Here is a 60,948-nt window from a genome sequence, read left to right as displayed (position 1 = left end):
ATGTCGAAAATAACTCCGGATGCTGCTCCCGCATCTCTGACTCCGTCTCCCAAGTCAGCTCGGACCCCCTCCGATGCTGCCACTGGACCTGAACCAGAGGCACCTCCTTGTTCCTCAGAACCTTGATCTTCCGATCCCGGATCGCGATTGGTCTCTCAGCATAATTCAGGCTCGCATCCACCTGAATATCCTCCAACGGTACCACCGCCGAATCGTCGGCTATACACTTCCTCAACTGAGACACGTGGAAGGTATCATGAATCTGACTCAACTCCGTAGGTAGCTCCAACCGATATGCTACCTTGCCCACCCTCGCGGTCACCCTGAACAAACCGATGTACCGGGGCCCCAGCTTGCCCCTCTTCCTGAATCGGATCACTCCTTTCCAAGGGGACACTTTTAGGAGTACGAAGTCCCCCACCTGGAACTCCAGCTCGGATCGTCGCCGATCCGCATAACTCTTCTGACGACTCTGAGCCGTCAGTAACCTCTGTCTAACCTGCTGTATCTACTTTGTCGTCTGCAGCACTATCTCAGTGCTACCCATCACACGCTGTCCTACCTCTCCCCAGCAAATGGGAGTCCGACACCTCCTCCCATACAACAACTCGAAGGGAGGCATACCAATACTAGAATGGTGGCTGTTGTTGTAGGAAAACTCAGCCAATGGCAAGTACGTGTCCCAACTTCCTCCGAAGTACAACACACATGCTCGAAGCATGTCCTCGAGCGTCTGAACCGTCCGCTCACTCTGTCCGTCCGTCTGGGGGTGGTAAGCGGTACTGAAGTGCAATCTCGTGCCCAACTCCTTGTGGAACTTCTTCCAGAACCTGGAAGTGAAACGTACATCTCGATCTGACACAATCGAGATCGGTACTCCATGACGCGATACCACCTCCTCACATACAACTCTGCCAACCTCTCAGCAGAAAAGCTCTCACTGATAGCAAGAAAATGCGCGCTCTTCATCAGCCGGTCGACGATCACCTAAATTGCATCGACACCCCTCGCGGTCCTCGGCAATTTGGTGATGAAATCCATGGATATCTGTTCCCACTTCCACTGGGGAACCTCAAGCGGCTGCATATTTGCCATGCGGACGCTGGTTCTCGGCCTTAACCTTGCGACAGATCAAGCACCTGTCGACAAACCACGCGACATCCCTCTTCATACAGGGCCACCAATAATCTTTCTTCAGGTCCAAAAACATCTTCGTGGCCCCGGGATGGATCGAGAACCTCGATCTATGCGCCTCCTCCATCAGAATGGTACGTGCCCCACCTGCATGCGGCACCCAAATCCGACCCTGAAATGTCATCAGTCCTCGACTATCGGTAACGAACTCGGACACCTGCCCGATCACCCGCTCCCTCTTGTGGTTCTCCGGTATCACGGCCTCTGCCTGGGCCTCCCGAATGGTGTCCAACACCGGGGTCATCACTGTCAATCTCATACAAGTGCCTCGAATCGGGGCACTCTCCGCCCTACGGCTCAGCGCATCAGCTACAACATTAGCTTTGCCCGGGTGGTACAGGATCTCACACTCGTAATCCTTTACCACATCCAACCATCTCCTCTGGCGCATATTCAGGTTGGGCTGATCCATCAGATACTTCAAACTCTTATGGTCCGTGTATATGGTACACCGAACCCCGTACAAATAGTGACGCCAGATCTTGAGGGCGAACACCACTGCCCCCAACTCCAGATCGTGGGTGGGATACCTCGTCTCATGAGGCTTCAGCTGCCTCGATGCATACGCTATCACATGCCCTCTCTTCATAAGCACAACACACAACCCCGATATCGATGTGTCACAATACACCACAAAATCCTCCATCCCTTCCGAGAGGGCTAACACAGGGGCTTCGCATAACTTCTGGCGAAGTGTCTCAAACGAGGTCTGCTGCTCCGGACCCCATGAAAAAGCAACACCCTTCCGGGTCAACCTGGTGAGAGGCACGGCAATCTTGGAGAAATCTCTGATAAATCTCCGATAATAGCCGGCCAATCCGAGAAAACTCCTGATCTTGGTGGGAGACCTCGGGACCTCCCAACTCATAACTGCCTCAATCTTGGCCGGATCGACCAAAATCCCATCCTGGTTGACGAGATGCCCCAAGAACTGGACCTCCCGTAACCAGAACTCGCACTTGGAGAATTTGGCATAAAGCCTCTCCGTCCTCAATACCCCGAGAATCTCTCTCAGATGCTCCTCGTGCTGCTCTCTAGATCTCAAATACACCAGTATATCGTCGATGAACACGATTGTCGAACGATCCAACATCGATCTACACACCCGGTTCATGAGATCCATGAACGCTGTCGGTGCATTGGTGAGCCCGAAAAGCATCACCACGAACTCGTAATGCCCATAACGAGTCATGAACGCCGTCTTCTAGATATCCTCATCACGCACTCTCATCTGATGATATCCAGACCTCAGATCAATCTTGGAGAACCAAGACGCTCCCTGCAACTGATCGAACAAATCGTCGATCCTCGGTAATGGGTAACGGTTCTTGACCGTCAACTTGTTCAACTCCCGGTAATCAATACACATCCGGTGTGAACCATCCTTTTTCTTGACAAAAAGGATCGGCGCTTCCCATGGCAAGCTACTCGGTCGAATAAACCCCTTTCCCAGCAGCTCTTAAAGCTGCGAGGATAACTCCTGCATCTCAGGCGGCGCAAGGCGATAAGGCGCCTTGGCGATAGGCGCTGCCCCCGGAACCAAATCAATGCGGAACTCTACCTGCCTCTCGGGAGGCACACCCGGCAACTCCTCGGGAAAAACATCCGGGAACTCACGCACTATCGGAACGTCATCCATCGAACTTGGCCTCCCAGCGGCCTCTCGTGTGTCCATCACATAGGCTACAAACCCGCTGCAGCCCTGCTGCAAACTCTGTCTCGCTCTGGCGGCTGAACAAAACGCCGACCCACATCGGGTACCCTCGCCGTACACCGTAAGTACTCCCCCACTGGGGTCTCGTATCGTCACTAACTGTTGCTTGCAGTCTATGACAGCCCCAAATCGGCTCAACCAATCCATGCCCACTATGACACATACGTCCCCCATCGCTATCGGGACCAGATCTATCGGGAACTCAACATCGAAGATCTCGAGTACACATCCTCGAATCACATCCGTAGCATACACCGCTCGCTCGTCAGCTATGGAAACTCGTAAAGGTCGTCTCAACGCCTCTCGTCGGCTACTGATGTGTCGACTAAACGCTATCGACACAAATGATCGACTCGCACCCGAGTCAAATAACACTAAGGCAGGTACAGAACTCACAAGAAAAGTACCTACGCATATCATAATATAAGCACAATATCTCATCTCAGCTATGCAGTTATAGCGGTCCAAAATCAAATATCGGTCAAGGGCCGATATTTGATATATAGGTTATCGCGGTGGGATATCGGTATTTTTATATTACGTAGCGCCTTTGTAACCTTGTGTCTTATTGGATGAATATAATGTCATTAAGTAAAACATATAATAAATTAGAAAATGTTCGAAGCAAATGTTTGTCAATCCCATAAAAACCCCACAATATATCTACATTTTAATAATAAATAATGTGATTTAATAAAAACTTTAGCTATAAACGCTATTTCACCGCTATCCCACCGATATTTGCCAAATATCAGTAAAATAGCGGTCAAATATCGGTCAATATCACCGATATTTGCGGCACCGCTATTTTGGACCGATATTTTGTACCGCTATTTTGCCAACTACCGATAACCGCTATCCCACTGCTATTCCACCGCTATCCCACCGCTATTGGCTGCACATCATCTCATCATAAATAAATAAAGAAAACGTACCAGCCACAACATCGGGCGCTGCGCGGACCTCCTCCGCTGTCAACTGGAAAGCTCTCCCACGAGCCTTTGGTGTCTCGGCCTTCGTTGGCCGAATCTCGGTAGCCCTAGCAGCAGGTGCAGATCCATGTGCTGATCCCTGATGTAGCTGCGGGCACCCGGCCTTCCGATGGCCAGTCTGGTTGCAATGAAAGCAAACCAGGAATCCCTTGGGGCAATCCTTGGCGATATGCCCCTCCTTGCCACATTTGTAGCAAGCACCCGATCGACAGACCCCATCATGTCCCTTGCCGCACTTCACACATGTGCGGCCCTTCTGGCCTCCAGATCTCGTATCAGCGGACTTTGCCCGCTTGGCTGCCGGCTAAGACTGTGCCGGCCGCCGATCCATCCTCTGAGACTCGGCCTCCTCCCTGGCCTGAGTCTCCAACTCAATCTCCCTCTTCTGGGCATTTACCTGAAGCTCAGCAAATGTCCGGTAAGTCGAGTTCGACATGAACTCCCGTATATCCCTCCTCAAAACGCCCAAATACCGGCTCATGCATGCCTGCTCAGTAGACACCTGCTCAGGGCAGAACATCGCCCTCTCGTGAAACTTCCTGGTAACCACAGTAACCGAATCAGTACCCTGCTTGAGGGTCAAGAACTCCTGAACCAACCGTTCCCTCTCCACAGGGGGAACATACTCATCTCTGAACATGGTGGTGAACCTCTCCCAGATCACCGCTGAAATCTCTGCAAGAGTGAAGCTCGCCGTCACGAACTTCCACCAATCCTTCGTTCCCAAGCGAAGCTGGTTCAACGCGAACCGTACCCTCAGATGCTCCGGACATGAACACGTATAGAAGCATCCCTCGATATCTGAAATCCATCTCATCGCAGCGATCGGATCCTGCGTCCCGTCAAACTCTGGTGGCTTCGTGTTCCTGAACTCACGAAGCAACAACGAGTCACCTCCCTGAGGTCTGGCAGCAGCCACTGCTATAGTAGCCGCAGCAGCCGCAGCCTCAGTCACTGCTGCGTACCGCTCATCAAAAGTCTCAATCAATGTGGTCTTGATAGACCCAAACATCTCCAGAATCTCGGCCCGAATCGCCGCCGCCACCTCATCGTGGATCATCTGACGAAGCTCCTCGTCACTCACGCCGCTCGGCTCAGGTCTGTGGCGTGTCCCAACCATAATGCCTCTGAAATACAACATAATAATATCAGAGACTCGCTCGATCGTACTCGCACTCGATAACTCAACCCTACTTGTTCTCTAGTACCCAAAGGATTCTTACTTAGAGTGCGCACTGCTCCGGTGTCTTCAGTAGTACGGGCCCTATACTGCCGTCCACACCGCATCAGTATTCATCCTAAGTCCTCCTCCTTGGATCCCAGATCACGAGTACTCTATATCTCGCTGGCATAGGCTACCCTTCGGTAGACCTCTCATCAGCTCCTCACTGCTACCTACTCGCTCTCAAGCATCACATAGCAGCAAAATCATTCCTAGGCTAAGGCATCACAAAATCAGGCCACTCTAGTCCTAATATGAATACCTAGCCAACTCTAGCATGCATATCATATCATAACATATCTCATAACACATAATGTAAGGGTATTTTGGAAAATCACCGTTCGGGCGCTGGCTGATCGTACACACTGCTTCCTTCTGCCTTTCTCAAAATCTTTTGCTCTTTTAGAAAAATTGTTTATTTTATGAAAAACTTTCTCAATTCCTCAGTTTGAGTTCAGGTTCATCCGAAGATGTACCCGAATCCCTCAAACCAAGGCTCTGATACCAACTTGTAACGACGTAATTTTTCAAAACAATTTTTCATTTTTAAATCATACTTTCAATCACACGATAATCATAAAACATAATGTATTCACTGTGTCATAACAAAACATGTCCCAGAATCTCAATAACATAAACTTCATAAGTGTGTACGAATCATGTCGGCGCCTTCCCGCGATCCTCGCTAGTACCTGAAACACATATCATAACAACTGTAAGCATAAATGCTTAGTGAGTTCCCCAAAATACCACATACCACACATACGCCTTTCCAGGCCATAACTCTGTAGGATCTTCCGATCGATGTGTCTCAGGGACTTCCGTCCCAAATCCTGGTAGACCTTCCGGTCCTACCCGTATCGACCTTCCGGTCCGTAACCTCTTGACCTTCCGGTCCATATCATCTTGACCTTCCGGTCCATACCATACATAACATTCATAGCACATACATATCACATAACCGCATATAGCACATACATCTCACAGCATACAAGACCTTCCGGTCACACATAAGTACCCTTCCAGGTACAGTATAGTGAGAAGACTCACCTCGGGTAACTCGGTAAAATCTGCTCTAGCCTCCGCCTAATCACATGGAATAAGAACTCTAATCAATACAACTCTCAAGGCTAGACTATTCCCTCTCTTAGCACTCTCAGAAGGGTAAAAGACCATTTTACCCCTCTCATGGCTCAAAGACCCAAATGTTGACCAAACCCAAAAAGTCAACAAAAGTCAACTCTCTGGGTTACGCTGTGCGTACCGAACCTGTACGCTGGGTGTACCCGGCGACCTCACAGAAACGGGGTGCGCGACCCCTTACGCCGCGCGTACTGGGATTACGCCCCGCATAACTCCCAGTTTCAGACTCTAAGCTCTTGAGGTCTTAAACAGTTAAGTCCCACGTCCAACTTCTAGATCTGACCATTTCTAAACCTCTTAATCCATAAAGTTGGTGACTTTAAGCCTGTGCATGGCTGGACAAGTCACTAACACCCATAACATTCCATTTCCCAACTCTAGAAAGCTCATAATTCAAGCATGACCTCATAACAACGACCAAGATGGAATTTTTATGGATCTATAACACAAATATCACTGAAATGGGACAGATCTAGGTCCATGGAGTACATTACACTCATAAAGTCTCCACCTTTGGGACTTTTAACCCTAGAAATGGTCCATGCAACATTAAACCAAATAAAAAGGAAAGTTTTGAACTTTATACCTCTAGATGAAGCTCCTTTCTCTGAAGATCTCAGATCCAAACTTGCACTTCAAGCCCTAGCCTCCACAAGCTCTTCTCCTTCTTCTTCACTAACACACCAAGACACTTTTAGCTCCAAAATACACACACTCAAGCTAAGGACGATGGAAGGCTCTCTCTTAGGGTTTCACTCTCTGATATGGAGGCTGAGAAATGAGCCTTAGCATCCTTTAAATAGTGCACAAGCCAAACATTTAGGGTTTGCATCTGGACCCGTTACGCCCAGCGTAACCCTGGGTACGCCCAGCGTACCCAGGTGAGTCCGCGTCCAAATTAAGCGCATGAGTACGCGCAGCGTACTCCCCAGTACGCCCAGCGTACTCATTTGCTACAAGAACTCTCTCAAGGGACCAATCTTGACAACTTGACAAAATGGAAGGGTTAAATAGCTTTACCTGAATTTCGGGATGTTACAATAATTCACATATGAATTACATGTGATTCACATGTAAATCACATATGAATTACATGTGATTCACATGTAAATCACATATGTGTTATATGTGATTCACATGTAAATCACATGTAATTCACATATTAATCACATGTAAATCACAAGTGAATCACATATCAATTACATGTGATTCACATGTAAATCACAAGTGAATTACATGTGATTCACATGTAAATCACAAGTGAATCACATATGAATTACGTCTATATGCACACATGCATTTTGTGTAAGTGTTCTTCATTAATTATTTTTTAAAATTTTCTTGTGAATTTCACAGTTAAATCTTAAAAGATACAATCGCATGTAAATATCACATTATATAATAACATGTGAATCTTACATGATATATACATGTGCGTGTTCTTGCATTAATCATTTTTTTTCCTGTAGATTTTGAAGAATTTTTGGAAAATATTGAAGATGTGAAAAGTGATAAATTGAAGAAAATATGGAAATCTTGATATGAAGAAATGATAACACTGTGAATCTTTGTATTTTTTTATATTTTATTTTGTATCGAATAAAATAGTTGTATTATGTTTATAGATTGATTAATAAAAATGAGATTTTTTATAATTTACTTACGAATATTATAGTATAAGAAATATGCATATATGCATTTGTAAAAATATGCATATATGCACCTAAAACGTTGATTTTTTTGTTAAAAAAATGCAGTTTTGAAAAAAATTGCACTTTTTTATAAAAAGCGCAGTTTTTTATTTTTGAAAAAAATGTTGTTTTTCTAAAAAAATGCAGTTTTTTCTAGAAAAAATGCAGCTTTTTCTAGAAAAAATGTTGTTTTTTAAAAAAAAATGCAGTTTTTTTTGAAAAAAAAAATGCAACTTTTTTTTGAAAAAAAGATGCAGTTTTTTAAAAAATATTTTTTTCATTTTCTCAAAAAATTCATGTTTTTTGAAAAAAATTAAAAAAATCGAAAATTATTTTTTTTTTAAATAAATCCGAAATTTTTAGTTATTTTGTTAATTTTTAGACATTTATATTAATATATTAAATAACACAAAAAATTAAACATTAAATGAGATTGGAAAGATGACGATCATGTCCTTAACGAATTACTTTTGATCCAACGCTCCACTTTTAGTTCTCGGGTTCTCGGGAAACTTTGAGTTCTCAACTGATCTCAACCCTATATATATATATATATATATATATATATATATATATATATATATATATATATATATATATATATATATATATATATATATATATATATATATATATATATATATATATATATATCTATCTTATTAAATCATATGTTTACCTGATCTTATAAACGGTCAATTATGTTGGTTAGTTATGTTATATGTTCTTATTTATATATATATATATATATATATATATATATATATATATATATATACTAGGCGTAACCTCGCGCGTTGCGTAAAAATGCATTTAAGTGGTTAAAATAATTATGGGAAAAATAAAAATATATTGAAATTTACGTTTTTAGTCATGTTTTGGGCGTTAACCGAATTATCAAATAACATAAAAATTCATCAACTTATATTTTGATACTATCTAATATAGTCCATACCTTATAACTTTACTTTTACTTTTATAATATCTAATATATATTATAAGTTTTTGTATAACATTAATATAATCTACTTTTCTTATGTCCAATAATATTTTTTGGATAAAATAAGAAATAAGTTGTTTTGAATGAGCTATTAATAAACAATACCGAACTAATAAACTTTGTATTACACTATTTATATTACACCAAAACATCCAAAGTTTCATATGTGAACTTTCAAATATTAAACATTGAAATTAAGAATGAAGTCATACAAAATATATCATTATACATAAATGTCACCAAGAGTTTTAAAATAAGTCGATTAGTAAATATGATATTTAATTTTAATTACATATTTTGCAAGGCGTACGTTTGACTTTATGTTGGTGCGTCGAGAATCCTCTTCCTTAATTTGTATCTAAAAAATTAAGGTGAATAGGAATATAAAATAGATATTACTATGCATTAATATAAATAATTATAAAGGGTATGTGGATCTCCTACCACCGGTTAAAGACAGCATACATCTCTAGTGATATCGATTCCTATGTGAAATTGAAGTAGTCATTCTATGTACACCTTGTTTTCTAATTACATAAACAAATATGAGTAACCAAACATAAAAATGTTATCTTTATGTAGGAAAAATATATTAGTTAACTAACAAATTAAATTAATATAAGTTTAAGAGTTAGGAGTTTCAAAACATTAATATTTTTATTAATCAATCAATTAAGTAACACATGTTGAAATTTTTACAATCATTATTAAAAAGCATTTGAAATATTAGATTTTAAATGAATTTTGGTTGAAGTGTTTTGACCTCTATTATAATATATATATATATATATATATATATATATATATATATATATATATATATATATATATATATATATATATATGTATATATATAGAGAGAGAGAGAGATGAAAAGTATAACATATGTCTGACTTTTAATTAATTGTCTTTTTTAAACGGTACAATTACAAAACAAAAAAAACATATTTAAAATATTTAATTAAATATTTTCGACATCACCATATATAACATATGATCAATATATTAACGATTAAACCACAATATACAACGACTGTATTACAATAATCCAAAAACGAAGAAAATATAAAAACGAATTAGTATAACAAACTTACAAATTAAAAACACTAATATAATAACATATCTCCAAAAGTGGTCATAAGACCTCAACCCAACACAAAAACCTTTAAGTTTGTTTTCTTTCTGATATTTGTATATGATTTGTATGCTTGTCTTCCCAAAAGATTGTCTTTTTTATAGTAAACTTTTCATTAAATGCTAATTAAACATAATATAAGTTATAAAACTTTTGAGTGTTAAATCATAATTAAGAAAACTTTTAAGTTGCATTAGTTAAAAAATGGGGTTTCAAATGAATGGGGTTTGAGGAAGTTAAAAAAAAGGGTTTCAAATGCATGAGATTCAAGAAAAAATGATAGCTTTATAAGTATGTATGATTTATCATTATTAGTTAAATAACATTTATGATATTAAACTTAATATTCTTTTCCAAATCTCTTAATATATTAAATTTTTATATATGTATGTATTACTTTATTCCAAATTTATACTATAAGAGCTTTAAGAGGGTTATAATATATTTTTTGTAAATATAAAACTATAGTACTTTACTATTTTAGATCACATTAATATACTTTTAAATCACCATAATATATTTTTTGTAAATATAAAACTATAGCATTTTGGATTATTAACATGTTTTGGCTATATATATATATATATATATATATATATATATATATATATATATATATATATATATATATATATATTTGAATCATATCATTTTGATCATATAATTTCGGATCATAACATTTTTGAATCAAATCATTTTAAAATAGATTGTTATTAATCATAATATTTTGAATCTTATCATTTTGAATCATATTAGTTTAAATCATGTCATAACGTTTTGAGTTTGACTTATATTGTTTTTGAATCATCTAACTTTAAATCACATTTGAATCAATATAGTAATTACTTTTTTTTTTGTCTTTTGTGGGAATTAATCATAAGTCAGATTTTGAATTTTGAATCATAAAAGTTAGGGTGGTAATATTTTCAAAAAAACATGTTTTTGTAGCATAACAAGTTTTGGATCATAATATATTTTTGAATCATAAATGATTAATGACCATAATATTTTTGGATCATAAACTTATTGAATCAGAATATTTTGGGGTCATTAAATATTTTGAATCATTTATTTTTGGATTATATCACTTTCAACATCATTTTTTAAAAACTTTCAAACTTTGTAAAACAATTTGTGACAACTAAACAACGCTTTTATATATATATATATATATATATATATATATATATATATATATATATATATATATGTTCAGGTTCATTTGAGACCATGCTAATTTTGTGTGACCGTGAGACCAAATCTAAAAATAATTTTAAAATGAAAAATAAAAGGAAAAATCCAAAATTCTTTTTTTAATTATTATTTCCGGAACTTTAATTACCTAAAAAAATAAAAATAAAAAAAATTACCGTTTTTTTTTTTTAAATACGTGAAATATTCTAATAGAATATTACACTGTAAATATTTTAATGTGATTTTTAGAATGTTAGAATATTATACTAGATTTGTTAGATATGTAGAATATTCTAATATTCTACTAGAATATGTAAAAAAAATGTATTTTTTTTATTTATATTTTATTTTTTTGGTATTTTTTTTTTTGGAAAATATAAATTCCGAAAATAATATTTGAAAAAAAAAAAACTTTCAAAAATTTTCAATTATTTTGCATTTAGAAAATGTTTTTTTTATCTACTAAATGAGTGGCTAAGATTACGTCTCACGGTCTCACAAAATTAGACCGTCTCACATGAACCTAACCATATATATATATATATATATATATATATATATATATATATATATATATATATATATATATATATATATATATAGACACACATGTAAGAAACCTTTAAAAGAATTTTGTCGTTTGGAGAGCAAAAATTCATCTTTAAGACTATAAAAACTTGAATTCCTCTAAAAAATTATACGACCTCTTAATAAAATATTTTTTGGATCTTAGGACCATAACAAATATTTCGAGTCGTCTCGTTTTTAATCAACTAAATATTATGATAAAAAATCGATATGGTAAAAAAATGTTACGATGTTTAATCTCTTATTATTAAAAACTTTTCTGATTGTTAAAACTTTAAAAAATCACCTTTAGTTCAAAATAGAAAAAAAAAATTAAAATAAAATAAAAATACTATTTTCCAGAAACTATGAAAATGAGTCATGATTGATTTCCATTTTTAGAGAGTTTTTTTTTTATTTTCAGTTTAGATTTGTTTCTTTTGAACTTGTCTTTTATTATAAAGTAAACTAAAAAGAAGCCAAGAATTATATAACACAGAACCATTAAACACCTTCTTGTTCATAATTTCATAATTTCATAACATTAGGATGAAAAGGGGTGTAAGAATTTACAATTGTCAAATACCAATTCATCATCAAACATTTTCTTGTTGACATCGACCAATTTGTTCTTCATTACTAACCCAATAATTGCTTCCATCTGGCCCACAAAGCTTAAACCTGCATAAACTCAAGATCAATTATATTAACATTATTATTCTAGTCTCATATTAACCTCTCCAAAACCGATTTTCCCTCCTTGTAATTTTGATTCTTTTCATGAGCAGTTTCCTGTCATCAAGTTATACATTCATGTTTCAGTCTGATTATATCTCTTTTATAGGTCGTATTTATCTGTATTTAGATAAAAACCTATGATTGCGAAGATAAAAATGGTAGAAAAAGGTTCACTTCATTTATAATTTGATCACTACACTTTAAAAACCAACCCTCTTTCTAAAATTAGTTTTTTTGGTCGATTTTCTTGGAAGTTGAAGGGTTACAATAATAATTTCAAGTCTAGTCATCAAATCAGAAATGAAACAAAATTAAATTGCTAATTTATTGAAATTCGCCTAATAAAGATAACATAAAACACCAAAAAGAAAAATGATAGAGCTCACAACAAAGATTATCAATTATTTACTGTCAAAAAAAAATTATGACATACATTTAACTGAAATTTGGTAGAAACATGAATAAACTTTTGCACAAAGAAACACATTATTAGCATACATAATAAAAGAAGGTTAATGTATTAAAATTATGAAACAATATTATGTACAAATTTAATAAATATAAGTTTAAGTCAATACAAATACCACACAAATATATGTTTCATGTACCAATCAAGTAAAATAACGTAGAAACTCTACCCCATATGCAAAACAGTAATTACGATAGTTATTGTGCTTTTATTCCTTGTTATCATGTACTTTCGATGTAGGAAAGATGTTTTTAAAATTTAGAATTAGAATAAGTATTTACAATCTTATGAATATTAAAAAGAAGAATATCAAAACATAAAGCATGATTTAATAACCTTAATATCATAATATAATATATACATATTATGTTTATCTATTATATATAGGGACAAAGGATATCCTCATTCCTGTCTCCATGCCTGGTTGACTGGGTTCAGGTATCAGGTTCTCACAGATATGGTGTTTTTTTGCCATCCTCAGTTACATCCATTGAATGAAAATCAACACACAGAAAAAGAAATTCTAAAAGATATTTTATTTCATTCTTATTGTATTAGAGGTAATTGTGGTTTGGTTTGATTGGTTTGATATAAAAACTCTCAGCCAAGCTTTTAAACCTTATATGTAATAATTTCAAACCACAGGTTTTCTATATTCGTCAATTCTTTGGCTTGAATTCACAAACGAACAAAAAAAAGACTTTATTAACTGAAAGCAAGTTCTTTTCTTTAAGATATGAGTACATAGAACAAATTCTTCAAAAAATCATAAACTAAAAATATGTTACGATTTTATGCATTCACTTTCCCCAAAAAGTTTCAACAGAGAAAAACATTCAATAAACCGTTAGAGTTGGTTCTGTTGAAAATACCTGGACACATTGAAGGGTAGAGGCGGCGTATCCTTCTGTGGTGTTTGCCAATGTCACTGTTTTGTCGAACTTTAAATTGAACCGGAGGAGGCGCCGTCGCTGGCAGGACCGCCGCCAACGCTAACCAACGGAGGCAGGCGGAGGTTGCTTATCGGAGAGGAAGTGGGAAGGAGGAAGAAACGGAAGACCAAACAGAGGTGGGATTAGACGATGGGAAGAAGCTGAACGGATAAATCAGGGGAATAGCATACCAGTGATTTTGCGAACCCTAGAACCTGCTTTTGGAATTAGAAGCCGGAGAAGGATTCTTCAGACGACGCAAGCGATGCAGGGAGAAATAGAAGAGAGAAGGTGAGAAATCTGAAGAATCGGAATCAGAGGAGGCACGTATCATAGATTTAAAAGCCTGTGGAGTTATGTGTTAATATTCTATTGGTTAACAAAGGCAGTGAGTGAATAACAGGTGTAGTTTGGATGGGTCCTATTGATCTGGTGGTTGTTTGAGAAGATAACACGTATTTGCCACCACGCAAAGAAAAAAATATATATAAAAGAAAAACAAAAAATAAACACAATAAAGGAAAACAGAATATATATATATATATATATATATATATATATATATATATATATATATATATATATATATATAATATACATTACAGCCCCACCTAAGCTTAGGTACTAAACCTCTAAAATATGTCGTTTTAACATGCTAAATATGCCCGGTTTGGTTTCACTTGGTAAATATATCATCCTCCATAACATTTCTTTCTTTCATTATCGTTTTACCATCTCTGTTTTATTTCCTCAATTATCGTTTATTACTTCACCCAAGTGAACATTACTAAACCCTAAACCTAAACCCTAAACCCTAAATTTAAACCCTAAACCCTAAATCTAAACCCTAAACCCTAAACCTTAAACCCTAAACCCTAACCCTAAACCCTAAACCTATATATAACCCTAAACCCTAAACCCTAAACCCTAAATTTAAACCCTAAACCCTAAACCTAACCCTAAACCCTAAATCTAAACCCTAACCCTAAACCCTAAACCCTAAACATATATATAACCCTAAACCCTAAATTTAAACCCTAAACCCTAAACCTAACCCTAAACCCTAAATTTAAACCCTAAACCCTAAATCTAAACCCTAAACCCTAAACCTTAAACCCTAAACCCTAACCCTAAACCCTAAACCTATATATAACCCTAAACCCTAAACCCTAAACCCTAAATTTAAACCCTAAACCCTAAACCTAACCCTAAACCCTAAATCTAAACCCTAACCCTAAACCCTAAACCCTAAACATATATATAACCCTAAACCCTAAATTTAAACCCTAAACCCTAAACCTAACCCTAAACCCTAAATCTAAACCCTAAACCCTAAATTTAAACCCTAAACCCTAAACCTAACCCTAAACCCTAAATCTAAACCCTAAACCCTAAACCTTAAACCATAACCCTAAACCCTGAATTTTTTTTTCCGAAAATTTTCAATTATTTTGCATTTTTAAAATGTTTTTTTTATCTACAAAATGAGTGGCTAGGATTGCGTCTCACGGTCTCACAAAATTAGGTCGTCTCAAATCAACCTAAACCTATATATATATATATATATATATATATATATATATATATATATATATATATATATATATATATATATATATATATATAACCGCATGACAAAAAAAACTATTGCACACATACAAGGAAATTTAATAGATTTTTTTAATACCATAATGAATAAATTATATTTTTTTTAAAATCTTACAAATTATATATATATATATATATATATATATATATATATATATATATATATATATATATAACCGGCAAATAGATAGAGGGTAACCCGACCCGATGGATCAGGAATGCCTGGCGGGCCACCAAGAAGGGCACCACTCACCACCAGAGGGAACGAAGAATCAAACCCGCACCAATCCAGGCAAAATCCCCCACATGTACTCAGCCAAGAGTCGAACTCCTGACCTCACCCACTAAGGCATATAACCCATGATGCATCACAAACAGCTAGGTTGGTAATCACTTGCTAAATTTCATATATATTCCATTTTTTCCAGCCCTCTCGTAATGAGAACCAACCATTTATTATCTTTTTCATTTTTCTCTTTCCGTATAGAACATGTTCTTAAGAATGTATAAAAGACATGTTGTCACTGCATCCTCGTCACAAATATAGTAAAACTGTTCGGTAAATATAACAAAATGCAAGTGTGTAACGGACAACGAACTGTCTGACTCGTTCTAGAAAAAATGTCTCCGAAATAATGAAGCAACAAATTTGATATCTTTCGTTACATTCGGATACCAACTGGCAAAATTAAACCCGATAATCATATAGAATTCCTCTCGACCGAAATAAATAAATCGATCACCAATTAAAAATCGTAACTACTCAAATATTAGTTGAACGTCCGATCTAACCTCGTGCAACATCAACCAATGTACGAGCAATAGGTCCCCTTTCACAAGAGGTACGTCCACCAAATCTCTGAAAGTTGTGGTGCAAAAATACGTAAATTTTGATAAATAACTAACATATCCGAGTAGATCCTAGTTGTTTCCAGTTAGAAAGAATTTGTGTACACTTGCGGAAAAGTTGTGTTAAAATGAGGAAAAGAAAAAAATTGGTTTATACAGTATATGTTTGAAACTGAACCAGGCTTGTGATATTTTTAAAGCCCAATGAGATTTTCACAGTTAAATGTAAGTTTTTTCGAATTCAACATATGCGAAAGCATGCCTGTTTGGTTAAAAAAATAATTCGTAGGCCATCATTGATTTTCACCGGTAACATCCTGCGAAAATTATAGATATTTTAGACATTTTCCATTTTATTAGCTATTTTAGAAAAAAAAAAAGTTATCTATTTTCTTTCTCCATAATAATTCATTTTCTATAATGTCGTCTACATATAAAACAAATATCACTTGTATACTGTTTTAAAAGTATAATATCATACCTAAAAAACCTGTAATATAAGGATATAATTGAATAGATTTCCAAAATATCATATATTAATAAAAATAAAAAAATAAAACTAATATAATAAAATAAAAATAAAAATAGAATAATATAATACAAAAACCAATGAAAATATGTTACTATGTTTGTATTTAGTCCTTTTGAATAATATAAAAACTATCAACATTAAAAAAAAGGTCGAATTTATTTTACCAAGGCATCGTTGTTGATAGTTTTTAACATTTCTTATAAATGCTACTATTCCTTCAAATTTTATCTTTTCTTGGTAAGAATTATCGACATGAGAAGTTTTTATATTTAAATGAAAATACATCAAGTTATATTCACTTTATTGGAGATCATTAGATGCTTTTTATCCATAACACCCTTTTCCTATTAGTTTTATTGTTTAGACACTAAAGTTTCCGATATGGTATATTGTTGGATGAGTCAAACTAAGGGTACATACACATTATTACTATATTAAAAGGAGAACCCCCCATCCTTGACATTTTGACTATGCTAGAAATACAAGGTCCTCATAGTATGGCCTATATTAATCTGATGCCCCTCATTTTAAAAAAATTATCACATATGGCCCTATTGGTTACTTTTATTATATAACATGGCACTCCAATGAAATTTTGTGAAGAATTTATTTAACTGATACGTTTGAAAATAACCCCCTTCATCAATTTGACTGTTGTTTGAGAGTGTAGAAGTATTTGCTAAAAAAATATCTATAAACTTTGCATACATATCCAAAACAAACGATTATTTTTAACACACCCTTAAGTAATTTAAAAATACAAGATTTAAAAATTAATATATAGAAGTTATTACAAACTATACTAGCTAGCAAACCCAATTAGGCCTAATTAAGTATCTACTTTGTCCATATTATATTTGTTTATTGTTACTAATAGATCTCATCTCAATAAATTTAGAAAATAATATTTATAATCATGCATCCTTTTATTTCATATCGGATACTTATTCAAAACTAGAATAACACGGTGAAAGAAGATTTGTCAATATGTATTTTTTTGAACAAAAATGAATGACTAGAAGACTACACATGATTGATCAAAAATGAATGACTAGAAGACTACACATGATTGATGATCAATGAGGAGTGCTAGTAATGCACAGTTATTTACAAATGATGATCATGCAAGTTGATTATTACATGTGCAATTATATCTTAATACACTTTCACACCCATCTAAAATTTGACATCTTAATACAATTTCTCTTGAAAAACTTCCTTACAAGAAACAAGCCCCATTTATGACAGGGACTAAATTAATATTAATCCATAGTCAAGGGTTGTGAGTGTAACATTTATATAAAATTAGACATATGGATTTGTTGATGTTCTAAACTTATCAAAGAGTGTGAGCCCAAATCGCAGAAAATGTTAAAATTTTCCCCCTTTAAAACCATCGATACCTCACTCCCTTTGCATTGGTCTTCCTCCTTTCAATTCGCTTCAAAATCTCTTCCATTAACTGCTCAAATCTCCACCTTCGCCGGTCTTACTCTCCGCCGGCGCTCTTTCACCACCATAACCGCCGCCATGGGTGACGATTCCGGCATGGACGCCGTCCAGAGACGTCTCATGTTTGATGATGAGTAAGTTTTACCTAGTTTCGTATTAACGATTAGATATTCAACCGTTTTGATTTAGCGATTTATTTCTGGTCTTCTGCTACGACTAATCATGACTCTATATAGTTCTTTTGTTTCATCAACTATCTAATGAAGATTAATAACTAATAACTCGATTTAAGTGGTAACCTAATATCTTAAAGCACGAGGAAAACTGAATCGTGGAAAATTAATTGTTTTGATCTTTTTTCAACTATTTTCAGATGTAGGTGTGTTTAGAAGAGCCTTACTGGAGGCATATTTCTATTTATACACTATCTTTGTGGATTTCGATATTTCGAAACCTAAATTAACATCTTGTCTTCCATTTCTGATACATTAAAACGAACCTTTAGGGCTTAGGTTTTGGGGTTTTGTCTCCATTCTCCAAAAGTGGTAACATTTTTATCCTATTTTGTAGTTTTTCATTCACTGTCCATTTAGTTGAACCCAACAACACTATTGAACTCTTTTTGATTATGTGTAAATTGTAATTATCAAACTTTTTCTATTCAAACGCTTGTTTTTGGAAAGGTGTTGTTAAATTCATCATCACCAGTAAATTTTATTATTTTATACACATATGTCCAATATATTTTGAAACTGTGTTGCTATTCTGATGATAAAGTAGTATCTCAATCTTTTAAATAACATATTAATATGATTATTTACTTAATGGTTATTGGAATTAATAAATTTCACTTTTTCACACATATGGACTTCATTGAGTAAGAGTATGACATATAGTGACAGTTTTTGACATCTTAAATTTCTGCAGATGCATTTTGGTTGATGAAAATGACATTGTTCTTGGGCATGATACCAAATACAATTGTAAGCAGAATATTTTAAATTGGTTTCATTATTATTATATATATACTTTTAAGAAATTAATATACTTTATATATCATGTATTCTGATATTCTCTTCTTCTCTCAACTAAAGATTTATCAATATTGTTCCCAAGACAACTAAATATTCAAAATCAACTTGAATTAAGAACAATATGAAGTATAGCTGTTATTATTTTTATTGTTATTAATGACATGACATGAACATTGTCATAATTTCTTGAACTTTTAGGTCACTTAATGGAGAAGATTGAGAAAGATAATTTGCTTCACAGAGCATTCAGTGTATTTTTATTCAATTCAAAATACGAATTACTCCTTCAGGTAGATTAATTTTCAAACAATTTAAAAAATTAATTTTAATTTCTGTTTTTTTAAATATGTGATATCTATATATATATATATATATATATATATATATATATATATATATATATATTGCAGCAAAGGTCAGAAACCAAGGTGACATTTCCTTTGGTATGGACCAACACCTGTTGTAGCCATCCACTATACAGAGAATCAGAGTTAATTCCCGAAAATGCCCTTGGGGTCAGAAATGCTGCACAGAGGAAGCTTCTAGATGAACTCGGTATCCCTGCTGAAGATGTTCCAGTTGATGAGTTCACAACTTTAGGTCGCATGTTGTACAAGGCTCCATCTGATGGAAAATGGGGTGAACATGAAGGTAACCTTTTTTTTTTTATAAATTTATTTTTCCTTTTTTTATTAAAAAAATTATCCAGTCAAAAAAATTTTCTAAAAGAAAAAAAATGTGAAACAAGTTATTCTTTTTTACAAAGGGAAATTAAATATTCTCCTACATTTTGTTCGTACTCATCCTGCCACCCATGTTAAATATTGACATGTATCACATTTAATGAAATTAATAATATTTTTTAATACACGTGTCATTTAAAATGGGCAGGAGGAAAAGTAAGAACAAAATGTAGGAGGATATTTATTTCTCTTTTACAAAACACCAAAAAAGAGCATACATGTCTTTTGCACAGACAGAGAGATCTCTAGCGATCCTCAACCCGTTTTTTTTTTAGAACAAAAAAATTGCAATTTTTGTCCCATTCACATCGATACCAATCCAAATGCATGTCAAACACAGTACAAGTCTGTCATTTTCTATTATGTCTTGTCTTGTCTTGTCAATGACAGTCTGTCTTGTCTTGTCCTATCTGAAATGACAGTCTGTCTTGTCTTGTCCTGTCATTGACAGTTGTCTTGTCCTGTCATTGACAGTTGTCTTGTCTTGTCGTTGACAAATGACATCGTCTTGTCCTGTCAGTTGACAAATGACATCGTCTTGTCCTGTCGTTGAGAAATAACGACAGTTTGTTGTTGAGAAATGACAGTTTGTCATTGATTGTTATGTCTTGTCCTGTCATTGACAGTATGTCGTACTTTTGGCAGTTGATTACCTACTCTTCCTCGTGCGTGACGTTGCCGTGAACCCAAACCCTGATGAGGTGGCGGATATTAGATACGTGAACCAAGAAGAGTTAAAAGAGTTACTAAGGAAGGCGGATGCGGGTGAAGAGGGTTTGAAATTGTCCCCTTGGTTTAGGCTAGTGGTGGACAACTTCTTGTTCAAATGGTGGGATCATGTCCAAAAGGGGACGCTCAATGAAGCAATTGACATGAAAACCATTCATAAGTTGGTATAAAAAAAAGTTAATCTCGGATGGTTGATATTTATGGTGGTTCGGAGCTAATAATTTGTGTGTTCAAGTCTCGGTTTTTTTTTTTTTTTTTTCCTTTTATTGGGAGTGTTTCTTGTGTACTTGTAACGTAGGCCCTTTGGTTGTTGCTTTAAGAGTTCAATAAAGAACCACCGTTAATTTAAAACATTAGATTTACCGTTATTTGTTACCTTTGACTTATATCATACTTGGGTTGAATGCTTTTTTTTTTTTTTTTTTTTTGATGTAATAGATGATACTGTGTTTGTGTTAGACATGTATTTCATTAAGACTGATAAGGATGTAAATTGGATAGTAGTTGCAAATTTTTGCACAACCTAAAAACTGAAAAGATGGGACTAGGAGTTATATTTAATATTAAATCTATGTGCAAAATGATTATTTTAATTCGATATTCGATATGGGACAAAGGTCATAAGAGACCTAAAATGCAGGATCTTTCGAATGAAAGAAAAAGATACGAATTAAACATGCAATTTATGGATTTACCCTAAACCAAATAGACTAATTTACTCTTTCTAAATATTTATGATGAAAACTAAAAATTAAATTTAAATGATATTTAAAAGTTTTAATCAAGGTTTTGAAAACCGGACCGGAGACCGAACGGGTCGTCTTATTGGTTCGATGTTTCAAGTGGTCCAACCGGTCGGACCGGTCTCAAAAACCGGAAAAACCGGACGATGTCATAATTATATTTAATTATATAAAAAAATACAAAAAATGAAAAAAATAAAAATTTTTGAAAATTTCCGGTTTTGACCGGTTTTCACCGGTTCACACTAATACTGGTTTTTTGGCCTTTAAGAACCGGATCCGGGACCGGTTCCCGGTTGAACCGGTCGAACCGGCCGGTCCGGTCCGGTTTTCAAAACATGGGTTTTAATATGTGTTTAAGAAAAAGACAAAATTGCAAAAATAGACTAATTTACTCTTTCTAAATATTTACGACTTTTTTGACTTTTTTGTGGTATGCAACCAGGCCTGTAGCACTAAGGTGGATCGCCACCGAGTCTTCAATTACTAGCTGGACTGCTCCTAAGCCTACATCATAAGCTAACCGCTCCCTTAGGCCTACAGTATCAACTGTACCACCCAGGTATCTTGGCCTTCAGCACAAACCAAGACTGCCTCAACCCCCACAACACAATAACATGTCGACATATACAACTATAAACAATAGCCAGCAAGTACAGGTAATCATATAGATCTACCAGTCTAACATACCACCAATGCATACATGTAATCATACATATCTACCAGTCTAACATATAACCAACATAACATCATCCTATATACCAGGATACATAACCTAGTGGGTCGACATTGGTGCCTTCGACCCACGAGTACATTGAAGAAAACTCACCTTAGAATCTGAACGTTAGGGTGAACTGATCACTGCTCCAAACACTGGCTCTACGGGCCACATGTACAACAAACAAGGACCAAGCCTCAACCTACTACTCAAAATACCCAAATGACCTAAAGTTAAACTTGGTCAAAGTCTACGGTCAACAGTCAAAAGTCAAAGATCAACCTCCAGTTGGTCGTCACGCCGTGGCCATCCTTAGTCACACCTTGGCCGCGAAACGATAAAGCAGGCATGATCCTACCCAGTCACCACATCATGGCAACCTAAGAGCACATCATGGGGACTGGTCTGGACAACTTAATCCATTAAGTCATTTACCTGCAACCCCAAGAGCTCCAAAGCTCAGATTTGGTCCTTCCCATGGTCTTGATGGATAAAATTTCCAACTTTAACCATTAAGACACCTCAATAAGTCAAGATCCTAAACCATAACTCCTTAAAGGTGACTAAATGCATAAAAACACTCATTAAGCACCCAATCTCTAGAGTTGCTCACCCAGAGTTTCCAGAATGGTTTCCTACACCTAATAAACCATAAAAATCGTAGCTTTATAGACATACATGTCCGATGCATGTCTCTTCCATTTTAAGAGAAAACAAAACATGGCAATAAGGAACTCAAGCTTGAGTATGGGACCAGAAACTCAATAGATCCTCAGATCTGGAACATATGACACTAAAATGACCATATGGATCCATAAAGTTGCCAAGTTTATGAGATCAAACCTTCCAATTTCTCACACCATGAAGATTAAGGGACAAAAATGGCTAGATCTAGAGACAAATAACATAAAGATTGGATCTTGAGGACTTACAATAGTCTATAAACGTGCACAAGAGGGATAGGGAGAGTTGCTTGCTGAAACAAAACCCAAGGGTGCTGTAACACCTGTTTCGAGTATTGGTTGGAATTTGCTATTGTAGGGTGTTGGTGCATGAACTCGGCGAGTTGGGAGCCCAACTCGTCGAGTAGAGTCGTGATATCATGGAACGCGGGACGGGACCGACTCGGCGAGTCGAAGGGTCGACTCGGCGAGTCCGAGCTGTTTAAAGAAAACCCTAAATTTTGGGGTTTGCCCCTATATAAACGACATTATACGCCTTTGTAGCCTCCCTTAGCATCATAAGAGATCGTTTACGGCCGCAAACACGTGGGTGTGTGAAGAAAGAGCTTTGGGAGCTTAAATCTTGGGGTTGTAGAAGGAATTCCAAGCTTGAAGAAGAAGTATCAAGGGGAAAACACTAGATCTAGCATCTAGTTCATCTTGGGCATTGTATTGAGGTATGAATATGTTACCTTAAGTCTAGATTCTATTTGAGAGTTGTGACCAACTTTGTGGAAATGGAAGCAAGCTTAGATCTGGACCTATCACAAGGATATGGTTCCAGATCTGGACTTCCTTAGGTCCCAAATATCATAAAGTCACACCTTTTTATAAGCTTATCCCCTCTCCATGCATTAAAACCTTTTTTGGAAGTTAGTTTTGGTGTTATGGCCATGTGAGGCTATGCATGCACGTAAAGTTTGCAACTTTACGTGACATCTTCACTAGGAGAGTATGGATCTGAAGTTTGAAACCTTAAATCCCACTAGAAAGAACCAAAGATGTGAGAACTCGTCGAGTCCCTCTGGTGACTCGGCGAGTCGAGAGGGTTTTCTCATTCACGGTCAAGGGTTCACGACCAAGGGTTCACGGCCATGGGTTCACGGCCAAGGGTTCACGGCCAAGGGTTCACGGCCAAGGGTTTACGGTCAAGGGTGTTTGGTTGGTGGTTTACGGCCGTGAACATCAAGGAACTCGACGAGTCCCTCAGATGACTCGGCGAGTCGGTGAGTTAAGCATGGACCAGACGAGTGACTGATTGTACTCGACAAGTCAAGGTCAATATGGATTGTTGACCTTGACTATAGACCTAGACTTTGACCAGGTTTGACTCGGAGGAGCCTTAGGGGCTGAGTTAAGATTATTTACTTGTTGGTTATAGGAAGTTTGGGAAGAGCAGCATAGGACATACCTGAATTCAGTTGTCAATTCGGCTTTGTGAGGTGAGTTTTCTCACCATTTATGTTAGTTGGTTTACTTGCTATGTAGAGGTGTGTTATGTATGTATGCATGATATGCGGTAGAGATAGCCTCTGTGGCTAATGGTAGAGATAGCCTAATGGCAGTGGTAGAGATAGCCTTATGGCTAAAGGTAGAGACAGCCTTATAGCTGACGGTAGAGACAGTCTTGTGGCTAACGGTAGAGATAGCTTCATAGCTAATTGACGTGTGATAGCGGTAGAGATAGCTTTTATAGCTAACGTGATATGTGGTTTGTGTGGGGTATGCTATAGGGGACTCACTAAGCTTTCAGCTTACCGTCTGTGGATTTGTTTCAGGTACATCGGAGCCCAAGGGCAAAGGCAAGGCGTGATGATGCGGCGTGCACTCTATCTCTCTTTTCCGATATGGTTTGGGGGACACTCTGATGTTTTGAAAATAATAATAATGTTGTAATGTTGGTGGTTTTGAAAACAATTATTGGAATCTTCATGTTTTATGAAATATGGTTGATTAATTAAAAATGAAAAATTTCTTTGTAAAATTTGGGTCCTTACAAGTTGGTATCAGAGCCTTGGTTTGAGGGATTCAGGCATGTTAGGGTGCAAAGTGACGCTCGGATGTGGCTTAACCTTCTTGATGTGTAAATGAGTTGTCTTTCCTATAAATAGGAAGTGAGTGACACTCATATTTAGTAAGGAACCATTTGGAGTGTTAGTCTAGAGAGAGAAATTTGTACAAACCCATTTGTATATCCTTTCTAGATCTAATATGAGCTTACACAGATTTATTTACTCCTTGTGTTCTTGAGTTTACATGATGATTCACTAGATCTTTTCTAATTCCGCACATTCCATCATAATCAACACCACTACAATTGGTATCAGAGCGGGTGTTCTTGATTGGATCAAGAATTGATCCTTGATGGCAATCTTGATTTGGTGATTCATTTTTGGATCTTTGATCTTCGTGATTTAGAGAGTTTTTGGATTCTAGAAATCGAATTCATCTTTGATTCTATTCATAATTCGATTTTATTCACTAGAATTCAAGTGATTTTCACTTTCTCTCTCTAGAAAACCCATTCAAAATCACTTTCTCTCTCTAGAAAATTTTCAAGTTCTTGTGATCATGGTGAATTTGCCGTATAATTCGTGGATTGTGATCGTTGAAGATGTCAAATACAAAGTCAATAAAAATCAATATTATGGGTTGATGTTAAACAATTTGATTACATGGGGAACTATGGTTTCTTATGGAGGATTGAAGGATGATTATAGAGGCTTGATATTTCAACCACTTTGTGAGATTAAATGGTTGGCTGAAATTACCTAGTCCATATCAACACGTAGTTGTGATAAAAGGAATGGAGAAGAAAAATATTTGTTCGATAAGAAATATGTTTCTCTTATTGAAGACCCAAATGATCTTCGTGCTCTTAAGTTTGTTGAAGTTCAAGACAATGGAGTTCAATGTGATGTTCTTGAAGTTCATGATAAGAAGATTCAAGTTGATTTTCATGATGAAAAAGCCTTTTGCTCGATTGGAGTTCAAACCGATGATATTTTGTGTTCTTGTGATTCGTTTGAAGGAATGATTCCTTATCGGAAGCCGGTGATCCAAGAAAATCACAAGTATCAAACTCCAAAAGATTTGATTCAAACTCACAAAGTTGATTATGTGGAAAGTGGGTTTGTTCATAAAATCAAGTCTTCAAGATGCAAAAAGATGAGAAAGAAAAAGAAGAAGAAGATTAAAAGGAAGAACAAGCGGCTTTATTCACAAAAATCGTCAAATGTTGTTGTGAATCCGAAATCCGTGAAGCAAATTTGGGTTCCAAAGCAACAATCTCCAAAGGTTGCATTGAATTTGAAGTTAAAACCCAAAAGTGTTGGTGGTTCTTTTGAAGATGTTCTTGGATCGTTGAAGAACACGAAGAACGAGTTGTACATCTCGCATAGTGGGTGGTACAATGTTCGATTTGGAGATTTTTTCAATCCAACAAAAGAACCAAGATCTTCTAAATTCGATTCGTTCGTTGAAAATGGAACTCGATTCGTCAAAAAGGTATCTCAAATTCTCAAATGGATTCCAAAACGTCCATGATTTCGATTCGTATTTTGCGTTTTTCAATTTTTGATCGATTTGCCTCATTGGATCAAATCCGTTTCAAACCCCATTGAATGATCCAATTATTTTTGTTTAGATCAAATCAAAAAAATCAAAATCATATTCTATAAGTTTTTCCAAAATTCACTGTTCATCTCATCCAAAATTGAGTCCAATCACATTTTCGCTTCGTGGATTCATTGTTTAAGCCCATTTTGCTGAATTGTTTTGATTTAGCGCAATTTCACTTGATAGTTACTGTTCACGATCCGTTCACTGTGTTCAAACTGATTTTTCGATTACATCCCATTTCCGTCAAATGATTTCTATATCGTATCCATTTATCATCGATCAAAGTCAAACCTAAAGTCAAAATAGATGAAAATTAGACTGAAATCAGAATTCGAACTCGTAATTGATCTGGATTTTGTCTTGGAATGATGTGTGGTGGTTTCGACTTTGATATCTTAATCTGCTCTTGATTTCGATTTTGAAATTGAATGATTCGATGGTGAGCTTTCACAGAAAAATGTTCGAATCAATGGATTTGATGAGAAACAATACTCAATCGAATGTTCAAGGTTCGCTTGAAGTCAAAACTGAAATGCAAAGGATAGCGATTCGAAGGATTGTGGGTGTGTAGTCGACATTAGGAATTGAGATGAAATTCAAGCGTGTTTTGTGCATTCGATCGATGTTTGCATCCATGGTTTGGATAGTCGATGATTTCGTGAGTTGCTAGTTCCGATTGAAGCCTGATTGATTTTGATTCCAATGGTCGACTTTGGTTTGATGTTGACGAATTGGATGAGTCGATTGATGATTTCAAAGGCTGATGAATTGGAATTGGTTTGAAAGTTGACTTTTTGGAGTCAAAGTTAGATCGATTGATTTTGGTATATTGCATCAGGTTGTTCAAATTTATCTATGAAAGTTTCGAAATCTGGAGATGTCGATGGTCACCTATTGAATTTTGGATTTGATATTGATGGGAATTCGATTTTTGATCAGGAAGGCTGATAACGAAGGCTTCGTTATACTGTGTTGGAATCGAATAGTTTGGAGTCGAGTATTTGATTTCAAAGGGTCAATAGTCGAAGATTTTTGTTTGATCGCCAAGGACGAAATTTTTTGCCTTATTGTCGAAAATTTGAGCATCGATGTTAGACTAACGAAGTTTTGAGTTACTGGATTCACGAATTTGTGGAATGAAGATCGAAAGTTTTTGGTGTCGACTGCTTGGCTGGAACTAACGAAAGTTTGTAATTTTCGACATTTCAAGCAAAAAGTTTCGTTAAAATGGAGGTGTGATTTGGTGATTGAATCTAACGAACGGGAAGGAGAAAATTTTTCGTTAAAAATGGTGTTGTGAAAGTTTCGTTGCCTGGGAAACGAATTGGGGGAAGAAAGTATAAAGGTTTTGAAAATGGTCCCTAGTGTTTCGACAGTTTGACATTTTTGCCTATGGTCAAAAATTGGACAATTTTGGAGGTAGAATTTTTGAAAAGGGTCCTTGAAGTTTCGAAAGTTTGGCTGTTTATACCCACTTTCGAAAATAGCTTCATAAAGCTGAGAAATTGCAGAATTTTCATTTATGGTCCCTGCAGTTTGTGCGAATTTACACTTTCTACCCAGTTTCGCAAATCGGGGAGAGTTTCGCATATTTGGATGTTTTTGGCGCAACGGCTCCCTGCAGAATTCAGAAAATGATGATTTCTACCCGGTTTTTGGAAAATCTTGCAACTTTCACCCAAAAAGTCAAAAATTTTCACGAATTTGGAAAATTTTTGAGGGTTTTTCGTGATTGTTTTTCCGTGCAAGATTTTTGGTGATTTATTTTTGGTACACATCAAGGGGGAGTATTGTGAAGTTTATTCCTCGGGCGCTTCTCACCCTTAATGGGTTTTATAATCATTTTTTCTATTATAAAAAGGGGGAGAATGATGGATATTCGAAGCGGGTTTGTCGGATATTCATTTGCGGATTTGAAGACCGGTGTTACTTCGAGGGGGAGTTTGGTCTTGATCGCGCTAGCTCGTTGGAGACTAAAACCGGGACATCCAATCCTAACTTTGAGGGGGAGAGTGTTAGGGTGCAAAGTCACGCTTGGATGTGGCTTACCCTTATTGATGTGTAAAGGAGTTGTCTTTCCTATAAATAGGAAGTGAGTGACACTCATATTTAGTAAGGAACCATTTGGAGTGTTAGTCTAGAGAGAGAAATTTGTACAAACCTATTTGTATATCGTTTCTAGATCTAATATGAGCTTACACAAATTTATTTACTCCCTGTGTTCTTGAGTTTACATGATGATTCACTAGATCTTTTCTAATTCCGCACATGCCATCATAATCAACACCACTACAAGGCATACCCTCGGGTGTGTCAGGACTCAAACTAAGGAAATGGTAAATTTGTTTTCAAAAATGACATAAAAAGATTTTGAAAGAAGGAAAAGATGAGAGTGCAACGCGCGTGATCAGCCGAGCCAAGTAAGTAGTTCCCCAATATGCTAGCCATACTATTCTGATATTTGAACTTGGATGATCGTATGGAATTTGCTATGTGTATGCTTTTAAAATTATATACGGTTAGGAGCTTATAGCCTTAGAATGATCGATTTGGCCTTATTTCTTGTTCCTTGTCTGGTTGTGGTCCTAGGGTAGAATCTTTTATTCGAAAGTCTATCTGATCCTCCTCTGTGTATAATTTGCATGCATAAAGGCAACCTGTTATGATTAGTCTGTTTGATGTGGGTAGAGAAAATCTTAGAACAACCTAGGATTTGGGTTATGCGGTGGTTGGTAGTATATGGTTTATTTGGGACGAATTGGAGTTATCAGGTAGAGCCTTGGGGAAAGGTACGGGGTAGGTGTGGAAGGCAGTATTGGGCCCGTACTACTGGAAGCACAGGACCTATACCCGAACCAATGCTAGATCTGACGACTTCAAGGAGGACCGGTGTGGAGAGATCCGTTTTATGGAAATCCTGATAGTTATGATTTATGACATTCCAGTTCAGCATAGTGGTGACACGTTTCGGAATAGGAGCATCAGGATCAGGATCTGGATCCGGGAATGGATCGGGTGACACTACAGACGGTATAAATGAGAGGCTGTGCGAGATCATTACAGCCAAGGTTACGAAGGGCATCCTTGACGCTACCCCAATCATTTTTGGGACGGTCAAGGAGGGCATAATGGAGATCATGGATGAGAGACTCAGATCATTCAGGACTGAGATTGCTGCGGGCCAGTTGGGGGCCCGAACTCCCTCGTTCCGAGAGTTCAAGGCGTGTGGGGCGCCGGAGTTTTTCGGGGTCAAGGACCCCATTGTCAGCCGACGCTGGGTGGCGGATATCGAAAACGCCCAGCACACGAGTTCTTGCCCGGATGTGGCAAAGGTTGGGTTTGCTTCTTGCATCCTGAGAGACAAAGCCTGGGATTGGTGGGGCGAGGTTACTAGACAGGTGGGACCAGCCGGGGTGGCTGAGATGACATGGGCCGAGTTTGTTCAGCGATTTGATTTGGAGTTTGCACCACCCATTGAGGTGCAACGACTAGTGCGAGAGTTTCATGATTTGCAGCAGACCACCGAGACTGTGGCGGAGATCACCGCCAAGTTTCGGGAACGAGCTTTGTTGATTCCGCAGTATGCTACCGATGAGGAGATGAGGCGGACCCGATATCATTCCATGCCGAGGGACGATATTCGGGAGTTTGTGAGATTTATGGGGTGCAAGACCCTAAATGAAATGGTGGAGAGGGCCCGGGAACGGGAAATGGAATTGGAATCCTGCACGAAGTGAAAGCCTGAGCAGGCTCAGGCAGCAGTAGGACAGGCTAATAAGCCTAAGACGTCAGACACTCCCAGCAAGGGTCAGCAGGGTCGGGGCCGATGTGCCAAGTGTAGCCGGGTACATAGTGGAGCTTGCCGTATCGCAGGCTCGGGATGTTATGCATGTGGCCAGCAGGGCCATATGAGCAGGGACTGCCCCGCGAAGGGCTTAATCTGTTTTCACTGCAACCAGACTGGCCATAAGCGGGTCAACTGCACAAAGTTGCAGGGAGGAGGAGGAGCGGTGGCGGCGCCTGCGCCTGCTACAATGAGGATTACGATGGTCGCCCTGCTAAAGTGGAAGCCCCGGTAGTTAAGAGTCGCGCATATCAGCTGACCACGAAGAGGCTCGAGCAACGCCAGATGTTGTAGCTGGTACGTACCTAATAATCCCTGCCTATATTACTTTTGTATGACTTATGTGTGATCTATGATTGTATAGGGACCTTTTTGGTCAATGGTATGTCTGCTCACGTCTTATTTGATTCGGGTGCTACCCGATCGTTTGTATCTCTTGCGCTTAGCAAGAAGTTCCGGGATGCGTCGGGAACTTTAGATTCCCCGCTCGAGGTGGAGATTGCAGATGACCGCACCATCAGTGCTGCGAGGGTGTATCAGGACTGTGTCCTGAATGTGCTTGGTTAGAGATTTCGTGTCGACCTAGTCCCTATACCATTGCGAGGGCTGAAATTAATTATTGGAATGGATTGGTTGGGGGCCAACGGGGCCATGATCGACTGCGAGCATCAGTTGGTAAGGGTTCGGACCCCAAGTGGGGGAGAACTGGCGATATATGGTGATAGGGCATCGCAAGGGCCAACCCTCTGTTCGACTGCGAAGGCTAGGAGGTTTCTGCAGCAAGGATGTATGGGATTTTTGGCTTATATCTCATATACGAGGGTTGAGACCCCAACGGATATAGGCAGCGTGCCGGTTGTTCGGGACTTTCAGGATGTTTTCCCCGAAGAGTTATCAGGAGTGCCTCCGGAAAGGCAGGTGGAGTTTCGCATCGATTTGGTGCCGGGTGCCGCTCCGACAGCAAAGGCACCATATCGGTTGGCACCACCCGAGATGCAGGAGTTATCTACACAGCTTCAGGAGCTGTTAGACCGAGGGTTCATTCGTCCGAGCAGTTCCTCGTGGGGAGCACCAATTCTTTTCGTGAAAATGAAGGATGGATCCCACAGGATGTGTATCGATTATATGGAACTAAACAAGCTAACAGTGAAGAACCGTTATCCGTTGCCAAGGATCGATGATTTGTTCGATCAGCTGCAGGGTGCGTCTTGGTTTTCCAAGATTGATCTTCGGTCGAGATACCATCAGATGAGGATTCGGGATGAGGACATACCGAAGACGGCTTTCAGGACTCGGTATGGGCATTATGAGTTTGTAGTGATGTCGTTCGGGCTCACCAATGCCCCAACAGCGTTCATGGATCTTATGAACAGGGTGTGTAGACCGATGTTGGATCGGTTGGTGATCGTTTTCATTAATGATATCCTGGTCTATTCTAAGACCAGGGAGCAACACGAACAATACTTAAGGGAGGTGCTGGAGACCCTAAGGGCGGAGAAGCTGTATGCCAAGTTCTCCAAGTGTGATTTCTGGCTGCGAGAGGTACAATTCTTGGGTCATATCATCAACCAGGAGGGTATTTTGGTTGATCCACTCAAGGTCGAGGCTGTGATGCGGTGGGAAGTACCAAAGAATGCGTCAGAGATTCGTAGTTTTCTGGGTTTAGCGGGTTATTACCAAAGATTTATTCAGGATTTCTCCAAGATTGCGGTGCCATTGACCCGTCTGACCAAGAAGAATGTGACGTTTCGGTGGGGTACGGATCAGTAGTTGGCCTTTGAAACCTTGAGGTGGAGATTGTGCTAGGCTCCAATCGTTGTTCTACCAGAGGGATTAGATGATCTGGTGGTGTACTGCGACACATCGATCTCAGGGTTAGGTGCGGTACTGATGCAAAGAGGGCACGTGATAGCATATGCCTCGCGACAGTTGAAGCCACATGAGGAAAATTACCCTACTCACAATCTGGAACTGGGGGCAGTGGTGTTTGCCCTCAAGATTTGGAGGCATTACTTGTATGGAGTGCGGTGTACCATTTACACCGACCACAAGAGTCTGAAGTATTTGATGGACCAACAGAACCTCAACATGCGACAAAGAAGGTGGTTGGACGTGCTAAAAGACTATGATTGCGAGATTCTATACCACCCAGGGAAGCCCAACGTAGTGGCCGATGCTTTGAGCCGTAAGACGGCAGGTTCCCCGATTGGGAGTGTGTGTTTGAGGATGACGGTGATCTCTCCATTGTTGGAGATGATCAAAGAGGCTCAGGTTGAGGGAGTGAAGAAAGAGAATTGGAAGGTAGAGAGGATCCGAGGACAATATCCTTTGTTTGTTAAGGATAGTCGTGGTCTTTTGACGCAGTGTGGCCGGGTGTGGGTACCGGTGACCGGGGGAGTGAGACAGAAGATATTAGAGGAAGCGCATAAGTCCAAGTTCTCTATACATCCAGGAGCTACGAAAATATAGGGACTTGAGGCTGAGTTATTGGTGGCCCTGCATGAAGCGGGAAATTGCTTGGTTTGTAGAGCGGTGCTTGAACTGCAGGAAGGTCAAGGCCGAGCATCAGCGGCCTCATGGTAAGGTCCAGCCGCTACCCATTCCCATGTGGAAGTGGGAGGAGATCACGATGGACTTCATTACGAAGTTGCCAAGGACGGCGAGGGGTGTGGATGCCATATGGGTGATTGTGGATAGACTAACGAAGAGTGCCCATTTCATTCTGATATCCGAAAGTATATCCGTAGAGAAGTTGGCAGATATTTACGTGCATGAGGTGGTGGCTAGACACGGGGTGCCTGTGTCGGTAGTTTCTGACCGCGATGTTCGATTTACATCTAGGTTCTGGAAGAAATTCCACAAGGAGCTGGGCACTCAGCTACATTTTAGCACGGCGTACCACCCCCAGACCGACGGTCAGAGTGAGAGAACGATCCAGACACTAGAGGATATGCTGCGGGCATGCGTGTTGGATTTTGGAGGGAGTTGGGATACATATCTCCTACTGGCAGAGTTTTCGTACAACAACAGTTATCATGCCAGTATCGATCGAGCTCCGTTCGAGATGTTATACGATCGGAGGTGCAGGACCCCGGTTTGTTGGGATGAGATTGGACATCGGGTTATGGGAAGCACTGAAGTAGTGCTCAAGACTACCGGGTTGATTCAGCAGGTGCGCAACCGGTTGCGGGTCGCGCAGAGCCGTTAGAAAAGCTATGCTGACCGACGGCGATCAGATCTTGAGTTTCAGGTGGGGGATTTCTTGTTGCTGAAGGTGTCGCCCTGGAAAGGGATCATCAGGTTTCGGAAGAGGGGCAAGCTGGGTCATCGGTATATAGGCTCGTTCAGGATCACGACCCGGGTGGGCAAGGTGGCATATCGCTTGGATCTGCCAGAAGAGATTAGCCAGATTCACAACACATTCCATGAGTCGCAACTTCGGAAGTGTGTCACAGACGAAGCTGCGACTGTCTCATTGGGTGATATCTAGGTGGATGAGAGCTTGAACTACATCGAGAAGCCCGTTTCCATCTTGGATAGGAAGACGAAGGTTCTACGGAATAAGGAAGTAAGACTGATAAAAGTGCAATGGCAGCATCGGAAGGGTTTCGAGTGGACTTGGGAACCGGAAGGGGAGATGCGAGAGCATTACCCTGATTTATTTGGGTCAGCAGACTTCGAGGACGAAGTCTAGTTCAAGTGGGGGAGACTTGTAACACCTGTTTCGAGTATTGGTTGGAATTTGCTATTGTAGGGTGTTGGTGCATGAACTCGGCGAGTTGGGAGCACAACTCATCGAGTAGAGTCGTGATATCATGGAACGCAGGAGGGGACCGACTCGGCGAGTCGAAGGGTAGACTCGGCGAGTCCGAGCTGTTTAAAGAAAACCTTAAATTTTGGGGTTTGCCCCTTATATAAACGACATTATACGCCTTTGTAGCCTCCCTTAGCATCATAAGAGATCGTTTACGGCCGCAAACATGTGAGTGTGTGAAGAAAGAGCTTTGGTAGCTTAAATCTTGGCGTTGTAGAAGGAATTCCAAGCTTGAAGAAGAAGTATCAAGGGCAAAACACTAGATCTAGCATCTAGTTCATCTTGGGCATTGTATTGAGGTATGAATCTGTTACCTTAAGTCTAGATTCTATTTGAGAGTTGTGACCAACTTTGTGGAAATGGAAGCAAGCTTAGATCTGGACCTATCACAAGGATATGGTTCCAGATCTGGACTTCCTTAGGTCCCAAATATCATAAAGTCACACCTTTTTATAAGCTTATCCCCTCTCCATGCATTAAAACCTTTTTTGGAAGTTAGTTTTGGTGTTATGGCCATGTGAGGCTATGTATGCACGTAAAGTTTGCAACTTTACGTGACATCTTCACTAGGAGAGTATGGATCTGAAGTTTGAAACCATAAATCCCACTGGAAAGAACCAAAGACGTGAGAACTCGTCGAGTCCCTCTGGTGACTCGGCGAGTCGAGAGGGTTTTCTCATTCACGGCCAAGGGTTCACGTCCAAGGGTTCACGGCCATGGGTTCACGGCCAAGGGTTCACGGCCAAGGGTTTACGGTCAAGGGTGTTCGGTTGGTGGTTTATGGTCGTGAACATCAAGGAACTCGACGAGTCCCTCGGATGACTCGGCGAGTCCATGAGTTAAGCAGGGACCAGACGAGTGACTGATTGTACTCGACGAGTCAAGGTCAATATGGACTATTAACCTTGACTATAGACCTAGACTTTGACCAGGTTTGACTCGGAGGAGCCTTATGGGTTGAGTTAAGATTATTTACTTGTTGGTTATAGGCAGCTTGGGAAGAGCAGCATAGGACATACCTGAATTCAGTTGTCAATTCGGCTTTGTGAGGTGAGTTTTCTCACCATACCAATGGGTCTAGGGCACCAAGGCTGGCCCATTTTATGTCAGTTGGTTTACTTGCTATGTAGAGGTGTGATATGTATGTATGCATGATACGCGGTAGAGATAGCCTCTGTGGCTAATGGTAGAGATAGCCTTATGGCAGTGGTAGAGATAGCCTTATGGCTAAAGGTAGAGACAACCTTATGGTTGACGGTATAGATAGCCTTGTGGCTAACGGTAGAGATAGCTTCATAGCTAATTGACGTGTGATAGCGGTAGAGATAGCTTTTATAGCTAATATGATAAGTGGTTTGTGTGGGGTATGCTCTGGGGGACTCACTAAACTTTCAGCTTACCGTATGTGGATTTGTTTCAGGTACATCGAAGCCCAAGGGCAAAGGCAAGGCGTGATGATGCGGCGTGCACTCTATCTCTATTTTCCGATATGGCCGACGGAGTCTAAATGAAAGTTGTAGAGTACGTCTCCACCTACGCGTGGATATAAAGAGCGCCAAAAACGGAGTTCGTATGAACGAGTTACAAATTATAATAACATATTTACGTATTAAAATTAAGTATAAATCATATATACGTACACATATATATACATATGTATATATCATTAGAAAGGTATCGACGATGCGGTTATTATAAGACTAGTGTTCAATACTTTCGACATTAGTTTAGTACAAATATCGTTAAATCTATTTAAAATAGTATTATAAAGGGGTGTTTAGTTGTTTATATAACTATAAAGTCATTAAGTAACTATGAGGGTAGTTTTTGAAAATTCAATTACTATAAATAAGAGCCTTGGGCTCTCATATTTCTTGCACCATTCTCTTGATTCAAGAGTCTTTCTCTTCTTATCCCCCGAACATTTCGGTCCCTCGTGATTCGACTTCTCTTTCTGTAGTTTAGTATAGTAAGGTGAGCGTTGAAGCGCTGCACAAATCTTTCTTAGAAAGATTCAGCGACGAAGTTATGCCCCTGCAGAGCCCGACTCCTAGCTAAAACCCCATTGTAAGTAAGTTATGCTTACCCTATTTTAATATAGCTTATATTTAAAATTAGTATTGTTATTATGAACTTATAATAAATATTTGAGCTATTATTATGACTTATATAAGTGTCGTTATAATATTTTTTAACTACTCGCGATACGAGGAATCTGGTTTAAAGGACCGCATAGGGTTGTTGGATTTCAGAAGTGCTATATGCCAAAATGGTCCTGCCCTCCGCTGTTTTATGTCTGGCCCCTGTCTGTACATAGTGGTTGGAAAATATTGTTTAAACGCTTATATAATAATAATAATAATAAGACTAATAATTAGTCACGGTAAATATTAGACTAAAATCTAGTGGTAATAATATTAGGTTTCGTCGAAGGAAATTATTTTTAAGAAGCGAAGCACTATCTGAGTTCGGAATCACCACCTTAACAAGTGAGTGCATAGTTACTTTCATCTTACACATAGATATGAAGTATTTTATACAAATTACGTGCTATGTGTGCATATAACCTGTATACTTGCTATCTATGATGGATGAACGATTTTATACATGTTTTAAATGATTTAAACTGTATAAGTATTTTATATCTACAAATATGTTGGGTATAACATGGGTAGATGAAGGATGAGAGATAAAATATAATATGAGTGAACATTGGCAGCTATGAACTTTGTGCCTATTGAATAAAGGTTGGTAGCTATGGACTTTGTACCTGATGGATAAACGTTGGTAGCTATGGACTTAGTACCTGATAGATAAACGTTGGTAGCTATGGACTTAGTACCTATTATATAAACACTGGTAGCTATTGATTTAGTACCCGATGAATGAACTTTAGCAGCTATGGAATTAGTGCTTTACAAATGAGCATTGGCAGCTATGGACTTAGTGACTATCTTATAAACCCTGGAAGCAAGGGACTTCGGAATGAACGAATGTCGGATAGATGACTCTTAAGGTAGACCCTTAAGAGTGAGGAAAATAATGGGGATGGGTAATTGGGTTGATTGTTTGTTGTTTAAACATAATAATTATATTATTGTGGGTTGAAAACCCTATGTACTCACCAGGTTTCCCAACCTGACCCACTCAAGCTTATTTGTATCACATGTGTCGATACGAAGCTACTTTACACTGAGAGATTTAAAAGATATGTAGATCACTAGTGTAAATAAATGTAAGTTCTGTTTATGCTTATGTTTCTATATTGACGATGACATCCCAATGTTTTGAAAATGAATAAAAATACATTTCTTCGAAAATGTTTTGATAACCTATTTATCATGTTTTACTGGGAACAAATACCGCAACATTTTTATTAAAATAGGCACTCTGATTTTTAGAAAGCATAAACAAAATCGGTCTTTTCTGGCCGTGAAAATGGGGATGTCACAGTTGGTATCAGAGCATTAGTTTAAGTGAACTAGGAATAAGGATTTATTTCTAGACTTAAACTTAGAATTCTAAGCAATGATCGTGAGGAGTGTGTCTAATAAATTTAGGTAATACACCTGAATAGACACAAGCACTAGTTTATTTAGGGAAAATGGCTAACATGCTTTTATGTGCTAAATGATTTATGATATGCATTATGTGATCCGATCTATGGTCTGTTGCCGACCGGATCTGGAAACTTTATGTGTTCAGATTTCTAAACGTTTAATTACGGTATTAGAAATGACATGTAACTTTTCGGAGTGATAGGGAGATTTACACGATGATCGTAAATAAAATCTTTCCTATCTTAATTCTCATCATTATACACCGAACGTCTGAATTGGTGTATAGATCGAAATGACAAGAACCCAAAGCGGACTCGGAAATGCGAACGGAAATGGGAATCAACAGCCTCAACCTCAAGTGATTGAGCAAGTACCTATTGTAGCAGCTACACCTGAGCCAATCACGATGGCCGGGGTACAAGCGATGATCCAGATGATGCTGGATCGTCAAATGGAGGAATCAAGGCGATTACTGCTACAATATAGGGATGAATCTACGATGCCTGTTGAACAAACCGAATTGAATGATGTGCAGTCTGAGGAGGGAAACTACAGCAGGACCGTTGGTCAAGCTAATCCGCCGGTGATTAGGAGGAACAACCAAGATGACGGAGTCGAGAGGAATGGATGCAAGTACAAAGATTTTCTAACTTGCAAGCCATCGACTTTCACTGGGAAGGAAGATCTGATCGGAGTTATGGATTGGATCTCGGAGATGGAATTAGCCTTCATGACATGTGGTTGCAAGGGTAAGCTACAAACCACGTTTGCAGTGCGTCAGTTCAGAGGAGGCGCTGTTCGCTGGTGGAACACCCTGGGGAAGACTCTAAGCCCCAATGAGCCCCTGCAACTGACTTGGGCAGAGTTTTTGGTGCATTTCAAGCGCAAGTATTGCTCAGCCCAAAATCTGCTCGAGCTAGAAAACCAGTTTCTGACTTTGAAGAAAGGAAGCATGTCCATTGATGAATACACCAATAACTTCACGGACAAAATGGAGTTTGCTTTGCGCCTTGTCCCAGACGAGCTGACAAAAATCGACAAGTACACAAAGGGACTTACCTGGAAGTATGCGGTGCCGGTACGTCAGGCACCTACTCTAGAGGCAGCTATCTGGGCTGCCAAGTCTGTTGAATATATGATCAAGGGAAGAGCCGCCATCAAGGTTGAAGTTGGCGATAAGAGAAAGTTTGAAGGATCCACAAGGTCCGACAAGAAGAGAAAATTCTTGAAGTCTGGAGAAGGAGAAAAATGGAGTGACAAGTGCAGAAGGAAGCACATTGGGAGATGCTCTAAAGAGATCACCTACTTCAAATGCGGAAAGACTGGTCATTATGCCAGCGAATGCACAACCAAGAGAGAATTTGCTTTAAGTGTGGTGAAGAAGGACACTTCAAGCAAGACTGCCCAAGGAGAGAAGAAGCCGCAAAGCCAAATGTGCTGCCAAAACCAAAGGCAAGAGCATTTCAAATGATCCTTGACAAAGAAGATAACAATGCAAGGAATCATGAATAGGGATTTTATATCCAAAGATCAAGATATGAAGTAGCTGTATGGATATTATTGTATAATGTAGCCTATTAGAGGTATAGTCTAGGGTGAACTTGAACACCTATGTAATCGTTTCAAGGAATAATATAAAAACTTCGTTTTGCTATCTGATGTGTTAAGCTGGTGTGCGATTTTCTTGTATGGTGACTTGGAAAACTGCGAGACAATACTTGGGACAATTATAAGTAGGTGTGAATGGTAGTAGAGGCCTATACTACCGGAAGCACATGACTCACACTTGGATCAGGGAAAGTCACAAGGTTACCAAGGCGCTAGTAATTGATTCCGTTTTGTTCATTTATGTCGTTACCATCGTTTCGGTAATGACTAAAAAGATGATTGTTGTTCCGACCCAAGTGGTTATACCAAATCGAGTCCGACTAAGATGAGTATGTTAAATGGTTCAGAGAATCAAGTTCGATGTCGGATCTGACTTAAGACAAAAATTAAAATAAAGGGTAAACGAAGCGATCAGTAGAAGTACCGCGATTGTTGTTAAAGTAAGAAGATTGTATCTAGAAGTGCTATATGCTAGAATGTGATTATATCACATTAGAACATGAAGGAAGGTATAGTCTGTTCTGGAATTTGACTCTAAAGGACATGAGTCTAAGCGTCACATCATACGATGAGAGGTCATTAGAACATGACCCATTGGTCCATGGTGGTAATCAAAGAACTTATCTTAATTTTGTTAAGAAGGAGTATCCAATAAGGAATCGAGATTGTGATTCGAAGGTCATGATTGGAAGACTAACGTGAGATAGAGAGTGTGTGCACGATCGAGTACTGCTTGCAGTCAATAAGTCTAAGAGATAGATACTGATTCGAAGGAATATAGAAGTTACGATTATTACCTAGGATGAAGAGATAACGTATGGAGTCATTATACAAGCCCTGTTTGTTGATGATTTCGGTACGTAATCATCCTAAGGGGGAGATAATTGTAACGCCCGCAGATCTGGGCTAGTCAATTTAGAGACGATGAGCATCAAAAATAAGTTTTTGATGGAAGATTATTTAGAAGGATTAATCTTAACCAAGTTATAGTATATGTTACAAGGGTTCCGTTCATATAAAGAACGCCGAAATCCAAGTTATAACGAAGAAGTTATGGCCCATCGAAGTTTTACGAGCGAAACCGGCACGACACCGCGTAACGTAAAAAGTGAATTTTTGATAAACTAATTTTTAGCCTTAGATATCTAAATGAAAGTTGTAATATACGTTAAACCAAGAGTGTGCATAAAAAGAACGTCAAAATCTGACTTCGTATGAGGAAGTTATGATTTTTCTAAAGATTTGGCATAGCAGTGCACAACCCGAAATTCGAATTTTAGATCGATCGATTTTTGGCCAACGCAACCTAAATGAGAATTGAATATCTCATTAATAGTAGCGTAACGGTAAAAAGACAGACGAAAACGGACGTCGGATGAAGAAGTTATGAATTTTTAACGGACTTTTCCTGTCCCGGCCTGTTAAAAATATAACTTTAAAAATAAAGTCAAAATTAGCCGACAGAGTCTAAATGAAAGTTGTAGAGTACGTCTCCACCTACGCGTGGATATAAAGAGCGTCAAAAACGGAGTTCGTATGAACGAGTTACAAATTATAATACCATATTTACGTATTAAAATAAAGTATAAATCATATATACATACACACACACACACACACACACATATATATATATATATATATATATATATATATGTATGTATGTATATATACATATGTATATATCATTAGAAAGGTATCGACGATGCGGTTATTATAAGACTAGGGTTCAATACTTTCGACATTAGTTTAGTACAAATATCGTTAAATCTATTTAAAATAGTATTATAAAGGGGTGTTTAGTTGTTTATATAACTATAAAGTCATTAAGTAACTATGATGGTAGTTTTTGAAAATTCAGTTACTATAAATAAGAGCTTTGGGCTCTCATATTTCTTGCACCACTCTATTGATTCAAGAGTCTTTCTCTTCTTATCCCCCGAGTGTGACAACCGTCAAAATTCGAGTCGGTTCTAGATTTGAATAAACTTAGTTGCACATATACGCACGACACATAATGGACTTAGTGACTAGAAGCTCAGTTATAACCTACTAGAAACTTGGAAGCAACTAGAAACAATGGATAATGTACTTAGATTTCACATTGATATGTGAATTCTACAACTAGTTAACTCTAGAGGCTATCCATATTCGGGTCACTCTTTGACTCGAACACCTTTTCATGAATCATATACACACATCATGCACTTGACCTAGAAGTAGAAATTAGGTCAAAGTCTCATAGAAACTTAAGTCAAAGTTGAAGACTAGGACTAGTATACTTGATTCCTCAATTTCGCTTGAATCTCGGAATCACTACATAGAATGCCAATAAACCGATAAAAATAAATTACAAACATTATTTATAACTATAAAAGAGTTATAGTACCATAAGATAATTTAAAGTCTCAAATATTCTATTTATTTTGATATCCAAATTTTTACAAACTCTCAAAAACCCTAAAAACCCTAAAACTTAAATTTTATAAAGTTTAACATCAAGAATTCTATAAAAATAGTTATGAAACTTATAATATTATCTTAAAACAATTAAATTCAGGGAAATATAATCAAGGAAAATAAAAATTTAAGTCATTAACATTCATCCTTAATTTATAAGTCAAAAATCAAGGTTTCATGAATAAAAACTTGATTTTAGTGCACATTTTATATAAAATTTAGATATTTTATAAAATAAATTAAATTTTATAAAACAAAATGAATGAGAAAGGGTTATTATACTCAAAATTTCGGACCCCTCTCTTCCCATATCTCTCTCTCACACTCTCATTCTCCAACACACACACATCTCTCTTCTTTCTCTCTCTAGAAAACTCTCTCTACCTTCTCTCTAATTTTTTTCTCCAAACACCACAACCACAGCCTCTTAACCACGAAATTATGGACATTCATAAGGGTTTTTCAAGCCACAAATAAATTTAAGGTAAAGAACATACATCTCTTGAAGATCCACAACAATAATTTAAGCCATGCATGTGCATTTTACTTCAAAAACCGACTTCTACTTCTTCATCTTCTTCAAACTTGTTTTCCTTTTGTTAAAATGGTTTTTAGAACATCATGGATGTGTTTTAACACCATGCATGTATGATAAACAAGGTTGCATGTTCATGATCTTAGTGCAAAAATCGATTTTAAGGATTAAAACATCAAACTCAAGTTAAGAGTTTTTGAGAAACAAAATTTTGTTCATAAATGTATGTATACATTTTGATAAGTTTTAATCTTTTGATCTCTGGAAACATGACTAGAATATAAGTTTATCATGATATCTTTTAAAATATTTCAAAAGATTTACTCAAAGAAATGATGAAAACTCATTTTTCTAACCAATCACCATGCATGCAATCTGCCAGATTTCTTTACCTTACTTTAAACTGTCATATCTCACTCATTTCTTAACCACAATTCGGGATTCTTTTTCTGAAAGATAATATTTTGAGTTAGCTTTCAAACCCATCTGACCTCACTGGAAAATTCAAATATTTCGATTTTTAGCAATTTTTACAAAACTGTTGCTCAATCAGCACCTTTTTGTGAATACTAGTTTTGTATTGCATGTTCAAAGATCTTATTCATCACTAAAAATCAAGAAAAAATTAACTTGAGCACTTAACATCATGTATTAAGAGGTATAAAAATATCTTCATTCAAAAGCCTTTGGAACATGTTGCAAAAATTCTCAAAGTAACATCAATAATTTTTACCAAAATCACAAGAATCAAGTTTTCTCTATAATTGTTTGAGCCTTTAGGCATGTTTTTCGACATCAAAAATAAGAAAACAATTTTTCATTGTTATTAAATTGTTTGAAGTTGCATTCTGGAAATTTTCAGCTCAATATATATTTTCTTTATTTTTACATGAAAATAATAATAAAATAGAGTGTTAAAGCATATAAAATACTTAAACTTGTAAATAAATTCTGGAAGTATTTGTGGATGACCCTTTAAGCTAATAAACATCTCTCATGAAGTTTCATCGATTTTTGTTACTGTTTAGTATGGTTTTTAATTTTATTTTTATTTAGCTCTAATAAATCATAAAACCACTTTAGGGAATGTGAAAATATTATTTCTTATTTTTCGCAGCTTGTACCTTATATTTAAGACTCCGAAAAATATTTTGGCAATTTTTGAAAATGTATATCTATTTTTCTTGAATTTTTGTGTTTATAATGGACTAAAAATAGGAAAAATAGTTTTACTCATCCAAAATTCATGAAAATTTACCAGAAACTCTTATAATATGTTAGGATGAAACATAAAAATTTTGATGATTTTTATCTTCTGTATGCTGTTTTTCTTCTATTTTCCCAAGATTTAATACACTTAAATGTACAAAAATCCGAAAAATTGTGTTAAACTTTTTAAAAACACATATTAATATTTTTCCTAGATTATGTACACTGTAAAATAGTTACACAAAAATTACAAGAATTTTTCTTGATAATTTACTACTTTTCCATGATTTTATGATTATTCATGGAATTAAATGGTGAAAAATAGTTAGACGAATCAAAAATTCAAGAAAATTTATCTTAAGGTGTTTGACTTCAATTAAAAATAAAATACAAAGTTTGGGAAAGTTTTGAACTAAATTGATTTCGTTTTGAATATTTAATCATTGGAACACCTCTAAAATGTTAAATATTAACATTTCAATAATGGAAATTTTCCACTTAAATTGTTATATAACAATTGATTCTTTGAAACTTAATTTCCACAGAAAAATATTTGTAACTTATCAATATTAAATTTTGACACATTATTGGCATAATTCTATTGTAGTAGTAAGTATACTAGTATTAGATTTCAATTAGAGACTCATTAGTGTGTAACATCGTTGTAGGAAAACGATAGTGGTACGAGTGGAGCGTAGATCAAGGCATCATTTGCATCATCTCAATGTATTGTGAGTATTCACGCACTCCCCTATTTTCAGTTTTTATGTTTTGGGGTGGAAAAGCATGTCCCGAAAAATAATTATTTGAATGTTGTATTTAAATTGATTTGTATCAAACATGATTGCTATTTTATTGCTATATCTCTCTATGTATGTCTATGCAACACGGAACATGAGAACTTATCGTATTAAGGCCCTTCCCTTATCTCTAACAATTAACTCTTTGAGCCAATGGTCATTATGGATAGCGCTATTAGGAATTGACAACTCCTCACTCGCCCTATTGCTGGAGTGCATGATACCATATTCATCTATGGAACGATAAGCATAGATCTTGATAGGGCTTCAGTCATAGGTTTGGTTGAGACTCATTGTTTGCTCATACACATACAAACTTGTTATTTATTATGGCAATAAACTCGTTTATCAATTATAGCAATCAACTTTGTTTCTTATTATAGCAATAAACTTTGTATCTCATTATAACAACGAACTTTTGTTACTAAATACTTATTTACTTGTTTTAGCAACAAAATTGGTTGCTTCTTATAGTAACAAACTTGTTTGCTCCTTGTAGCAATGAAACTTGATTACTCATTTTAGTAACAAACTTTATTTCCCATGAGGATATGAACGTTGCATCTCTTTTGGGCAACATACTTTATTTCTCATGATGACAACGAACTTTGTTTACACAAACTTATTTACTCATTTTAGCAATATATTTTTATCTATGGAAACTTATATCAAAATTTGATTTCGATTCATGAAACCAATATTATTTTTAAACTTGTGAGTACTCACCAACTATTTTTATAGTTGACGCTCGTTTTACATGCTTTTTCAGGAATCATCGAGTAAGTGGCACTTAGGGACACTTCAGTTTTAGGAGCATTCGCATGTGTTGTATTTCAATTTACATTGTAATTTCTTTTAAAAGTTGTTCAAACCCATTGTAAAATTGTAATGATTTTTAATACTATGGTTGGTGTTGTCTTTTAACTTTTGCTATGAAACTCTTTATACTGCCACGCCTCGTGTTTCCGCTTTAGCGGGGTGTGACACCGAGCATTTCGATCCCTCGTGATTTAACTTCTATTTCTATAGTTTTAGTATAGTAAGGTGAGCACTGAAGCGCTGCACGAATCTTTCTTAGAAAGATTCAGCGACGAAGTTCTGCCCCTACAGAGCCCGACTCCTAGCTAAAACCCCATTGTAAGTAAGTTATGCTTACCCTATTTTAATATAGCTTATATTTAAAATTAGTATTGTTATTATGAACTTATAATAAATATTTGAGCTATTATTATGACTTATATAGTGTCGTTATAATATTTTTTAACTACTCGCGATACGGGGAATCTGGTTTAAAGGACCGCATAGGGTTGTTGGATTTCAGAAGTGCTATATGCCAAAATGGTCCTGCCCTCCGCTGTTTTATGTCTGGCCCCTGTCTGTACATAGTGGTTGGAAAATATTGTTTAAACGCTTATATAATAATAATAATAATAAGACTAATAATTAGTCACGGTAAATATTAGACTAAAATCTAGTGGTAATAATATTAGGTTTCGTCAAAGGAAATTATTTTTAAGAAGCGAAGCGCTGTCTGAGTTCGGAATCACCACCTTAACAAGTGAGTGCATAGTTACTTTCATCTTACACATAGATATGAAGTATTTTATATAAATTACGTGCTATGTGTGCATATAACCTGTATACTTGCTATCTATGATGGATGAACGATTTTATACATGTTTTAAATGATTTAAACTGTATAAGTATTTTATATCTACAAATATGTTGGGTATAACATGGGTAGATGAAGGATGAGAGATAAAATATAATATGAGGGAACATTGGCAGCTATGAACTTTGTGCCTATTGAATAAAGGTTGGTAGCTATGGACTTTGTACCTGATGGATAAACGTTGGTAGCTATGGACTTAGTACCTGATAGATAAACGTTGGTAGCTATGGACTTAGTACCTATTATATAAACACTGGTAGCTATGGATTTAGTACCCGATGAATGAACTTTAGCAGCTATGGATTTAGTGCTTTACAAATGAGCATTGGCAGCTATGGACTTAGTGACTATCTTATAAACCCTGGAAGCAAGGGACTTCGGAATGAACGAATGTCGGATAGATGACTCTTAAGGTAGACCCTTAAGAGTGAGGAAGATAATGGGGATGGGTAATTGGGTTGATTGTTTGTTGTTTAAACATAATAATTATATTATTGTGGGTTGAAAACCCTATGTACTCACCAGGTTTCCCAACCTGACCCACTCAAGCTTATTTGTATCACATGTGTCGATACGAAGCTACTTTACACTGAGAGATTTAAAAGATATGTAGATCACTAGTGTAAATAAATGTAAGTTCTGTTTATGCTTATGTTTCTATATTGACGATGACATCCCAATGTTTTGAAAATGAATAAAAATACATTTCTTCGAAAATGTTTTGATAACCTATTTATCATGTTTTACTGGGAACAAATACCGCAACATTTTTATTAAAATAGGCACTCTGATTTTTAGAAAGCATAAACAAAATCGGTCTTTTCTGGCCGTGAAAATGGGGATGTCACAGTTGGTATCAGAGCATTAGTTTAAGTGAACTAGGAATAAGGATTTATTTCTAGACTTAAACTTAGAATTCTAAGCAATGATCGTGAGGAGTGTGTCTAATAAATTTAGGTAATACACCTGAATAGACACAAGCACTAGTTTATTTAGGGAAAATGGCTAACATGCTTTTATGTGCTAAATGATTTATGATATGCATTATGTGATCCGATCTATGGTCTGTTGCCGACCGGATCTGGAAACTTTATGTGTTCAGATTTCTAAACGTTTAATTACGGTATTAGAAATGACATGTAACTTTTCGGAGTGATAGGGAGATTTACACGATGATCGTAAATAAAATCTTTCCTATCTTAATTCTCATCATTATACACCGAACGTCTGAATTGGTGTATAGATCGAAATGACAAGAACCCAAAGCGGACTCGGAAATGCGAACGGAAATGGGAATCAACAGCCTCAACCTCAAGTGATTGAGCAAGTACCTATTGTAGCAGCTACACCTGAGCCAATCACGATGGCCGGGGTACAAGCGATGATCCAGATGATGCTGGATCGTCAAATGGAGGAATCAAGGCGATTACTGCTACAATATAGGGATGAATCTACGATGCCTGTTGAACAAACCGAATTGAATGATGTGCAGTCTGAGGAGGGAAACTACAGCAGGACTGTTGGTCAAGCTAATCCGCCGGTGATTAGGAGGAACAACCAAGATGACGGAGTCGAGAGGAATGGATGCAAGTACAAAGATTTTCTAACTTGCAAGCCATCGACTTTCACTGGGAAGGAAGATCTGATCGGAGTTATGGATTGGATCTCGGAGATGGAATTAGCCTTCATGACATGTGGTTGCAAGGGTAAGCTACAAACCACGTTTGCAGTGCGTCAGTTCAGAGGAGGCGCTGTTCGCTGGTGGAACACCCTGGGGAAGACTCTAAGCCCCAATGAGCCCCTGCAACTGACTTGGGCAGAGTTTTTGGTGCATTTCAAGCGCAAGTATTGCTCAGCCCAAAATATGCTCGAGCTAGAAAACCAGTTTCTGACTTTGAAGAAAGGAAGCATGTCCATTGATGAATACACCAATAACTTCACGGACAAAATGGAGTTTGCTTTGCGCCTTGTCCCAGACGAGCTGACAAAAATCGACAAGTACACAAAGGGACTTACCTGGAAGTATGCGGTGCCGGTACGTCAGGCACCTACTCTAGAGGCAGCTATCTGGGCTGCCAAGTCTGTTGAATATATGATCAAGGGAAGAGCCGCCATCAAGGTTGAAGTTGGCGATAAGAGAAAGTTTGAAGGATCCACAAGGTTCGACAAGAAGAGAAAATTCTTGAAGTCTGGAGAAGGAGAAAAATGGAGTGACAAGTGCAGAAGGAAGCACATTGGGAGATGCTCTAAAGAGATCACCTACTTCAAATGCGGAAAGACTGGTCATTATGCCAGCGAATGCACAACCAAGAGAGAATTTGCTTTAAGTGTGGTGAAGAAGGACACTTCAAGCAAGACTGCCCAAGGAGAGAAGAAGCCGCAAAGCCAAATGTGCTGCCAAAACCAAAGGCAAGAGCATTTCAAATGATCCTTGACAAAGAAGATAACAATGCAAGGAATCATGAATAGGGATTTTATATCCAAAGATCAAGATATGAAGTAGCCGTATGGATATTATTGTATAATGTAGCCTATTAGAGGTATAGTCTAGGGTGAACTTGAACACCTATGTAATCGTTTCAAGGAATAATATAAAAACTTCGTTTTGCTATCTGATGTGTTAAGCTGGTGTGCGATTTTCTTGTATGGTGACTTGGAAAACTGCGAGACAATACTTGGGACAATTATAAGTAGGTGTGAATGGTAGTAGAGGCCTATACTACCGGAAGCACATGACTCACACTTGGATCAGGGAAAGTCACAAGGTTACCAAGGCGCTAGTAATTGATTCCGTTTTGTTCATTTATGTCGTTACCATCGTTTCGGTAATGACTAAAAAGATGATTGTTGTTCCGACCCAAGTGGTTATACCAAATCGAGTCCGACTAAGATGAGTATGTTAAATGGTTCAGAGAATCAAGTTCGATGTCGGATCTGACTTAAGACAAAAATTAAAATAAAGGGTAAACGAAGCGATCAGTAGAAGTACCGCGATTGTTGTTAAAGTAAGAAGATTGTATCTAGAAGTGCTATATGCTAGAATGTGATTATATCACATTAGAACATGAAGGAAGGTATAGTCTGTTCTGGAATTTGACTCTAAAGGACATGAGTCTAAGCGTCACATCATACGATGAGAGGTCATTAGAACATGACCCATTGGTCCATGGTGGTAATCAAAGAACTTATCTTAATTTTGTTAAGAAGGAGTATCCAATAAGGAATCGAGATTGTGATTCGAAGGTCATGATTGGAAGACTAACGTGAGATAGAGAGTGTGTGCACGATCGAGTACTGCTTGCAGTCAATAAGTCTAAGAGATAGATACTGATTCGAAGGAATATAGAAGTTACGATTATTACCTAGGATGAAGAGATAACGTATGGAGTCATTATACAAGCCCTGTTTGTTGATGATTTCGGTACGTAATCATCCTAAGGGGGAGATAATTGTAACGCCCGCAGATCTGGGCTAGTCAATTTAGAGACGATGAGCATCAAAAATAAGTTTTTGATGGAAGATTATTTAGAAGGATTAATCTTAACCAAGTTATAGTATATGTTACAAGGGTTCCGTTCATATAAAGAACGCCGAAATCCAAGTTATAACGAAGAAGTTATGGCCCATCGAAGTTTTACGAGCGAAACCGGCACGACACCGCGTAACGTAAAAAGTGAATTTTTGATAAACTAATTTTTAGCCTTAGATATCTAAATGAAAGTTGTAATATACGTTAAACCAAGAGTGTGCATAAAAAGAACGTCAAAATCTGACTTCGTATGAGGAAGTTATGATTTTTCTAAAGATTTGGCATAGCAGTGCACAGCCCGAAATTCGAATTTTAGATCGATCGATTTTTGGCCAACGCAACCTAAATGAGAATTGAATATCTCATTAATAGTAGCGTAACGGTAAAAAGACAGACGAAAACGGACGTCGGATGAAGAAGTTATGAATTTTTAACGGACTTTTCCTGTCCCGGCCTGTTAAAAATATAACTTTAAAAATAAAGTCAAAATTAGCCGACAGAGTCTAAATGAAAGTTGTAGAGTACGTCTCCACCTACGCGTGGATATAAAGAGCGTCAAAAACGGAGTTCGTATGAACGAGTTACAAATTATAATACCATATTTACGTATTAAAATAAAGTATAAATCATATATACATACACACACACACACACACATATATATATATATATATATATATATATATATATATATATATATATATGTATGTATGTATATATACATATGTATATATCATTAGAAAGGTATCGACGATGCGGTTATTATAAGACTAGTGTTCAATACTTTCGACATTAGTTTAGTACAAATATCGTTAAATCTATTTAAAATAGTATTATAAAGGGGTGTTTAGTTGTTTATATAACTATAAAGTCATTAAGTAACTATGATGGTAGTTTTTGAAAATTCAGTTACTATAAATAAGAGCTTTGGGCTCTCATATTTCTTGCACCACTCTATTGATTCAAGAGTCTTTCTCTTCTTATCCCCCGAGTGTGACAACCGTCAAAATTCGAGTCGGTTCTAGATTTGAATAAACTTAGTTGCACATATACGCACGACACATAATGGACTTAGTGACTAGAAGCTCAGTTATAACCTACTAGAAACTTGGAAGCAACTAGAAACAATGGATAATGTACTTAGATTTCACATTGATATGTGAATTCTACAACTAGTTAACTCTAGAGGCTATCCATATTCGGGTCACTCTTTGACTCGAACACCTTTTCATGAATCATATACACACATCATGCACTTGACCTAGAAGTAGAAATTAGGTCAAAGTCTCATAGAAACTTAAGTCAAAGTTGAAGACTAGGACTAGTATACTTGATTCTTCAATTTCGCTTGAATCTCGGAATCACTACATAGAATGCCAATAAACCGATAAAAATAAATTACAAACATTATTTATAACTATAAAAGAGTTATAATACCATAAGATAATTTAAAGTCTCAAATATTCTATTTATTTTGATATCCAAATTTTTACAAACTCTCAAAAACCCTAAAAACCCTAAAACTTAAATTTTATAAAGTTTAACATCAAGAATTCTATAAAAATAGTTATGAAACTTATAATATTATCTTAAAACAATTAAATTCAGGGAAATATAATCAAGGAAAATAAAAATTTAAGTCATTAACATTCATCCTTAATTTATAAGTCAAAAATCAAGGTTTCATGAATAAAAACTTGATTTTAGTGCACATTTTATATAAAATTTAGATATTTTATAAAATAAATTAAATTTTATAAAACAAAATGAATGAGAAAGGGTTATTATACTCAAAATTTCGGACCCCTCTCTTCCCATATCTCTCTCTCACACTCTCATTCTCCAACACACACACATCTCTCTTCTTTCTCTCTCTAGAAAACTCTCTCTACCTTCTCTCTAATTTTTTTCTCCAAACACCACAACCACAGCCTCTTAACCACGAAATTATGGACATTCATAAGGGTTTTTCAAGCCACAAATAAATTTAAGGTAAAGAACATACATCTCTTGAAGATCCACAACAATAATTTAAGCCATGCATGTGCATTTTACTTCAAAAACCGACTTCTACTTCTTCATCTTCTTCAAACTTGTTTTCCTTTTGTTAAAATGGTTTTTAGAACATCATGGATGTGTTTTAACACCATGCATGTATGATAAACAAGGTTGCATGTTCATGATCTTAGTGCAAAAATCGATTTTAAGGATTAAAACATCAAACTCAAGTTAAGAGTTTTTGAGAAACAAAATTTTGTTCATAAATGTATGTATACATTTTGATAAGTTTTAATCTTTTGATCTCTGGAAACATGACTAGAATATAAGTTTATCATGATATCTTTTAAAATATTTCAAAAGATTTACTCAAAGAAATGATGAAAACTCATTTTTCTAACCAATCACCATGCATGCAATCTGCCAGATTTCTTTACCTTACTTTAAACTGTCATATCTCACTCATTTCTTAACCACAATTCGGGATTCTTTTTCTGAAAGATAATATTTTGAGTTAGCTTTCAAACCCATCTGACCTCACTGGAAAATTCAAATATTTCGATTTTTAGCAATTTTTACAAAACTGTTGCTCAATCAGCACCTTTTTGTGAATACTAGTTTTGTATTGCATGTTCAAAGATCTTATTCATCACTAAAAATCAAGAAAAAATTAACTTGAGCACTTAACATCATGTATTAAGAGGTATAAAAATATCTTCATTCAAAAGCCTTTGGAACATGTTGCAAAAATTCTCAAAGTAACATCAATAATTTTTACCAAAATCACAAGAATCAAGTTTTCTCTATAATTGTTTGAGCCTTTAGGCATGTTTTTCGACATCAAAAATAAGAAAACAATTTTTCATTGTTATTAAATTGTTTGAAGTTGCATTCTGGAAATTTTCAGCTCAATATATATTTTCTTTATTTTTACATGAAAATAATAATAAAATAGAGTGTTAAAGCATATAAAATACTTAAACTTGTAAATAAATTCTGGAAGTATTTGTGGATGACCCTTTAAGCTAATAAACATCTCTCATGAAGTTTCATCGATTTTTGTTACTGTTTAGTATGGTTTTTAATTTTATTTTTATTTAGCTCTAATAAATCATAAAACCACTTTAGGGAATGTGAAAATATTATTTCTTATTTTTCGCAGCTTGTACCTTATATTTAAGACTCCGAAAAATATTTTGGCAATTTTTGAAAATGTATATCTATTTTTCTTGAATTTTTGTGTTTATAATGGACTAAAAATAGGAAAAATAGTTTTACTCATCCAAAATTCATGAAAATTTACCAGAAACTCTTATAATATGTTAGGATGAAACATAAAAATTTTGATGATTTTTATCTTCTGTATGCTGTTTTTCTTCTATTTTCCCAAGATTTAATACACTTAAATGTACAAAAATCCGAAAAATTGTGTTAAACTTTTTAAAAACACATATTAATATTTTTCCTAGATTATGTACACTGTAAAATAGTTACACAAAAATTACAAGAATTTTTCTTGATAATTTACTACTTTTCCATGATTTTATGATTATTCATGGAATTAAATGGTGAAAAATAGTTAGACGAATCAAAAATTCAAGAAAATTTATCTTAAGGTGTTTGACTTCAATTAAAAATAAAATACAAAGTTTGGGAAAGTTTTGAACTAAATTGATTTCGTTTTGAATATTTAATCATTGGAACACCTCTAAAATGTTAAATATTAACATTTCAATAATGGAAATTTTCCACTTAAATTGTTATATAACAATTGATTCTTTGAAACTTAATTTCCACAGAAAAATATTTGTAACTTATCAATATTAAATTTTGACACATTATTGGCATAATTCTATTGTAGTAGTAAGTATACTAGTATTAGATTTCAATTAGAGACTCATTAGTGTGTAACATCGTTGTAGGAAAACGATAGTGGTACGAGTGGAGCGTAGATCAAGGCATCATTTGCATCATCTCAATGTATTGTGAGTATTCACGCACTCCCCTATTTTCAGTTTTTATGTTTTGGGGTGGAAAAGCATGTCCCGAAAAATAATTATTTGAATGTTGTATTTAAATTGATTTGTATCAAACATGATTGCTATTTTATTGCTATATCTCTCTATGTATGTCTATGCAACACGGAACATGAGAACTTATCGTATTAAGGCCCTTCCCTTATCTCTAACAATTAACTCTTTGAGCCAATGGTCATTATGGATAGCGCTATTAGGAATTGACAACTCCTCACTCGCCCTATTGCTGGAGTGCATGATACCATATTCATCTATGGAACGATAAGCATAGATCTTGATAGGGCTTCAGTCATAGGTTTGGTTGAGACTCATTGTTTGCTCATACACATACAAACTTGTTATTTATTATGGCAATAAACTCGTTTATCAATTATAGCAATCAACTTTGTTTCTTATTATAGCAATAAACTTTGTATCTCATTATAACAACGAACTTTTGTTACTAAATACTTATTTACTTGTTTTAGCAACAAAATTGGTTGCTTCTTATAGTAACAAACTTGTTTGCTCCTTGTAGCAATGAAACTTGATTACTCATTTTAGTAACAAACTTTATTTCCCATGAGGATATGAACGTTGCATCTCTTTTGGGCAACATACTTTATTTCTCATGATGACAACGAACTTTGTTTACACAAACTTATTTACTCATTTTAGCAATATATTTTTATCTATGGAAACTTATATCAAAATTTGATTTCGATTCATGAAACCAATATTATTTTTAAACTTGTGAGTACTCACCAACTATTTTTATAGTTGACGCTCGTTTTACATGCTTTTTCAGGAATCATCGAGTAAGTGGCACTTAGGGACACTTCAGTTTTAGGAGCATTCGCATGTGTTGTATTTCAATTTACATTGTAATTTCTTTTAAAAGTTGTTCAAACCCATTGTAAAATTGTAATGATTTTTAATACTATGGTTGGTGTTGTCTTTTAACTTTTGCTATGAAACTCTTTATACTGCCACGCCTCGTGTTTCCGCTTTAGCGGGGTGTGACACCGAGCATTTCGATCCCTCGTGATTTAACTTCTATTTCTATAGTTTTAGTATAGTAAGGTGAGCGCTGAAGCGCTGCACGAATCTTTCTTAGAAAGATTCAGCGACGAAGTTCTGCCCCTACAGAGCCCGACTCCTAGCTAAAACCCCATTGTAAGTAAGTTATGCTTACCCTATTTTAATATAGCTTATATTTAAAATTAGTATTGTTATTATGAACTTATAATAAATATTTGAGCTATTATTATGACTTATATAGTGTCGTTATAATATTTTTTAACTACTCGCGATACGGGGAATCTGGTTTAAAGGACCGCATAGGGTTGTTGGATTTCAGAAGTGCTATATGCCAAAATGGTCCTGCCCTCCGCTGTTTTATGTCTGGCCCCTGTCTGTACATAGTGGTTGGAAAATATTGTTTAAACGCTTATATAATAATAATAATAATAAGACTAATAATTAGTCACGGTAAATATTAGACTAAAATCTAGTGGTAATAATATTAGGTTTCGTCAAAGGAAATTATTTTTAAGAAGCGAAGCGCTGTCTGAGTTCGGAATCACCACCTTAACAAGTGAGTGCATAGTTACTTTCATCTTACACATAGATATGAAGTATTTTATATAAATTACGTGCTATGTGTGCATATAACCTGTATACTTGCTATCTATGATGGATGAACGATTTTATACATGTTTTAAATGATTTAAACTGTATAAGTATTTTATATCTACAAATATGTTGGGTATAACATGGGTAGATGAAGGATGAGAGATAAAATATAATATGAGGGAACATTGGCAGCTATGAACTTTGTGCCTATTGAATAAAGGTTGGTAGCTATGGACTTTGTACCTGATGGATAAACGTTGGTAGCTATGGACTTAGTACCTGATAGATAAACGTTGGTAGCTATGGACTTAGTACCTATTATATAAACACTGGTAGCTATGGATTTAGTACCCGATGAATGAACTTTAGCAGCTATGGATTTAGTGCTTTACAAATGAGCATTGGCAGCTATGGACTTAGTGACTATCTTATAAACCCTGGAAGCAAGGGACTTCGGAATGAACGAATGTCGGATAGATGACTCTTAAGGTAGACCCTTAAGAGTGAGGAAGATAATGGGGATGGGTAATTGGGTTGATTGTTTGTTGTTTAAACATAATAATTATATTATTGTGGGTTGAAAACCCTATGTACTCACCAGGTTTCCCAACCTGACCCACTCAAGCTTATTTGTATCACATGTGTCGATACGAAGCTACTTTACACTGAGAGATTTAAAAGATATGTAGATCACTAGTGTAAATAAATGTAAGTTCTGTTTATGCTTATGTTTCTATATTGACGATGACATCCCAATGTTTTGAAAATGAATAAAAATACATTTCTTCGAAAATGTTTTGATAACCTATTTATCATGTTTTACTGGGAACAAATACCGCAACATTTTTATTAAAATAGGCACTCTGATTTTTAGAAAGCATAAACAAAATCGGTCTTTTCTGGCCGTGAAAATGGGGATGTCACAGTTGGTATCAGAGCATTAGTTTAAGTGAACTAGGAATAAGGATTTATTTCTAGACTTAAACTTAGAATTCTAAGCAATGATCGTGAGGAGTGTGTCTAATAAATTTAGGTAATACACCTGAATAGACACAAGCACTAGTTTATTTAGGGAAAATGGCTAACATGCTTTTATGTGCTAAATGATTTATGATATGCATTATGTGATCCGATCTATGGTCTGTTGCCGACCGGATCTGGAAACTTTATGTGTTCAGATTTCTAAACGTTTAATTACGGTATTAGAAATGACATGTAACTTTTCGGAGTGATAGGGAGATTTACACGATGATCGTAAATAAAATCTTTCCTATCTTAATTCTCATCATTATACACCGAACGTCTGAATTGGTGTATAGATCGAAATGACAAGAACCCAAAGCGGACTCGGAAATGCGAACGGAAATGGGAATCAACAGCCTCAACCTCAAGTGATTGAGCAAGTACCTATTGTAGCAGCTACACCTGAGCCAATCACGATGGCCGGGGTACAAGCGATGATCCAGATGATGCTGGATCGTCAAATGGAGGAATCAAGGCGATTACTGCTACAATATAGGGATGAATCTACGATGCCTGTTGAACAAACCGAATTGAATGATGTGCAGTCTGAGGAGGGAAACTACAGCAGGACCGTTGGTCAAGCTAATCCGCCGGTGATTAGGAGGAACAACCAAGATGACGGAGTCGAGAGGAATGGATGCAAGTACAAAGATTTTCTAACTTGCAAGCCATCGACTTTCACTGGGAAGGAAGATCTGATCGGAGTTATGGATTGGATCTCGGAGATGGAATTAGCCTTCATGACATGTGGTTGCAAGGGTAAGCTACAAACCACGTTTGCAGTGCGTCAGTTCAGAGGAGGCGCTGTTCGCTGGTGGAACACCCTGGGGAAGACTCTAAGCCCCAATGAGCCCCTGCAACTGACTTGGGCAGAGTTTTTGGTGCATTTCAAGCGCAAGTATTGCTCAGCCCAAAATCTGCTCGAGCTAGAAAACCAGTTTCTGACTTTGAAGAAAGGAAGCATGTCCATTGATGAATACACCAATAACTTCACGGACAAAATGGAGTTTGCTTTGCGCCTTGTCCCAGACGAGCTGACAAAAATCGACAAGTACACAAAGGGACTTACCTGGAAGTATGCGGTGCCGGTACGTCAGGCACCTACTCTAGAGGCAGCTATCTGGGCTGCCAAGTCTGTTGAATATATGATCAAGGGAAGAGCCGCCATCAAGGTTGAAGTTGGCGATAAGAGAAAGTTTGAAGGATCCACAAGGTTCGACAAGAAGAGAAAATTCTTGAAGTCTGGAGAAGGAGAAAAATGGAGTGACAAGTGCAGAAGGAAGCACATTGGGAGATGCTCTAAAGAGATCACCTACTTCAAATGCGGAAAGACTGGTCATTATGCCAGCGAATGCACAACCAAGAGAGAATTTGCTTTAAGTGTGGTGAAGAAGGACACTTCAAGCAAGACTGCCCAAGGAGAGAAGAAGCCGCAAAGCCAAATGTGCTGCCAAAACCAAAGGCAAGAGCATTTCAAATGATCCTTGACAAAGAAGATAACAATGCAAGGAATCATGAATAGGGATTTTATATCCAAAGATCAAGATATGAAGTAGCCGTATGGATATTATTGTATAATGTAGCCTATTAGAGGTATAGTCTAGGGTGAACTTGAACACCTATGTAATCGTTTCAAGGAATAATATAAAAACTTCGTTTTGCTATCTGATGTGTTAAGCTGGTGTGCGATTTTCTTGTATGGTGACTTGGAAAACTGCGAGACAATACTTGGGACAATTATAAGTAGGTGTGAATGGTAGTAGAGGCCTATACTACCGGAAGCACATGACTCACACTTGGATCAGGGAAAGTCACAAGGTTACCAAGGCGCTAGTAATTGATTCCGTTTTGTTCATTTATGTCGTTACCATCGTTTCGGTAATGACTAAAAAGATGATTGTTGTTCCGACCCAAGTGGTTATACCAAATCGAGTCCGACTAAGATGAGTATGTTAAATGGTTCAGAGAATCAAGTTCGATGTCGGATCTGACTTAAGACAAAAATTAAAATAAAGGGTAAACGAAGCGATCAGTAGAAGTACCGCGATTGTTGTTAAAGTAAGAAGATTGTATCTAGAAGTGCTATATGCTAGAATGTGATTATATCACATTAAAACATGAAGGAAGGTATAGTCTGTTCTGGAATTTGACTCTAAAGGACATGAGTCTAAGCGTCACATCATACGATGAGAGGTCATTAGAACATGACCCATTGGTCCATGGTGGTAATCAAAGAACTTATCTTAATTTTGTTAAGAAGGAGTATCCAATAAGGAATCGAGATTGTGATTCGAAGGTCATGATTGGAAGACTAACGTGAGATAGAGAGTGTGTGCACGATCGAGTACTGCTTGCAGTCAATAAGTCTAAGAGATAGATACTGATTCGAAGGAATATAGAAGTTACGATTATTACCTAGGATGAAGAGATAACGTATGGAGTCATTATACAAGCCCTGTTTGTTGATGATTTCGGGACGTAATCATCCTAAGGGGGAGATAATTGTAACGCCCGCAGATCTGGGCTAGTCAATTTAGAGACAATGAGCATCAAAAATAAGTTTTTGATGGAAGATTATTTAGAAGGATTAATCTTAACCAAGTTATAGTATATGTTACAAGGGTTCCGTACATATAAAGAACGCCGAAATCCAAGTTATAACGAAGAAGTTATGGCCCATCGAAGTTTTACGAGCGAAACCGGCACGACACCGCGTAACGTAAAAAGTGAATTTTTGATAAACTAATTTTTAGCCTTAAATATCTAAATGAAAGTTGTAATATACGTTAAACCAAGAGTGTGCATAAAAAGAACGTCAAAATCTGACTTCGTATGAGGAAGTTATGATTTTTCTAAAGATTTGGCATAGCAGTGCACAGCCCGAAATTCGAATTTTAGATCGATCGATTTTTGGCCAATGCAACCTAAATGAGAATTGAATATCTCATTAATAGTAGCGTAACGGTAAAAAGACAGACGAAAACGGACGTCGGATGAAGAAGTTATGAATTTTTAACGGACTTTTCCTGTCCCGGCCTGTTAAAAATATAACTTTAAAAATAAAGTCAAAATTAGCCGACAGAGTCTAAATGAAAGTTGTAGAGTACGTCTCCACCTACGCGTGGATATAAAGAGCGTAAAAAACGGAGTTCGTATGAACGAGTTACAAATTATAATACCATATTTACGTATTAAAATAAAGTATAAATCATATATACGTACACACACACACACACACACACACACACATATATATATATATATATATATATATATATATATATATATATATATGTATGTATATATACATATGTATATATCATTAGAAAGGTATCGACGATGCGGTTATTATAAGACTAGTGTTCAATACTTTCGACATTAGTTTAGTACAAATATCGTTAAATCTATTTAAAATAGTATTATAAAGGGGTGTTTAGTTGTTTATATAACTATAAACTCATTAAGTAACTATGATGGTAGTTTTTGAAAATTCAGTTACTATAAATAAGAGCTTTGGGCTCTCATATTTCTTGCACCACTCTATTGATTCAAGAGTCTTTCTCTTCTTATCCCCCGGGCATTTCGATCCCTCGTGATTTAACTTCTATTTCTATAGTTTTAGTATAGTAAGGTGAGCGCTGAAGCGCTGCACGAATCTTTCTTAGAACAGCGACGAAGTTCTGCCCCTACAGAGCCCGACTCCTAGCTAAAACCCCATTGTAAGTAAGTTATGCTTACCCTATTTTAATATAGCTTATATTTAAAATTAGTATTGTTATTATGAACTTATAATAAATATTTGAGCTATTATTATGACTTATATAAGTGTCGTTATAATATCTTTTTAACTACTCGCGATACGGGGAATCTGGTTTAAAGGACCGCATAGGGTTGTTGGATTTCAGAAGTGCTATATGCCAAAATGGTCCTGCCCTCCGCTGTTTTATGTCTGGCCCCTGTCTGTACATAGTGGTTGGAAAATATTGTTTAAACGCTTATATAATAATAATAATAATAATAAGACTAATAATTAGTCACGGTAAATATTAGACTAAAATCTAGTGGTAATAATATTAGGTTTCGTCGAAGGAAATTATTTTTAAGAAGCGAAGCGCTGTCTGAGTTCGGAATCACCACCTTAACAAGTGAGTGCATAGTTACTTTCATCTTACACATAGATATGAAGTGTTTTATATAAATTACGTGCTATGTGTGCATATAACCTGTATACTTGCTATCTATGATGGATGAACGATTTTATACATGTTTTAAATGATTTAAACTGTATAAGTATTTTATATCTACAAATATGTTGGGTATAACATGGGTAGATGAAGGATGAGAGATAAAATATAATATGAGTGAACATTGGCAGCTATGAACTTTGTGCCTATTGAATAAAGGTTGGTAGCTATGGACTTTGTACCTGATGGATAAACGTTGGTAGCTATGGACTTAGTACCTGATAGATAAACGTTGGTAGCTATGGACTTAGTACCTATTA

At 36.8% G+C, this 60,948-nt stretch overlaps 1 protein-coding gene and 1 long non-coding RNA gene across 2 annotated transcripts; one reads left to right on the top strand and one right to left on the bottom strand.

Moving 5' to 3' along the window:
* Positions 1–12,338: 12,338 nt before the first annotated feature.
* Positions 12,339–14,322, bottom strand: LOC145156336 (uncharacterized). The gene is made up of 2 exons (XR_013736618.1): positions 13,932–14,322; positions 12,339–12,533 (listed from the first exon to the last, which is right to left on the bottom strand). It is a non-coding gene; the product is annotated as an uncharacterized LOC145156336 (long non-coding RNA).
* A 4,004-nt stretch (positions 14,323–18,326) lies between these two features.
* LOC145159098 (isopentenyl-diphosphate Delta-isomerase I) lies at positions 18,327–21,306 on the top strand. Its single transcript, XM_079077994.1, has 5 exons — positions 18,327–18,566; positions 19,360–19,415; positions 19,665–19,756; positions 19,877–20,117; positions 20,855–21,306. Exons 1-5 carry the CDS (start codon positions 18,349–18,351, stop codon positions 21,106–21,108), a joined length of 861 nt encoding a protein of 286 aa, XP_078934120.1. The 5' UTR covers positions 18,327–18,348; the 3' UTR covers positions 21,109–21,306.
* Positions 21,307–60,948: the final 39,642 nt, after the last annotated feature.

Source organism: Lactuca virosa, chromosome 2 (assembly GCF_052849685.1).
Source record: "Lactuca virosa cultivar CGN04683 chromosome 2, Lactuca_virosa_CGN04683_v6, whole genome shotgun sequence".
Classification (NCBI taxonomy): domain Eukaryota; kingdom Viridiplantae; phylum Streptophyta; class Magnoliopsida; order Asterales; family Asteraceae; genus Lactuca; species Lactuca virosa.
Note: the sequence above shows the minus strand (reverse complement) of the source record. Positions and strands in the feature narration are given on the sequence as shown.

What these genes read in the sequence shown, in the direction of transcription:
- LOC145159098 (XM_079077994.1), top strand. Translation starts at nt 18,349, where the DNA reads ATGTTAAAATTTTCCCCCTTTAAAACCATCGATACCTCACTCCCTTTG. An exon ending in CGTCTCATGTTTGATGATGA is followed by an intron (nt 18,567 to 19,359) that starts GTAAGTTTTACC and finishes AAATTTCTGCAG; the next exon opens with ATGCATTTTGGTTGATGAAA. An exon ending in GCATGATACCAAATACAATT is followed by an intron (nt 19,416 to 19,664) that starts GTAAGCAGAATA and finishes TTGAACTTTTAG; the next exon opens with GTCACTTAATGGAGAAGATT.